The sequence below is a fragment of the Ammospiza nelsoni genome, chromosome 9 (assembly GCF_027579445.1).
Source record: "Ammospiza nelsoni isolate bAmmNel1 chromosome 9, bAmmNel1.pri, whole genome shotgun sequence".
NCBI classification, from domain to species: domain Eukaryota; kingdom Metazoa; phylum Chordata; class Aves; order Passeriformes; family Passerellidae; genus Ammospiza; species Ammospiza nelsoni.
This window is the reverse complement of record NC_080641.1, coordinates 25352714-25419501: the sequence shown is the minus strand read 5'-3', so window position 1 is coordinate 25419501 and position 66788 is coordinate 25352714. Positions and strand designations below refer to the sequence as shown.

The window sequence follows — 66788 nt, the reverse complement described above, 5'->3', positions numbered from 1 at the left end:
ACAGCAGTCACACATTATGCATCCAATGGAGAAACAGGACTTGCCATTAAGTTCCCAGCCAAAGGCACAGCATGGCTCCCTCCCACGAAAAGCAAGACTTCTGCAAAAGTTCAGGCTGACACTGAGAGCAATAAACCTTTTCTCAGCAAACAGAAATGGGTTTCTGTTTTAATGCAGAACACCCCAGACAGAGGCAGTTTCTGCTCTTACCACAATCCCCGTGGAAGGGCTCAGATCGAGCTCAATCACAAATCGGTACTGGCGGGCCAGGAAGGTGACCCGTGTGGAGGGGACGAGGAGGTAGGGCCTGGGCTGGACCGGCTCGTCTGGCTGCCACCCGTTAGGCAGGATGCTGAGAACATCAAGCTCATTTTCTGAATTTACCTGCCAGAACAAGCAAACGGAACATGACAGAACATGAAGCCACACCAAAGGAAGACTCCGTGAAACGAAACGGGCTCAAGTGCCCTGCAGGGTGCAGGTGCTGCCGGGTGGTGCAGCACCAGCCGCGGTGACACTGCGCAGCCCTGAGCACCAACTCACCAGCTCGGGCTCGGGCACGGCCCGGATCACCTGGTGCAGGCGGCTGAGCACCCAGGCGAGCCGCACGTTGCGGGAGATGCGATAGTCCTTCTTCATCAGGAGGAACACGTGCCCGGCCTCCTCCACCTGCGGCGGGAGCACAGCGGCCCAGGTCAGCCCCGGAGCAGCCCCGGACAGCGCCCGCGCCGCCGCTCACCCCGGGCTGCTCCGGCCCCGCGCCGCCAGCCCCACTGCTCCCCATGGCGGCCGTGTCCCCTGCGCGCTCGGCTCGGCTTCCCCAGCCCCGCTCCCGGCCCGCACCCACCTCCCCGTCGGGCCGCTCGGCCGCCGCCATGTCCGCGCGGCCCCGCCCCGGAAGTGCGGCTCTCCCGGGACAACGGGGCGGGACCGCCGCCGCCATCGCTGCCGCCGCCGCTATCGCCGCCATGCAGGTGAGGGCCGGGGAGCGGGGCCGGGGCGGGCGCACCCGGGGCTGCCGCGAGCGCGTCCCCGAGCAGCCGGTGCGGTGCTCTGCTGTGCACAGCCCCTTGCTGCTGCACGGCCGTGGGTTGAGCGTGTGTGCGGCTGAGTGCCCCGGTCTCGTTTGAATGAAACGTTGTTAATGGGAAAAGAACCGAATTATGAAGTGCTGTGAATTTGTGGCATCCGCGTTGTCCAAAGAAAAGAGCATTGAGGGCAGGTTGACAGGACAAGATACACCTCCTTTGGTTTGTTTGAAAGCGCAGCTGTCTGGCCTCAGACAGATGTTCTGGTTGTCCCGCTGGAAAAGAAAGTGAAAACAGTTTGTCCCGCTATTCCTCGTTTATAGGGCTTGTTACATTGTCTCTCCTTGTTTCAGCCACTTGGTCGTACCAGGCTTTTTGCTGCTTTTTCACTGTTTGCTTTTTTAAAGTTTTGGTTTGGTTTGGTGGGTTTTTTGTTTGTTTTTTTTTTTTTTTTTGTTTTTTTTTTGTTTTTTTTTTGTTTTTTTTTTGTTTTTTTTGGAACTACGACTATTCATCATCCTCGTTACCTTTATCGGTACATATTCCTACTCTGTTCCTTTGCAGCTGGGGGAACAGAGTGACATGTAGTATTCGAGATGTAAAGGCGGGATTTATTTATGTGGTGACATAATGATGCTTAGTTTCTGTTGCTTTCCTAGTAAGTCTTGTGGTCGCCTTTACTTCCTTGACTGCCTTTCCAGGATTGGGCAGATGTTTTCATGGGTTACCCTCAGATAATCCTGAGATCTTATACAGTTAAAACGTTATCAGCTCAGATAATGTCATTGTGTACAGAAACTCATGGGGTTTTTTTCCCCTTTGTTTTGCCGGCCAGGATTTTTTTTTTCTCCTTTGTTTTGCTGCCTGCATTGTTTTACCTTTACCTACTCTGTATTTCACCTTTACCTCTCAGTTGCTCCATATCAGGAGGTCCTTCAGAGCCCCTACCAGAAGCTCTACCTTTACTACCTCGGGCCAATGTAGCATTGCTAACAAGCTCCTCAAAGTGTCCTCTTAGGGAGGCACAGCATTCCTTGGAATCGCTGGTCAGTCTCACAGGGTGCTTCTTGCACAGCTTGCATCTGCCTCCAGCTCCTGATGGCTTTGGGAGGAGCCTGGGGAGGGAGGCTTGGAGTGCCCTGCTGCGTGAGAGTGCTCCTTGAGCAATGGGGTTTCATTCATCCTCCTGAGGCCTTCTTGGATCAGCACGGGCAGGGGGCCAGGGCAATGGCCGTGGGTGCCCAGCCTGGTACCTCTGCAGTAAAACACTGGCTGCCAGCCCGGCCTGTAACACAGGCAGTAGTTAACCTCCTTGCACAAACACAAGCACACAAACTGTTGCAGGCACATTTCTTAATTGGACAGCAACTGACTAGTCCCGTCGCAAGATGAAGGAGAGTGCTTTTATCTCTAGGTGGAACAGCCAGCAGCAATCTGTTCATGAGTCCACTCCATGGACTGGGGATCACATTTTAATAAGGTTTATTCAGCTGTTTGTTTTAAGGTGGTTAAAGTGAAATGGAGTCCCATCAGTGATTACCGACTTGTCAGAGTACAAATAAAATAGAATAATGTTGTGTTCTCATGAACATGGAAGGTGCTCTCTCCATGAAGCTTACCCTGGGCCAGTGTATTTGAACAGAGCAACAACAAACCCAATAGCAAGCATGCCAACGATGTGAGTCACTCTATCTGCTTCTCCAATCGGTATTCCCTTTCTATTATTTGATTGCTTTGTCCCACCCTCCTCTTGGATTATTGTACAGTTCTCAACTTACACGAGCAGTTCCTTAGGGCTGGGACTTTAATTATATTTTGCACAACACTGTCGCATGAGTAAGTTAGAGTAGATAGGAGTTTAGAGGGATTTTGCAAGAGTCAAGGACATGCCTTGATGTCTTCAGCAGCACATCCCCAGTCTTGACACTTTGTCTGTCACCATCCTCCCTCACCCGGAAAGGGATGTCAGTGGGGAAGATTTCTTAAGCAATATAATCCCAGCAAAAGGCAGGAGGTGAGAGGTGTGTGTGGGTACAGTGCCAGTCTGTGTCACGGCAGGGCAGTGCCAGGAGGAGCTGCCAGTTTCCTTGGCAGCTGCAGGTGTCACATAGGCAGAAAGAAAGTAAAGAATTACACAAACTGGAGTCTTCAGTAGTCCACGGTCCGGGTAGTCATTTTACAAAGACTGTTTTGGATTAAGACATCACAGCACCCACAGCTGCTTCAGAAAAGGCTGAGGGAAAGCTTACTTTGATCTGGGTTAGCTTAAGTAGCTTACAAAGGTGTCGTGAGCTAGTTTTGATGACTTTGCCTGATGTGGTGAAAAGCAGGTGTAAATGATTGTGTTTTCAGACACTCATCCAGATCTTTAGCAGGACAGCTGGCCAAGCCTTTGTCTCAGGCACAAGTCTCTTGCCTAAGCAGCCTGACCTAAGGGAAAGGGATCAGTGTGAAATAATGGGATTTTTATCTCCAATGCCTCTGCTTTCTCTGAAAAGGAGGCTGCCTGTAGGAAGATTGGATCATGGATGCATGGGTGTGGATTCACAACTTCTTTGTTCTCTTCCCTTGTCTGTCTTGCCTTTTTTTAGAGAGAGGAGAAGCAGCTGGAGCTGACCCTGGAGGCACTCATCAGTCAGGTGGCCGACCTGAAGAACTCCTTGGTCAGTTTTATCTACAAGCTGGAGAACGAGTATGATCGACTCACATGGTAAAGTGTCTCCTCTTGATCACTGCCAGAGCTCTTCAGACTTGGCTCAAAGGATTAATTAAAAAACATTAGCTTCTTGTCCATAGGTTTCAATTTTCTTTTTACATTTGTGCTGGAGCAACCATTACAGATCTTCCACAAGAAAACCAGTTGAAAACCATTGGCTTCATGCTGTAATTAGAGTCACACTAACACCTTTTAATCCAGACATTTGATGGGAACTAGACTTGCATCTGCAGTGAGTAGAAGTTCTCAGATGAAAGACCTTAGAGACCCACATATATTATATAAAACGAGGAATGGTTCTTTCTGCATTTCTTGACCTTTCCTGGCTTTTTGTGGCTCTGATATAAACTGAGCTTTTGTGTTTTGCTGATTCTGCTTTGCTGCAGTTTGAGAGCCTTGCAAGATGGCATTCTCTTCCTGGAGAATATGTAACATAAAGATGTTATAGATGCAGCTTAATAAACTATATGGTAATCTTAGTGTCTGCCACTGCAGCAAAGCTTCCCAGACAAATTAACATTTATAGTTCATGTTGCACAACGCAGGAGAGCTGATGAATCCAGCACAGAGACTAAGCTGGAGAGAACCTCCTTGAAAAGATTATCAGTTGTTTAGCTTCATTGTTTCTTAGTCTGGATAACCAAACTACAGATGTCTTCTGCCCTGGCTGTACTGCTTCAGAATGAAATTGTTTCTTAGACCTTGCTCCAGAGTTCCACTGGGAGAGGTGGTGAAAGGAAAGAAGAGCTTCTCTGTGTGTTACTGAAATCCCACACAACTGCCACTTTCAGTGGTACTGCTTGTAATGTCCCTGAGGTATTTGCTCCATTTGAGCCTTTTCCATTTAGGACTGGGGTTTGTCCACACCTGCGTGTTCAGCCTAGGTTTTACTGCTTACTGTCTGGAGCAGACTGATTTGAGGACTAATAGTGTTTTTTCCTTGCTCCTCAGCCATTTGAGTGAAGAAGACAGAAAAGCCCTATGTGGCATCCCCTTTCCATGTTTTATCTTCTTTATTTGCTTTTCCAGGCCTTCAGTTCTGGACAGCTTTGCATTGCTCTCAGGACAGCTGAACACCTTGAATAAAGTGCTAAAGCACGAGAAGACGCCGCTGCTGCGGAACCAGGTGATCATCCCGCTGGTGCTGTCTCCAGACCGCGATGAGGAGATCATGGTAAGCATGTCCCCTGAGTATCAGAAAGGGCAGGAAGTACTTCTGTCTGAGAGCTTTGCTGTGGAGTTTTCACCTACAAACACTTGCACTGGATACACTTTACAGGAGGTGTTGCTGTTAATAAATACCTTGTTGTTACTAAACAGGCACAGTGCAAATTCCTAGGCAAGTTGTTGAAACTTCCTAAGGCTCCCCAGATCAAGGTTTTCCCTGTAGCCTTGTCCAGCACCATGGCCTGTGCCCTGGTCTGGAGCTGCCTGGTGCTGGGCTGGAGGGAGAGGCTCTGAGTGAGGCTTGTGCCCCATTGCAGAGGCAGACAGAGGGGCGTGTGCCAGTGTTCAGCCATGAAGTGGTGCCCGACCACCTTCGAACTAAGCCCGACCCTGAGGTGGAGGAGCAGGAGAAGCAGCTGATCACAGATGCAGCTCGAATCAGCCCTGATGCAGCTCAGGTAGGTAAAGAAGGGTTTGATACTTCTGCCTCTTACCCCTAGGGCATGAGATGCCTTTTAACTGCTTCCTCCATCCTTCCATTTGACAGTTTTCTTTTTCGTCTGTGTCCTTTCCTGTCTGAGATTTCTCCTGCTAACCATAGCTGAGGTTTGGTTTCATCCACAGTTTCACAAGGGTATCCAGCTCTCTGGCTGTTCACAGGAGGTGCCCTCCAACCAGTCTGAGGTGAAGGCTGTCCCAACTCCACAGTGCCCTCCTGCATTAGCACTCTAAGCTCAGCTATCAAAATACTTATATTTGGTTACATGGATCCGGGGAAGGGAAAGCTTGTTCATTTATCTTGCTGATTTGTACTGAGTTGGAGGTATCCTGGCAGTTTCTGACAGTTTTCATTTTGCAGAAACAGATCCAAAGTCTGAACAAAATGTGCTCAAATTTGCTGGAGAAAATCAGTAAGGAGGAGCGTGAATCTGAAAGTGGAGGTATGTCACTGAGGTGGAAGTGGGGTATGGGGTCTAAGCAGCAAATTTGAGAGATTAGAGGGGGAAAATAGGTATATTGGAGAGACTGAAATATGAGAAACACAGTTGAGCAGCACAAATGAAAACATTCCAGAAGATGCAAGATTGGCTGTCCTGGAGCCCCCTAATTTGAGAAGGAAGCGTGTGGGTGCAATGTGAAGGTCACCCCAGCCCTTTGACACATCCACCTTTGAGGAGGTGATAAGTATCTGCCAAGAAAATTTCCCAATCAACTTTAATTAATAAAAATAGCTGTGAAAATGCAGCAGCAGTGAATGAGAAACCCTTTAGCTATGTTCTGAAGGAGTCCCCATGTTGGCAGGCTTTTGTGTGATCCTGTCTAGATAATAGGTGCTTCAGGCTCATGGCCAACCTTTTCTGGTTGTGGTGTTCACTATTCCTGGGAGTGCCACACACTACCCATAAAGGCAGTGGCATTGTTTTTACTCTCATCTTTGACACAGGACCTGAGCACAGATTCTGTCTACTATCTGGGAATAACAGTGTAACTGGGCACGTGTGTGGCAAAAAGACTTGCAGACACCACCTTGCTTATGAGCTTCCAAAAGGGGATGTTGCTATTGTTTGTGTGAATCACAGTGTTACCTGCCGTAGGATTCAGCATGCAATAGCCTTTAGTGGCAGCTTCTTATGGGCATGGAGGAGTTAGGTCACTCTATCCTCCTTGCATGAGCAGATTATGCCCTGCTCTCAGTGAAAAAGCTCTTGGATCACCAGTGTCCATTGATTTTGCAGCTTCCTTGACCTTGCTGAGACTCCTGTAGGACAGCCTGTAAGAAACTCATCTCTTATTGCACGCACTAAAGTAGCAGAAAAGTAAATTCAGGACCAGCTATGCTACTTCTTAGACCTGATTGCCAAGTCTAAAAATAACTTCCAAACTACCTTCATTTTTTTACAGGTTTACGACAGAACAAGCAGACCTTCAACCCTGCAGACACCAATGCCCTGGTAGCAGCTGTGGCCTTTGGGAAGGGGCTGTCAAACCGCAGACCCCCGGGCTCTGGGGCATCTGTCCAGTCAGGCCAGCCAGGAGCTGGTGCCATCATTGCAGGTGCTTCTGGCATGCAGCAGGTGCCAATGACAGGTGCACCAGCTCAGCAGCAGCCAATGCTGGCAGGAGTGCAGATGGCACCAGCAGGGCAGCCAGGTAAAGTTCCATATCTGAGATCAGTTGAAACCCAGGGACCAGGAAAGACAAATGCAGATGTGGAGATTCCTCCCCAGTCACCTTTTAGATGTGACTAAGTATGAGGTTCCTTTTGGGCCTTAATGATATGAGTCAGGTTATAATAGAGGAGTAATACCTGTTTAAAATTGGCTCAGAGGGTGAGGTGGATCTCAGCCAACCAGCTTCAGCTCCTTAACTCCCACTGCAATACTGTTTTAATAATAGACTTAGTGAACATAGGATCATGGAGATCTCTCTCAATATGGAGAGAGATCACAGTGTAGTTTTCAGGGATACTGGTGGTTTTCCTGTGAAATTTAAGTTGGGGTAGGTAATAAAGTGGAAAAGGTTGATGGTAATGAGTTATTTAAGGTAAGAAAAGAAAGTTTTCTGTAAAAAGGTAGAAGGATTTCCTATACAAAGTGACTTTGCTTAACAGCAGTAGATGACATTTGCATTGAATATAAAGTGAAATACATAGGCATAGAAATTTGACTACACATCCAGCACCTGGACTCTAACCTAGTTACTTGTATTTGTGAAATACATCTATGATAGAAGAGTTCTGTAAAGACAATAATTGTGTATTCAGCTGGGGCAGAAATGCAAGCCAAATGCTAGGAATGTCTAGAAAAGGAAGAGGGAAACAGAATATCTTTAGGCTATTCTGTAAATCCATTGGGTACCCACATCTGCAATATTATGGGCAGTTCTGATATCTCCTGTGCTAGTGGGCATAGCTTTGGGCTAGGGAGAAGAAACTGGAAGCATATAAAATCCCAAATTATATACAGCAGGCAAATGAGGAATGATTTGCCTCATTTGCAGGAGGCCTCATTTGCCTCCCATGATACAGAAGGATTGGTGAAACTGCACCAATCGAAATGTGGGCTTGTAGATTTAGAATGAAAGGGAGATACTTTTCTGAATGCTAAATAATTACACTGTAGAGCACATTGCCTAGTGTGTGATAGGCAGATAATGTTTATATGAGATGGAAAAAGAAGTAGGTAAATAGACTTCTGGATGAAAAATTAGTCAATATCTAATCTTAGGATACCAACTCTGATTCCTTGACCCTGAGGCACAATATGATAGAAGCAGAATAGGTATTCTGCATGGAAATCACTGCAGGCTTGCCCTATTCTGGTATTCCTACTTTAAAATCCTCTGCTGTCAGGAATGGGGTTGGCCTGGGGGACCTGCAGGCTAACCCTGTATTGTCAGAATGTTTATGTTAATTGCAGTTTAGGATATCCTATATCCTAATTGATGTTTTCTTGTCTGTATATAATGATTGTTGTTCACATGTGTACTTGAGCAACAGTATTGATCCTGAGTTAAATATGTATTTATGTAAGAGTTAGAAAGTAATTTCCACTGTAATTTGGTAACAAAGACGACCTCCTGTGATTCCTCCTGAATATCCAGAGATACTGTATCCAGGCTGGGGAGGCAGTCCCTTCTGTAGGCCTAGCAGAGAGTGCACTGATAACGAGAGCACTTGTCCAGCCTGCGTGATAGGGAAAGTACCTCTTGATAAGGGCACTATTCTGCTTTTGATAGTGTCCATAGCTGAGCCTGAAAGAATACAAGAACAAAGTATATCTTTACCACAGTTGCCTATTAGGGATTTTAAGCCAGAGTTTGGTTTGATACCATTGGGTCCAGGAGCCATTAATTTTTGCAGTTCCTGTTTGAATTACAGTTTTGACTTCTACAACACCCATGGCAGTATGTCCCACAGCTTTATCACATTTTGCTTCAAATCTTTTTGATGTTTGAATATTTTGCTTGATAATTTTATTGCATTTTTCTTTTTTTACCCATGTTGTGAGAAATGGTGAATAACCATTCCTCAGTTACCTCCTCCATACTAGTTTTCATGTTTTGGAAATCTGTCATGTCTCCTTCCTTTATCTATTTTTAGGTGGTTTTCCCTTTGCTAAGTCCTATTCTCCTTAATATGACTTTGTGTGAAAATTATAACTTGGATCTTCCTTTTCACTCTTACATGCACTTCTTCTGGTTGTTCTCAAGACTGGGAAGACCACAGCCACTCACAGTGTCTCAGATGTGGGTGAACCATACAGTTGGTTCACTGTTGCTTTTGGAGTGATATCTAACAGTATTTGTCTTTGATTTTTAGTATCTATCAGTTACTGTTATCTCTATCAGTTACCTGTCCATTCATTGCTGGGAGTGACCCACTATGGATATGTTTGAGAAAGTTTAATTATCTTTATTGGTTTAGGCTTTTGCTTATCAAATCTTTTCTCATCCTGCTGCACTATAACTTTAACTTTCAGAAGTTACCCTTTTTTTTCTGGTTCAATTTGAAGACACTGAAGGAGTGTTTTTTTAATATCTCTCTGTGCTGCTCTTTAATCACTATTTTTCAGATCATCTCAGTTTTGTCTAACACTCTACACTTAGTGTAAGCTGCTAGTAAGATGTCTTTGAACACAAAGACATGTGAGATTGCTATCAGCAGAGAGTAATAATGCCCAAGAGGTGGATGTGATTACAAGAAGTTACGAAATCTGAAAGAGGCTTAGAAATTTATATATACACCCTGACTATAAATAATGCTGCAGGGAAGGGGCTACTGAGACTCTGAAATGGAAGTGGACACAGTCTGGGGTCTTCTGTGTGTGCTGCTGCCAGCAACTTCTGTGAGACTAAGTCCAACACTCTTGCAGGACCCTCCTGACAAAGGGAAAGGCTTACTGAGGATGAAAAAATAATAGAATTGAAGGGGATAGCAGGAGGACACAGGAATTGTCAAGGAGATTTGTCAGTAGAGAAAGATGCCAATTTGTGGAAGGGATTGATCATGTAGGTCAGAAGCTGAAAGGTTCTGTAGCAAATGAGCCTGGCATAGAACTGGAAAAGCCCAGACAGGGTAGTTATGAGTCTTGTGTGCTCCTGAGCAAATGTCCTCTCATATTACTGATTTTGCACTGCTTTTTCTCTTTTCTCTCTGCAGGAAAAATGCCGAGCGGCATAAAAACAAATATAAAATCTGCCTCAATGCATCCGTATCAGAGATGAGCTGAGGTGAACCAGACCCGGGGAACAGCAACATTTGTTACTGCTGCAGGCACCCCACCTGGATTCCTTCTAGGACTTCCAAGTCCCTTCACATATCCACACACCATATTTGGGAAGACAGGGTTTATAAGGCCCTTCCCTGTATTTTATTTAGTGCTGGGTGGCTTGTGTGGAGCTGCTGCTGGCCATGTCTCCTGGACACAAGTACTTCTCTGTTCAGCCAGAGCAGAGGACTTTGCTTCTGGTATGGATGCTATCTTCTCCAGGTCTGTTCTGGAGGATCACTACCTTTTCCTGACAGAGAACCTGAAGAGCTGCACAGAGCTCCTTGTTTCTGCTTGTTCACTTGGTATGTTCTTTCTTTACTTGGTCTTGTTTAATAAAGACCTTGTTATGCTCGCTGTGAGACACTGTGTCCATCTCTTGGCTCATAAGGACTCTTCTTTCCCTTTGGGTAAGGCTACAGAGCAGCACCAGTCTAAACCACACTGAAAATGTTGGAGGCCAAGTGCTGGAGCTGCAGGTCTGTGTGTAAAGGGGTGTAGCAGAGTGAGTCAGCAGGGTACAAACATAAGCAGCAAACATCTTGTGCATCAAAAACCAATTATGGCTCTACTCCAGAAAGCAAAATACTGGGAAGGACTATTTCAAGGCCCACAGCAAGAAGACAGCACTTGAGGAACAGAAGCACAGAGCTTTTGTATTCTGATGCTGCAGCAAATCCCAGCTGGATCTGATTTCACTTCTGTGCTTCTCTACTTCTGTTTTCTATAAAGTTTATTAGCTGCTTCAGGGGTCATTTATCACTTCAGAAAGGCATTTCAATGTGAGCAGGACTGTGACACTTCTGGATGGGCCAGGTTGTGAAGTCTGGCCCATTTCTCTTAGGAACTGAGCACTGTGAAGCCATCCCTGTTCTACTTTATGCCCTTGAGCTGTAACATAATCTGCCTAATGAGAGATTCCAGTGAGACAAAAGGGTGGGGACACATGCCCGTGGAGCCTGTCAGTACATACAGCACTATCGTAAAGGACAAATGTCCTGCCTATGGTTGCTCTTGCATGGACTTCCTTCTGACTTGTGTTGAAAGCCAGCAGTGTGTTTTACTCAATAGCATCTGTCAGCAATCTTCGGGTGAGGAAATCTCCACTCAGCAGATACAGCCTGCAGCTGCTCCTTCACTGTTTGCCTGTGAGCTAATCAGATCCAGCTTATTTGTGGAGGCTGTGAGCTGTTCTCCCAAAACAAAACCGTCCACAAAGCTGTGACTAGGGCAGTTATTGACCCATTTTGACATGCTGGCCCTTGAAAAGCACTGAGCTGGGAAGTAGAAAGTTGAGCTGGAAGCACAAACAGCTTATACAATAGCAAAGCTGCTCCACTACAAATGAGTCTGTCTGCAGTGACAGCATCCCAACCAGACTGGTGCAATTGCTTTTTGCTCCTAATGAATGTGGAGGTCCTGGCTCTCTAGGATGCCACTGACTACAGCAGGGAACTGGTGTGGAGGCAAGTTACTGGTTCCAGTGTGAGTGGTTTGTGCAAAACCAAGCCTGGCAGCCGGGGAATCGGAGCGTGCTGAGAACCATGGGGATGGCTGTTCCCTGCTCTGTCTCATGTCCTTGCTTTGGTTGGAAAGGAAGGCAGAACACTGTATGTGTCAGATCCTTGGCACTCATCATTCATGGAGCCTCAGCTCTAGGATTCTGCTTTGCTTCATCCCCTCAGAGTGGCTTCCTTATAAAGCTAAAATGCCTCGGTGCCAGAGCGCAGGGCCAGCAGCTGCCTGGAGCGATTCGGGCAGCCCGGGACACAGGCAGGGCATGGCTGCCTGCTGCCCACGCCAGCCTGAGTAACACGCCTCCCAAACCGCCTCCAGTGGGGCAGGCCAGACCTTTCACACAATTGGACTGCAGGGAGGGAAGCACAGGCAGGTTTTTTTCCATAAATTTTAAAGCAGGGAGGCTGGCCAGGCTCCCAGGCTCCCAGCGTAACTTCCTGCATGACACAGGCTGCCTCGAATTAGTTCTTGTGTAAATTAGAGCACTGTTGTTAGGAAAACAGTTGATTTTAAACTGGTGTGTCCCTGCTACAGTGGCTGGTAGGTTGTTCTAGAAACTGTTTTCCTTGTTTCACCTTCGACTGAAGCTGCATTTCTTTAATTCCCTTCAAGTCAGTGGATCTTCTCAGGAAGGAACTGAGCCTCTGAGTTGTTAGTACCAGAGGAGTCAGATATTATGATCGAGCTTTCCTGATCCTTTGTTAAGACAGACTGAACTGATGAAAGTCCCTTTTGCTTTAAGGCATATTTTCCATTTCTTCACTCACATCCAAATCTTCTTATGCATCTGTGTCCCTTGGGACACTGGACCAGGACATGCTATTCTAATTGTGGGAATGGGAATGACTTTAGAGTAGAGTAGAGTAGAGTGACTTTAACCTCCTTATCCAGTCGCTGCTAGTGTTTGAATGTTTAAACAGGGAACAGGGACAAGCCTTTTACCCATAAAGTTACTGTGGAATTCATGGTCCACTGCTTGTCACTGTGGTCTGCATGTCCAACAGGGATTCACTGCTCCCAGTGCACTGTGTCAGAATAAAAGTGTGACCTGCTGGGTCAGGGCAAAGGCTCAGGCTGTGTCCTGCTGTTGCAGCAGCCAAGTAGGTGATTGGGAAGCACACTTCCTGTGAGCATGGGATGTGCTGCCATTCTGAACTCTTGTGGTTTTTTTCCCCTGCCTTATCCAATCCCTTTTGAACTCATCTCTTCCAAGCAGGATAATTTTGGCAGGAAGGAAGCTCAGCCCTGGCATGGCAGGTGCTGCTAGTCTATCTGGGCTCCAGTTCAGGTGCAGGAGAGTGATGGAGAAGGGCACAGGTTTGTTCTGGCCCCCCAAACCTCCCCTCAGTACCTGTACCAGCTTTACCCTGCTGCAAACATATGCTCAGTACCTGCTCCCCTCTGGGAGCAGCTCCTCTTCTGCCTCACACTTGGCCAGGCCACCCATGAGCTGGTTCCTTGACTGCACACACTGCTGTACCAGCTCTCTGATACTGAAGAATGTGCCAAAAAATTTATCATGTTAGTCTGACAGGCTTATTGTCTGTAATCCTTGTTGATTGGTATTTACATTTCTCTGCTTTAAGTCTTTATCAATATGATCACATATTTTTTGGTCATTATTTTCCATAGGATGTCTATTGAATAGACACACCTGTTTACCAGGCCATCCTGTTTACTCTTTTAATATGCTGGCATAACATCAACTTGCTTGTTCTCTGGAGCTTCTCCAGGTTTCCTTGTGTTACTGGATCTCAGCATTAATAGTCTGGATGTTTAAAAATGGGTGTTATTTTTAGATGCAGGATACCCAGACTGAAGAATTTTCAACATTTGCCTTATGCAACTGTTTTTTAACATCTTCCTGAGTTACTGTTAGAGTGGAAAGTGCTTCACCCTCATGACAGGAATGCCTCATCTGGCCTTCTCCCAAATGCAGGAGAGAGATATTTATTGCCTTTCCTTCCTGCCCAGCTACCCATAGGCCCACTGTTCCCAGTCTGTATCGCACATGCAGCCATGGTGGGTCATGCCCACAGCCTGTCCTGCTGCTGCCCTGGGCTGCATCATCCCTGGGAGCAGTGAAGCTCAGAGTGGGGCCACCACTTCCCTGCATCTCTCTGCATCCCGTGATCAGCATGACAAGCACCTGCTGCTTGTTTGTTCTCTTGTCCCATCCCCAAGCAGCGATGTGCACACAGATGTCTTCTGTTTAAACAAGCAAAACATAACATTTTGTTTGTTTTTTTAACCTACAGATCTTTTAAGTGGATGTCATTAAGCCTTTATAGTGAAGTGAAGTGTGTGAGGTGTGAGGGAAGAAGCAACTGAAAAGATAGGGGGACAGAGGAGTGAGGGGAACCTCTTCAGTTCCATACCACAGGTAAGGCAGGGTTTGGTTTCCATCCTCCTGCTAGGACAGGATCTTTCTGCCAGAAACATCGGGGACCAAAGAAGAAGTCTTGTGGTGGTTGGGTTGAGGAAGCCAGAGCACTTTTATGCTAAGAAACAAGATAATGGGGTGAGTGCTGCCAAAGGGTGTTCAGCCAAGTTTTTCATCTGCATTGTTTCCAAAGCAGCTTCACCTGCAGCTCACTGAGGAGAGACAAACACATGGAAACAGCAGCAGAAGATGCATTTTAACTGACCTCTGAAAAGCTCAGAGACTGCTTGGAAGTCAAAGGCACAACCACAGGGTAAGTGGTCAAGTGGTGGAAACAGCTCCCCAGTCTGGGTCTTTGCTTTTCCCTGGGCTCCCTGCATGAGCTTGGTGGCCCCAGGAGAGGCAGAGCCTGTCTATGTGACAGCTGGTACCTACAAATGAATACACAGCTGCTTTCAAAAAATCCCATGGATCTCCTCCTTCCACCTAAGGGCAATAAATCTTCAACTGTCTTAGACACAAAATGTTACAACTTTGTACCTCACAGAGATGCTGTGGTGGTAAAAGCTCATGCTCAAGAAACAGGACTTTTGGATATGTTTGTAATACATGTCATAAAAATAGTTCAAGCTGATGTGATTCCACAGTTTATTTATTGTTCCTATGATACTGCAGCTCTCTGGCTGGATCCAGGAATACTGCCCTGGTGGAAACCTGCACTTAGAAATTAATGAAAACCTTCTGCAATTTCCCTAGGAGTAACCCTGTACATAAGCGTAATGCAAAGCATGCTGTCTGGCTCCTCTGAAGGAGAAGCCTTTGTCCTTTTTATATTTTTGGTGTGTGTTTTTTAAAGAAAGGAAATTACTGCATGTATATTTCTGACTGAGATGCATATTTTCTAAAGTCAGGGGTTCAAGAGCTGTAGTTCCTGTTGCAGCTATCTTATCACTGCTGCTCAGATTCTGTCATTGATTTACCTGCTGATTCTAAGCCTTCTCCCTTTGCTACCATTGTGTCCAAGCAGTTTCTGCACTGAAATAGCAGTGGGTGCTAAGTCCAGCCTGGTATGGCAGCTGCTTTCCTCTGAGTAAAGACTGTGCCCCAGGGTACTTTTGCATGAAGTTTTTTATTTGCTGGCTATGCATTGGGGTAAAGGCTATGCTTTGGGGCTTTGCTGTCTGTGGGTGTTATTTCAAAGCTGCAGCATTTCCCAGGATGTTCCTCTTTTGAAGGCAGACCTCCCCCCTCTATGCCTGTTGCCAGGTGGCTTTGGTGGGACGTGGCTGTCTCCCCCTGCCACCTCCCAGTCTTGGGCTCTGCCCACCTTGGCCTGCAGCACAGAGGTGTGCTGCTCCCACGGGAATTTGCCTTTGAAACGTGCAGCGGATGTTTATGTGGAATTTATTTTTGGTACTGAAGTCGGGGTCCTGCTGTGTGATATGAGAGACAGCTCCTGTCTCCTGCTTTGCTGCAGCAGCATGGCGGGACTTCAAAGCACTGCCCCAAGAACCCGTGGCAGTAGCTAACACAGGAACGGTTTGCATTCCCCTGAGAAACATGCTCTGCATAAGTGAGACTGTGGAACCAATTTTGGTGTATTTAGGCTCTATGGACATCACAGCAGTAGCAACAGCATCAATCATCATCTTCATCATCATCGTTGTCATGATGGCACAGCCTGTTTTGCTCTGTCAGCAGAACAATGCACCAGGTTGTGACTTGATTGCACACGGAGCTGTGTGGGAGCTCCCACGTGTGCAGCACCCCGCAGCTGGGCAGGGAGCCGGGCAGCCCCGGGAGGAGCTGGGCAGTACTGGGGGAACCGGGCAGCCCCGGGGCCGCGGCGGGAGGAGCCGGGCAGCCCTGGGAAAGCCGGGCAGCCCCGGGAGGAGCCGGGCAGCCCCGGGGCCGCGGCAGGTGGAGCTGGGCAGCCCTGGGCTGCGGAAGCCCCACTGCAGCTGCTGGGGAAGTAATGACTCACAGAATGCTGCTGTGGGTGCAACCACCATTCCTCTTAAATGTTGGGATTCACTCAACAGGGAGTAAAACCAATAGGAAATGACAGGAGTGTTCCAACCCACGTTTTGAGCACGCAGCTCCCTCTCCCTTTGCCTCTGTGTCCTGTGCTCCCTGGTGTGTCTTGCTGGAGCTCAGGTGCAAGATGCTTGTCCCCTCACATGCATTCAGGGAGGCCATCAACAACACTTTTTGGGGAGGTGAGTATACACCTGTTACTGGGAGAAACAGTGCAGCCCCTCCCCATGGGAGCTGCCCCACTCCTACTCTCCCCTTTCCCTGTGCCCCTTGGACCTGCCAGGCAGGTGCAGTGGGCCATGGCAGACCTGCCACATCTTTTCTTATCCCTCAATTTCCTTTTTCTCCCTACCCATTGTGGGTCTCAGGACATGTACTTGTGCTGCTGACTGTGCCAGTGGACAACCTCAGACGCAGAGAAGATGCCAGGCAGGCCAGAGAGGAGAGTATCCCCTACCAGCCTGCAGCCCAGACAGGCAGGCAAAGCCCAGCCCTGGCTGGAGCTAAACATGGCCTCATTTCATGGCAAAACAATTCCTCTTTGTGCAGCCTGTTCTCCCAGAACAATCCTCTGCTCTGACAATATCCTTTCTATGGCTTAGTCCCTGTGGAGTGACCAGCAGTGTGCTCAGCCTGATGCCTGGCAGCTCACACCCCACTGCCACATGGCCGAGGTGCAGCACCTGTGATCCCTGCCCTGGGCAGCCTCTGCTGAGACTCTGTGGCTACTTAAGGTCAAGGCAAAATCTTCTCAGGAAAGTCCCCAGCACAGCCTGAAGCACTTGGGAGGGTTTTTTCTTTTACCTTTGGTCACTCCATGGAGCTGCATGGCACCGCTGTTCCACAAGTTAGGAGGACAGTCCTGGGACACAGCTGTGGAGCGTGACATATGGGTGTCGGGTCACCAAATCTGACTGTGATCCCAGCTCCCTGAGTGAAGAAGTCACACAGCTTCACCAAGCTGCTCCCTCAGGCTCCAGACAGTCTGGGACAGGTTGCCAGATATTATCAACTCCTGTGGGCTTTAAATCATAGAGGTAAACTGAAATTACTTTGTATGGAAAGGGGACTCTGGGGATGAGCAGGGCCATGGCTTTCTCATCACCTGCTTTTTCTCTCTTCAGGAGCATGTGCCCATGTACCCAGCCTTGAAAGGTCCCTGAGAAGGGGCAGTTTTCATGTCCCTACAAGAGACAGAGCTCCCAGAGTTCCTGTGGTCGTCTGCCAAGGTGTGGCCTGTGGCCAGGCACCAATACTTGTACAGTAACCAAGGACTCCTGTTGAGCTGCATGTCCTGAAACCTTCTGACCTCCTGACCATTTCCTGCCTCCTGCCAGTGCACTCTGGGCCTTGAGGTGGTCCTGCCATGCCTGCTGCCATGCAGAGACACTGAAGAATGGGCTTCTCCAGGCTTTTAGGATCCTCAGACACCTTGCTGTGGCTATGGCTCGGCTTCTTTCCCTCACCCTGCCCCATGATTTGGTGGATTTGAAACAAGCACCATTATTCCATAAGACTATCCTCTAGGCCACACTAACAAGTAAAGATGCTTTAACAGGTCCAGAGTGGGCTGAAACTTCTGGCATGTCTGTGGAGGACCCCAGGGTGCCCTGTATTGCTGGGGTGATGCTGCCAGCCCATGGAGGTGGGTGGCAGGGCTCACACTGGAGAGGCTGCTATGCAGCTGACAAAGAATTCTTGTCGCAGTAGGAAACAACAGTCATGTGTGCTGCCCACCCCAGCTGGCAGGCAAAGTCCAGCAATTAAACACACCGGGGTGAAAGTCTGCTGTCAAACCTCCAGGGCACCACCACAGTGCCAGCAAGATCCCAGGTGATGCTCACACTGCCCCTTCCATCTCAGGGAGTGCCTTTTTGCAGGTGGCATTTTAATGTAAATCTAAGTGTCGTGTTACAACAGGGGTTTCAGCGGGGTCATTTTGTGCCTGTTGGCTACAGAAATGTTGTGGGTTGTTTGCTGGTAGCTTGAGGGGCTTATAGGGACCTCAGATTCCAGGAATGCAAGCATTTCTTTTGGCTTAAGGGAAGAGGGCAACAGTGATGGGGTATTTGGCCTTTACTGCCACTACAATGTAATCAGCACAAATAACAAAAATTTTTCACAGGGTGAGTCACTTAATCTTGATATCAGCTGCGGAAGGAGGCAACACATCAGCCTGAACACATGCCCAGGCATGGCCTACCTGCCCACCTCCACTTTCTGAAATTGCAGAGTGACATGATGGCATTTAATGGGCCTTCAGGTGCTGACTAGTGTCATCTCTCACCACTTTTAGTGGCCATAAAAGGCTTTTTTGATTCTCTCAGTATAGACAGAGGTGTTGTAGGAGCATTTCTTGGATGTGTTGAGATTGTGAGCAAATTCAGCTTACCATTTTTTTTCCTTGGAGCCACAGAGAAAGTGTGCAGCAATGATTTGTGGTTGGTACTGCTTTAGAGTCCAACCTCAGGGAAAGGGAGAAGGGTACAACAACATTAGAGAGCCAGTTTACATTCACTTTTTTTATCTGATCACATGCAAAATTTTTGGTTTTTCAGGATTAAATAGAAAAGGATGGGAGGATCTGCAAATCATCTTTCCACTCCTCAAGTGTATTAAAGTGTGTAAATTTATTATGTGTGTAAAATACATTACTGAAAAATGACAGGGCCAATTGTTTATGTGTTTAATTTCACTGAATTCATTTGAAGTTTTTATTTTCTTTTAGATTTTTTTCAAGTTGAATAATGTTAATGTTTTTGCCTAACAAACCTCTCACCATTCAATTGATCAGTATTTAAAAAAAATTCATAGCTATAAATTCATTGAACAAGAGAATACAAATTTACTGTATAAACCAGGCATGATAAAAAGGATATTTTAGTTCCCCAGAAAACAAATATTTTTAGAATTTCTAAATTGTCAGAAAACTGAGAAACTTGACACCTGAAGAGACTGAAACCTCCCATTTCCCACCCAGGTGCATGGTGAGCCTAAGCCAGTCTTCAAGACTGGCACCAGAAAAGGTGCAACACTGCACCAGCATCTCTCATTACATGCAGAAAAAAAATTATCATTACTAATCCCTGAGGTCATAACCTCTCAATGAACTTCATTCCTTTTCCATTGCTTAGTTCTTACAGACCTTCCCATCTGATAGTCTGGTAATTGTGTGCACTGAGGATGGCTTCAGTATTTGTGCCTTCAGCAAGTTACATTAGCCCACGCCTGCTTTTTGCGCCAGGGCAGAGCTGTGAGGGGAGAGAGGCGCCCTTGGCTCTGCAAGGAGCAAGGAGAAAGCAGGAGAGAAGGAGCAGTGGAGGGAACAGTGCAAGGGAGGAATGCAGAGACTCCCACTCACCTCCATCTGATTGGGTCCCCATGCTAAGAAGAACCAGCAAGACCCTCACTAAAGCTAAAGTGAAAATGATATGTTGTTCTCCAGGATAAGAAATAGAGGAAGGAGCTTAAGCTTTTCCAGACAGGAGCCTGGTGCAGCCCAGGCTGCTGGGAGCAAGCTCAGGTTGTTTCTTGCATTGCAGGTGAAGAATTAATGACTTCTAGGGCTGTGCCAGCTGCAGGAGTGGCTAGGGCAGGCAGGACTCCCTCGTGCAGGTATGTGACAGGATCATCTCTGGTCTGCTGGTCCAGACTGTAGTCAGGGTGACACACTTGGCTGGCTGCAAACAGCTTCTCTCCCCAGATTTCAGCTCAGATGGGCAGGATTCAAGATGCAAGCAGAAGATTACTCATCTATGAAAGATTCCCAAGACACCTTGGGAAGATCAGGCTGTACACAACAGGTCACATCACTTATGTCCCCCACCTTCCTTATTTTTGAGGGATTTTCTTTGCTATGTGTTCTTGTGCTACCCTGCTTCCAAAGAGGCTGGAAGGCAGAAACCCAGATCCACAACACATACCACATTAGTCAAGTCCTTGCTGGAGGCTGTCCCCAGGGGCTAGGAGGGGACCCTGCATCCCCCTTTGGAGAGCACAGCACCACATCCATGTCCCTGCAGCCAGGGTGCTCCTGCAGCCCAGGGTCCCTGCTCCAGCTGGAGCTCCTGCCCAGGCTGCTGCAGCACTGCCAACTGTGGGAAGGGTGAGCACCAAGGAACACAGACACCTGCTGAGCATGGGAAGTAAACAAAGGCCAATGTGCAGACAAAGGGAACCCATCAAAGCTAGTGAGTGTGAAAAGAACAACAAACTGATGGAGGAGAAGTAAAATGGTGAAATCTACTAGATGTGTTGGAGAATTAAGGAGTGAAACAGAAGGTGCAGTAGAAATGAAAAAAACTAATGAGCAAATGCCACAGAGAAATAATAGAGGAGGTGGCAGACACAACAGGGAAGTAGAGTCCAGGACCAAGAGAGGAGAAATAAATTGCATTCAGAGCAGAAGAAAAGACAGTGACCTGGAAATTAATTCCAATAGCAGGAAGAGGCTGGGCTGTGCAATTTGGGGCTCATTGTTAGAGCCTGACAAGCCTGCCAGCAAGGGTGGATCCAGAGGAGAGAGGAATGCTTGGAGAAAGCTATGTGATGCAGGATACAAGGTGGAAAATAATCCAGTATGAGAGAGTGAGAAGGAATCCACTGATCTCTAATTTCATGACAAACTTTGCAGCAGGGTTTCCATTGAATTAGAACACAAATCAACTAAAAATAATGTTGTAAAATAAAAGAACAAAAAAGAAAAACAGTGAAGAGTAACAAACAAGGCTGATGCCTGTACTTAACAAGGAAGAAAAAACGATCTAGACTGCTTTGGCTCTCCCAGTCTGGTGTTAACAGTATCCAGTTAAAGAGTAACACAGCACACAGGCACGAAATGGAGGATAAAATAAAATTTATTATGTCGACTAACTTGATAGCTTAAAAAAACCTCTTTCTATAAAGCTAAAGGCACTGTGTGCCCTCCAGGGAAGCAGCTCTGAACCTTGGGACCAGTTAGGAACCATGGTAGGTGTTGGGGCAGAAACAAGCACAGGAATTCCATGTGGGAAGGAGTGGAAGCAAAGACTGAGGAAAGGGAGCATATCAGGACACACAGGCTACTACTGAGGTACTTTGTGGATATTTTTATAAATTATTTTCCTTAAGGACTGACATAAATATTAGGTGTAATCTGATGAAATCAGAATGTTGTAGTGCATTAACAATGTAGGGGAAAGTAAATGAATGCTGTACCACCAAAAAAGGGCAAGAAAATCACCAGAAGAGACATTGACCTGCCTCTGCAAATGCAGCCCTGCCTGTGTCCATGTGGGAAACTCTCACTAGGTAAGCACAAGTCTGTAACTGCTCTTGGTCACCCATCCTCAGGAGAGGAAATGTGAACAGCAAATAGAGCTACCATGGCATTAGAGGCAGGAACAGGCAGACTAGTAAGAAAATGCTGGGAAAACTTGTTTAGTCTTCCCTGTAATGGCTGAGAGGGAGATGATTGCAGTCTACAAACACACTGCAGCATGAACACCAAGGCAGGACCGCGGTGAGATAAATTACAACGCTGGCACAGGAAGAAGTGTTTATTAACCAGCCGTGCATCAAATTAAGCTGGAAATGAGAAGATGATTCCTAACAATTAGAATAGTGAGTTCTGAAAACGCCTTCAGAGCAGATGAGCGCGACTCCAGTCCCGGGCACGTTTTAGGATGCAGATAGGCCTGGCTGTGGAGGCGCCACAGGACGGAAACGCTCTGGAAACTGCCCGCGGTCCGGGCCGGCGTCTCTGGGCTCTGCCCGGTGTCTCCGAAAGCTCGCGGTGCCTCTTGCGGTGTCACGAGGGGGATAAAAGCCTGTGAGCCGCAGGTTTAAGGATCTGTACGGGTCCCCCTCATACCGTCACCACCACCCTCGAACCAGGCCTCCGTACCGCTCGCTGACCCTGCCGCAGCCCGCATCCTTTCCCAGCCATTTTCCACTCTCCCCTCACACCGCTCGGCTCCACAGGCAGAGCCCGCCCGGGCCCTCAAGCCCCACTGCGGTGGGCGTGGCCACGGAACGGGCGGGACGCTACGGGCGCACTGATTGGCCGCAGCTGCCCCGGGGGTGGGACTCTGCCCTTTCTGCCAATCGGCAACGACGAAGGGGCGGGGCTTCCCGCTTTAATGGCGGGGGCGGCCGTGGCGGCGGCAGAGTGGGGTGCGGCTGGTGGTGAGTGCGGGCGGCCGTGGGGTGGAGGGTGTGGGGCTCGTTCTGGCCTGGCAGGGGCCGGGCTGGGGGTGTCTGATCTGTTCTAGCGGTCATTTGGGGTGTTTGCGAGGGGGAGTTTGGGTGGAGGTGTCCGAGGTTAGCGGTGGGTCGAGGCTGGTCGTTGGGATGTGCTGAGGGGGCTTCGGAAGGTGGTTGCCGAGCCGGAGGATGCTGAGGAGGCCTTAGCAGGGTTTAGCTGCTTTGGGGAGTTAAGCTTTGCTGCCGGGAATGGTGGGTCCTGCCCCGGGGATGCCGTGTGCTGCTTGGCACCTGTTAACTCGTGTGCTGGAGGAGGCTCGTGTGTGTATATGTCCATTTTCCCCTCACCTGGGATGCTCACGGTCATGGGAGGAGGTGTGTGGTGTCTCCTCAGCGCAAGGGTGGGGAGGCCGTGGCCTGATGGGTGGGATGGGTGTTGTGGTGCTGTGACGTGCCCATGGCGGGTGATCACGCTGGGTGCGGCTGTAGAGGCTGTCACCTCTTCGGAAAGGGGGGCACCCGCAGTACCGTGTGGTAAATCCACCGGTGTGCAAACCTGCCCGTGTCAGACGGAGGGACGCAAGTGGAGTCCGAGTTGAGGTGTTGAAGTGGTTTTTGGGTTTGTGGTTTTTTCTCAAAAGCAACAGGGTCCTGTGAGGAGCTGTAGTGCTCCTTGGCTCACAGCCTGGTGCCGCTGTCTCAGCGCACCCATGGTGCCAGGGAAGGGTGCCATTCCCTGAGCAGTCGGCCGCTCTCCTTCGGGGCAGAGCCGGCCCCTCTATGCGAGGCTGGGATGCCTTCCCGGCCGGCCGGGGGCAAGGACTGTTCCTCCACGCTGTGTTCCGTGGCACAAACACCGGCCTCTGCCAGAGGCCGCGCTGGGTCCCGGCCGTGACGGGGCTGCCTCCCCACTGCTGGCCGGTGGCCCGAGCCCGGGGTACGCCTGCTTCCCGGCTCAGGGACTGCCGGCTGCGCAGCCTCAGGAGCGAGATCGGCATCGCCCTGTTGGCGCTTTGGCGGGATCGTCCCAGCTCCACAGGCAGCGGAGTAGCCCCGCGGGCTCGCTGGAAGGTGGCTGAAGCCGCACACGTCGCGGCGGCGGCGCGGGGCCTCTGTGGGCCCGCTGCGGCCCTTCCCAGCCGCGCAGGCCCCGCTTCCGGGCCCGTCCGCGCCACACCCGAGCCGGGCCGGGAACCGCCCGGGCGGGGGGACCCGGCGCTCCCTCCGGCGGCAGCGGGGCCGGGGCCTTTGCCAGAGGGACTGGCAGGGGTGGCAGCAAGGCTGAGCGGGGCTCTGCCCGGCTCCTGCCGTGGGCACCGGGCTGAGCCGCGGGTTCGTTGGGGGCTGTGGTCTCCTGGGGCTTCTCTGCAGCGGGGCGCGAGCAGCTCCCGGCGGCCGGGCAGCTTTCTTTTCCCCAGCCGTCGGCATCAATGTAACCATTCAGACGGCTCTTCCCTCCTCCCCCGGGCAGGGTGGCAGTACCAGGCCTCCCCCGCTGCTGCGACACAATGTCAGCTTTGAGTGCCGGCTCGTGTAGGTGCTTGGCCTCCCGCTGGCCCTCGCTCTGGAACGCGGCGGCAGCAGGAGGCGGTCACTGTCACCCCCCTGGTAGCAGCAGGAGGAGGTCACTGTCACCCCCCTGGTAGCAGCAGGAGGAGGTCACTGTCACCCCCCTGGCAGCAGCAGGAGGAGGTCACTGTCACCCCCCTGGTAGCAGCAGGAGGAGGTCACTGTCACCCCCCTGGTAGCAGCAGTTGCCTGGCCTCGGGCTAACCTGGCACTGGTGTTGGTCGTTCACAGCGGTCTGTGCTTCCTTGACCACTGCGGGCTCGATAAGCACTGGCAGTTCAGGGCATGGTGTGTAGATCTCTTTACGTGGGCCAGTTCCTCTGTTGTAACGAAGGGGAAGCTGGGAAAGCTACTTATTTTTACGTTGTAACAGACTAAATGAGGCAGCATAAATAGGCATTGCAACAAGAGGCTAAGCTTTGGGGGTGGCAGTCTGTGCCTCGGTGCCTGGGCTGCTGCCTGCAGAGGGGCTGTCAGGTGCTTTCCCTGTGACTGATCATGTCGGTTCTGAAGTCCTAAAGGCAGGGAGGGAAAAGTGGGGCGAATACTCCTTCCTATGCTCAGTGGGGGCAGCATGGAATAACACTGGGTGCTTTACCTGCTGGTGCATTTCCTTGGAGCATCTCTTCCCCTCCTGGATTGCCTGTGCAGCAGTGCATCCATCCTGCTGTGCTGTCCCAAACTGACCACCTTCTCTTCTACCAGAATGCAGCCAGGGCAGATTCCTAGCTGAATGGAGCTGACCTTCCCACCAGACCTGCTGGGCAGCTTCTTGAGGGTAGTTTACAGTCCAACAGCTGGCTGAGGTTGCTGTGCCTTACCTCTTTCCTAGGAAGCCCCTCTAGCTCATGGGTGTGAGCTGCTGCTAATAGCCTGTTCCTATGAGAAACAGCAAGATGCCAGTTGTTGCAGCATCTACTTGCTACATCTTGCTGTGGGGATTAAGCTGTGCCACCCACACAGCCTGGGCCTCTGTGGTCCTGCCTTATGTTGTGTTCTTATTTTTGTTTCCTGAAAGCCACTTGGGAGGAGGGGATAATGAGGTCTTTCAGGGAAGAAGTGTTAATATGAAAGTACTGTTAAAACTGAGACTAAGGAGTAAAAGCTCACTCTGACCTAGAGGTGTCTCATAACATATGTAAGGGAGCTTATTGAAGTTGGATAGTGTCTCCTTTCTCTCCTGGTGGAGAAAAGCTTTGCATCCTGAGGAACCTTTGAAACTGGTCTCAGGGGCAGGTGCTTTACTGGGTGCTGTCCTTGAATGTTACAGGTGAATGCTTTCTTATTTTCTGCTGGGGGTTACAGCACAGTGAACACTCAGCCTGAGATGCTTATGAGGGACACTGGGAGTGGTGCCTGTGATGGCCCAAGAGATGCTCTGTGCTTTTGTGTTGGAGTTCTGGTAGTTGTGCCCTGCTGGCTGTCAGATGGTGGGAGTACTTGGGCTGGAAAGTCTGGTTCTTGCCAGTCAAACAGGTGAGGCAGCTTGGGCTCTTATAGGGAGGAGACGGTCCCCAGGAGCCAGGACTCTTCCCTGCAGGAGTTGTGGGGCTGCTGTTGCTCAGAGATGACAAGTTGCAGCTGCCACAGCCTATTCCCCACCGTCAGGCTGTTGTCTGCATTCTGAGCCTTCAGTAGCTTGAGGGTGGTGGAGGTGGTAACTGGCTCTGATGTTTCTTGATGTCGTGTCATAGGATCGATTCTTCGCTCTGGGATGGGTTGGGGTGGTGAGCTGTCACTGGCAGCAAGTTCTCCAGCTTTGTGGCAAGGAGCTCTCTTAGCCTGTGGATCAGACCAGCTAGCTTGCTCTCATAGTTTAAGATTTGCTCTGTGCACATACATTCTAGAACTCATGCTGCTTCTATTTAACCGTAGAGGCTTTCCCTGTCTGTACAGCCATAGAAGCAAGTGCACTGACTTTGAGTGGTCAATCTACACCTGTGGTGAGATAGCCAGGCTTCATACTTCACTTTCTTTGTGCTTGGAAGGCTGTGAACCTCCTCAAAGGTGGTAACCATTAAGCCTCAAGCATGTTGGGTTCTAGGTGCATGTACTGTGCTACTGGACTATGACATCTTCATTCTGTCAGAGAACGTCCTGCTCTCTTGTTAGAAGATTGTGTGACTGCACTGCCTTCTTGGTGTGGACGTCCTGCACCAAAGCTGGTGCCATGGTAAGTTCCAGGCAGTGGCCCCTTGTCTTGTTGAGAAATGTCTCTGGGTTCATGCCTGGTCTTCTTGAATAGTCAAAGCTGTTGGAGGGAGTTTGTGAGTCTTTCCTTTCTGCATCTTACTTTGTAGATTTTAATGCCCATCTCGTCTTGCTATACCTGTCTAATTAATGCACAGGCCTGAGTGGGGCAGAGCACACTGATCATTACTGTGTCATGATTACAGCCAGGGCTGTGAGAAGAGAGGTGAAGCCTTGTATTGAGGCGTTTGCATAGTGATTAAAACCAGAGATGAGTGCTGTGGTACAGCCTGTCTCACCTCCAGATAGAGGTACTCTGTTTCTTTGCTAGGTGGCTTTAGAAGGCTGACCTGATTTTGGATGCAGGTGTTAGGAGTTGGCCTAGCTCTGCCCTTCCTGAGCGTGCTCTGTGCACTCTGGGGCGCTGCTGGGTGCTTTCACTTCAGAGAGGGAGCTCAGCCATCTCTACCTTCACCTGGTGCTGTATGAGGGAGTGACACAGATCAATATGGTTATTCAGAAAGGAATTATCTTTTTTCCACTTCTGTTGGTATCTCATACTGTTTCTTTTTTCCTTCACTTCTTTATTCCCTTGTTCCTTGCTATGTCAGATTTTCTTTCTAATGTTGCCTTTTCTGTTTGTTTTTTTCACATCTCATCTGCACTCATCTTTACTGATATCAGTTCTCTGAAATGCAGCCGCCAGCTTTGAATGTGATAAGGAGTAAACTACTCTTTACAGCTTGAGGAGGTGCTGCCCCTGCAAAAAGTATGCTGTGCATGTTAAACCTCTTACTGCTCTTGGGATGCTCTTGTGGGACCTTGAATTCTGATTATCTGCCTTGATTTTTGTACAAGGTTACCAAACCCTATTGCAATGGATGTCCCCCTTTCCCTGAAAGCTTGTGAGGTGCCACACTGACTGTCAGTCAGAGCTCTCCTGCTAATCTGGGAGTCTCCTCTTGCTGTCCCTGCTTCCAGTGAGTATGGGAAGGGGAGAGCTTAATCTGTTTGTAGGATGCTATCCAAAGGCCTCAGGGCTTTACAGGCACTGCGTGAGAGAGTGGTAGGGTATTAACACACACTTGGTGAGGATGAGGAAACTGCCCAGCTCCAGGCAGGGCACTTCCTGCCACTTGGGTCCAATGTGCCAGGAGCAGCACCCAGCCAGTGTGATTCCCTCACTGGTTGCAATGGCAGCTCTTGCAAGAGTTGTTACATATCACAGCTTTGAGAGTTGGCATCCCTTATGCCTCACAGTGCCTCCTGTACTGACTTCACAATGTGCTGGTGTAGAGCACACGGTACCAGGTTGGCAGCCATGTCCTTTGCACTCAGCATGAAGCATGCAAGCCAGAGGAAGTGACTAATGGATAGGGCTCAAATAGGAAAACTTATCTGGTGCTGCTAGCATAAGGTTTCCTTGCAGTCCTTGTAGTTAAGTTGTGACTGGAGTTCTGGGAATGGTTGTTCTCAAATTCCAATCAGAGTTTGCCCCAAGTCCTCAGAGCTGAGGTGCCAGGCTAGCAGAGTGGCTTTACTGCCCATATCTGTTGGTGTGACTTTCCACACTTAAAACATAGAAGCTCTGGTTGTCCTGCCAGACTTGTCTTCTGTGGCTGGTGAGCTGGTGACAGGCATGTCTTTATGCTGATTTCTTTTGAGAAAAAGCATTACTTTGGAAGCATGTGGACAATGCTATCTTAACTTGAGTCTTCAGTGAATGGCTGAAATTATTAGCAGGAATGCAAGTGTACTTGAATACAGCTCTCCTGTTGAGTGGCCTCTGCTGCATGTGTTGGAGCTGGTGTTAGGAGATGCTGTGTGAAATAAGTGTGTACTGCCTGGTTACAAGCCCCTCTCCCTTTCACTGAGCACAGAGCAGCAGACAGTGGAGATCCAAATTCACTTTTCTGTGCCTCACTGTACACTTGAGCCTTAGAGTGATCCCCCTACAGAGCTGATAGAAAACAGGGGTTTGCAGCTTATTGCTGGCTGGGCTCCTTCTCTCTCTCTTGTCTTGCTCTGACTGCCTTGCTGCCTGTGTGTTGTTTGGGGCAGATAAATGTGCATGTTGCTCATCTTGCTGGATTCGCTTGTGCATGAGCTCAGGAAAGCTGCTGGAGCTGTGGCTGTGAGCTCTTGGTGGTGATGTTTTGTGGTGCCAGCCTTGTGTGTGCAGTACACACCCCTGTCTGTGGCTGGCTTCATCAGTTCCACTCTTGTGCAGGGGAATACAGTCCATGGGCACGTGGGGCTGTGTGCAGCCTTTGCTGGACCCCATGGTGACTTTCTGGAATGCCAGGCAATTGGGTGGGTGCTGTGGTGGGGAGCTGGGGCAGGAAGATGCCCCTTCCTGAGAGGTGGTGGAGCTCAAAGCTGCATCAGGCAGCAAGCCTTGTTGCCAGCCTGTAGGTCAGGGATGTGAGTTAGTTTCACATCTGGCCAACTGATTATCTCCTGACCTTTGAGGGCTGCTACTCCCTGGGGAGCCCTACAGGGCCAGGCCTGCTTCAGCCAGTTCAGCAAGGGCCCTCTGCCAGCTCTCCCTGGGGTGGCAGCTCTGTGGCCACCTACCAGATGGTTTTGGTGCTGCCTTTAATTAAACTAGTGGGGAGATGGGGGTGTTTGCTTTTGCACTTATTACAGGACTGATTTCTGACCTGAATGCTGAGGAGTAGGAGTGTTCCATGTCTGGGGCAGAGTCTGTTGCTTGCAGATAGTTGTGTGGGGAGATGTGTGCCCTGCAAGGCTGTTAACAAAACCAACTCTGGTCTCTATCAGTGTCATGGTTCTGACAGTGCTGTGGCCTCACTGGGGCTGGTCATAAAAGGCCTTGCTGTTGCTGCTGAAGTTGCACTAATTAGCTATATAGCTTGCTGGAAATACGCAGTCTACACATTGCTTGGTGTAAGCAAGTATTTAATCCTTGATGTTGGTTACTGGAGCAGATTGCAGCCTGATACCCTAGTTTGCAAATAGTGGGAACTTTTTGTGTGACATGGGGAAGCGACTCCCTGTTGCTGAGAGATAGGAGATGTGTTGCAAGGTTTCTCTCTATCATCTAGGGTGTGTTTGGGCCCCTAGGGCTCCTGCTCATTTGGGATGCTTGGACCTATTTGCTTGATTTCTCTTCAGATGTTCAAGGCTCAGTTTTGGGTTCTGCATCTCTTCCCAACTCCTTGCTTAAGAAGGTCAGGATTTAGGAGGAGTTAAAGTGTCCCCCATGTGCAGAGAGGACAGATCCAACCACTGAGCTGTGAACACCTACAGTGTGTGATGTGGAGTGCAGCAAGAGCTGATGCCTGTCTGGATGATGAACCCCTCTCAAAGTGTCAAAGAGCTCAGGTTCCTGGACAGTTGGTGCTCTGTGCTGGAAAACCCCTGCCTGCAGCAGAAAGGCTGGCATGGAGCAGGCATGGTTTAGGCAGGCAAGTGCACTTCACACCCCCCTGCCTAGTGCAGGTAACTCTTGGGTGTGCCCTGCAACTCCCACTTTGCTGCTCAGCTGTCAACTCCCCAAGGTCAGTGGCTGCCCCTTGAGGGACAGAGGAGGGCCAGACATAGCTGCATCTGCTCACTGAGCAAGGCATACTTTGGCCACTTTGATGTAGGATGATGTAGCATGCCACTGGGGACAGATGCCAGGTCTCCCAAAGACCTGAAGACCTCAGGGGTTTCTCTGGAGCTGTGGTTGCTCTGTTAGCTTAATTTAGCAGGATGTTGTTCTGCCTAGAGAAACCAAGGAAAACTTCTAGGTCCTTTCCATAAGGGCCTATAATTCTACTAGTAGCATAATTTATTATGTTTGTGTTGGTAGAAATCCTGGTGCTTGCCCAGAGCCTGTGTTCAGGACAAGTCCAATGCCTCCCAGCTTCCTGTGGCATGTGTGGCTGTAGGAGTGTCAGAGGTGCTTCACAAAACAGCAATAAGACAGACTTGTTACTGTTCATGTTGGTGGGCACTTCTGTGCCAGTCCTAGTTTGAAATGGGCTTCTCCCACTGCTGGGGGGCATAGCTGTCATGGCCCCTGCATTGTTTTGAGCTGGGTCCTAGTTGGCCAGTGGTACTGGAGACTTTGGCCCAGGGTCAGGGAAGTGATCCATAGTGTCTGAGCTGAAGTGTGTTCCTGCAGTGTGAGATGCAGCTCTGAGCTCAAAGACAGCTGGCACTCTCTTCTCATCCTGGCCTGCTCAAAATAGGCAAGAACTTGCAGGATTTTTGTCTCTGCCCTGGACCTGTAGTAAGGCTGACTCATTCACCTTGATAAGATAAACACAGACCTTGAATAGTCAGGTGCCTCTGCTGGGAACTGACTCTTGAGGGCTCCTCAATCTAGCAAATAAAGGTGTAGCTGGATGTAGTGGTTGAAAGCTGAAACTAGACAGACAAGTTTGGAGCTTGCTCTTAGCCATTAGAGCAACATAAAGCTCAGCAGCTTTCCAGACTTGTGCTTACTGTGTTTCCCACAGCTGAGCCTTGAGTGTCTCTTAAGGATGCAATAGTTCCTGCTACACTTCCAGCTGGCCTTTGCTGCACGTGGTGAGTGGATTATCTTGGCAGCGCCCAGAACTTTAAATATTACTTGAATCACGGTGATACTACAAGTGAGTATTACTTGCTATAAAACCCTTTGAAACCTTGCTTGGGAGGGTGAACAGGTACTGTGCTGCTGAGGTGCCCCTGATATGTGGGGGGATCAGTCCTAAATGGGCTTTGCCCTATTGCTCTATCTGCCTCCAAGATGGCACAAGGAGCCACCTTCTGTGCTTTCTGAAACACAGCAAAACTTCTTGGGCTCTGTCCTTGGGCTGCATGGCTGTGCAGGCTGCTCTGGAGCCTTGCTTGGGGGAATGGGTGTTTTGGAGGATGGAGGTGAAGGAGGAGACCTCTTCCTGCCTGCTGCCCTTGCAAAGGTTAGGTGGCACTCCCCGGTCTGGAGGAATGCGGAGGGGATGACTGGGCAGGCACAGAGCCAGCACCACCGCTGCACCAAACTGATTTGCAGGGAATGGTGAGCCAGAATGGTGTGTGCCAGGCCTCCCTGAAGATTACTGCTGGCAAAGCCTGCCATGGAGGTGCCTGGTAGCTCTGCACAGGAAGTGTCTGCTGCCACCCTGCCTGCAGCAAAGATGGCAGCGAGTTCTTCCTCTTGCTGTGAGGCTGAAGGAGCAGTGCTGGTGTTGGCTGGTGAGGGCTTGAGGTGGCAATGGCTGCTGAGTACTCAGGGACCTTGCTGGGAAGAGGGGTACCTCTGGCTTCAGCTTGCTGGCTGCTGGTCTGGAAGAGGCCATGTGCTTCCTGGTGGTGGCAGCAATATACCTCCTGGGATGACTGGGCTGGGCACCCATTTCCCCAGGCCATATGTGGGCTGTGACTCCAGTGCACCTTCTTGGAGGGAAGGGGTAGGTGGAGTGTCTGGTAGCAGCTGTGGGGAATGCCTCCCTTGCAGATGGATGAGTCAGGTGAGGCTGGGCCTATGCTCTGCCTCCCTTCCTGCTGCTCTGGTGTCCTGTGGGCTGGGGAGAGGTTGGGGAGCACAGGGAAGGGGTGAGGGTGTTTAACACTTGCCTGCAACAGTGAGAGCCCTTCCTGCTTTTCTGGAGAGCATCTGCCTAGATCACTTTCTGGTGTGTGTTCATACTGAGGATGAGCAAGTGTGGGGAGTGCCAGTCCTTCTCCCTGCAGCCTTCCATCATATGGCTTTCTCTTGTCTGGAAGGGAGTGGCAATGCCATTGCCAAGCAGGATGCACCTGGCCCCTGAGGTACTAGGTTATGTGGTAGTAGTTTCTTTTCCAGAGGGTTTTGTGCAGGGATGTGGAACCAGGAACTTAGACATCAGAAACTGATGTTTGTTTCTGAACCTATGGATTTCCTTCCTCATGTAATGGGGCTGCCAGTGATGGTGTGCTGCTTCTGTGGTGGCAATCAGTTGGCAGGAGCCCAAAGCTGACCACAAAGGCACTGTGCTGTGGAGAGTGTGGGCCAGCCCTGCATCTCTGCTCCAGGGTCAGACAGACAAGTGTGCTGAGTGGTATGGCTGCCAATGCTGCTGGCAATGTCATGGTGCTTGTGGGTGATAATGCTTGAGCCTGTACAGCAGGAGCAAGATTAAGGGGCTGGAGATACAGTGCTGAGGTTGGAAGCTTTCCTAGCTGGCTTGAAATGTTGGGTTCTTGCCTTGAGTGAAGGGAAGGACTGTTGGCATTTGATGATGGTGTTCCCAGCAGAGCTGGGGAAAAACAGAGCCAGGCTCTGTGAGAAGTGAGGTGGCCTGTAGCTCAGCTGGAAAGTGGATTCTGGTGTGTGATCAGCTGAAAGCAACACTGGGCAGATGCATGACTGTTTCTCTGAAATTGGGCTTGGGGTTTACTGATCTGCAGGGCTGTGCTCTGTAGGCTGCTGTCCTGGGAGAACAGCTTCTTGATCTTCCCTGCCTCTTTCCACAGAGACACTGCCACCACCATGGAGGGGATTGTGACTATGTACCAGGACTTCATGAAGAAAGCAGGTCAGTGTTTGGCTCTGCCCAGCTATCAGACAGGCAGCATGCACTACATGCTTTAGTGCCAGAGGCACTGGGGAGTGGTCTGTCATCCCTGAAGCATCCCTTGGTGTAACTGCATCCTGCCTTTGCCCTTAGACAGATGCAACTCTGGGGGTTTTGTGCTGCCTGTTATGAGGCTGTCTTGCATCAGTGCCTGTGTCAATTGTTTTGGGGCACTTGTGTTCTCCTGGGCAGATGATCTCCAGGCTGCCCTGCAGCATGGCTTCAGGCTATATTGTGCTGAGTCTGACTACACCAGCCTCTGCTTCCAGACTGCTTCCCTACTTGCACTCATGTCCTGGAGTAGGATTGCCATGCCCTTGCCTCCCCTGTGGCAGTAGCAGTGCTGGCAGCAGGCTGGGCTGAGGATGCTGACTGCTGTGCTCTGTGGCTCTCTCTGCAGACCCCCGCATCGCTGACTACCCGCTGATGCAGTCCCCGTTCCTTGTGATGGGCATCCTTCTGGGATATGTCTACTTTGTCCTATCCCTGGGTCCTCGGCTAATGGCCAACAGGAAGCCTCTAAACCTGAAGAAGTTCATGGTGCTATACAACTTCTTTCTGGTGGGACTCTCCCTTTACATAGTCTATGAGGTGAGTTATTGGTAGCTTGGTCAGACATGTGTAAAGCAGTGTGTGCAGGCTGTGTGGGTGATGGGGAGCCCTTTTCAGTCCTGGCTGTTCCCTGCCCTTCTGTGCAGAACTTGATGTGCAGTGGGTGATGTGTTAGGCCTCACCCTGATGATGCTCTTGTTGCAGTTCCTGATGGCAGGGTGGCTCACTGGGTACACCTGGCGATGTGACCCTGTGGACTTCTCACAGGACCCCAAGGCCCTCAGGGTGAGTTCTCATCCCTCTCCAGATAAGTGGGGGGAGCTTTAGTGCTTCTATTTGGATGGCAGGGTCACAGCTCCTGCCTTTCCTGAGGCAGAGGATGTGTAGTCTCTGGGCCTTGTTTTCATGCCGGGATAACTGTATGAAGCCCTTCACTCTCTGGGCTTGTTCAGGCTGAGGCAGGTCTCTGATGTTAACCTGTTCTGTTACAGATGGTCAGTGTTGCTTGGCTCTTTGTTTTCTCCAAGTTCATTGAACTGACAGACACGGTGAGTTACTGAGAAGGCCTTTTCACCACTTGCTGGGCAGGGAGCTGAGCCCAGTGTATTTGGGGTAGGTGCTTTTGCAGCCCTTCCAGTCTGACCTGGTAGTGCTTCTGTCTGGCATCACTGCCAAGGAGGCCACCCTGGAATGTTGGTGCTGAGGCCACTCTTTACATGCTTCAGCTCTGGAAGCTGTGGGGTGACCTAATGGGCAATGACAATGAGTGGGGGGGGAGGGAAGTATCGTTGAGAGCACACACTGGATTAGTGGCCCAGCCTACTCTAGCTGCTCCCAGGCTGCAGGTTCTTAATGCTGTTGGGCTTTCATTGCAGGTCATCTTTGTCCTGCGGAAGAAGAATGAGCAGGTCACATTCCTGCACCTTTTCCACCACTCTGTTCTGCCATGGAGCTGGTGGTGGGGAGCCAAGTTTGGTCCAGGTAAGATGGCAGCTGTCTGGGTGCAGGGATTGGGTAGAGTTACCCCAGCATGCTGAGAAGGGGTTTTGGCCCTGTTGGGCTCTTAGCAGCTCTGTGTAGGGCTGATTGCTGTGGAGTATTGACTTACACTAAGAAAATCTATCTTAACAGGAGGAATGGGCTCGTTCCATGCCATGATCAATTCCATGGTGCATGTTGTCATGTATTTCTACTATGGGCTCTCAGCAGCAGGACCTGCCTTTCAGAAGTACCTGTGGTGGAAGAAGCACATCACAGCCATCCAGCTGGTGAGTCTGTGTGCTAGAGCAGAGCATGTGCCTGATGTGAAGGGCAGACCAGCCCTTGTACCTTTGAAAGGTGCAGCCCCAGCAGCAGCAGTCTCCTCTGTAGCATATTGCTCTGAGTTTTTAGCAGCTCTGCCCCACTGTGGGCCTCTGATAGCCCTACCAGCCTGGTTGGGGTGTGGATGCTGTTCAGCTCCTGGGCTGTAGCTGTGCTGGGAGGGTGAGGCACATGCTGCTCTGAGACTTGTGCCTGCCTCTTCCAGCTGCTGCTGAATGCCTCACTATAGGGAACTCTGCTTTAGACTGGGAAAGGAGTATAGGTGTTGCCTTTAAAAATAAGGTCTCTAGTGGGTTCCCTGACCCTGCTCCCATTAATAACTTGTTCTTACTCTGCCTTGCTCCCAGGCACAGTTTGTGATTGTCTCCGTCCACATCTCCCAGTATTACTTCATGCCCAACTGCCAATACCAGTTCCCCATCTTCATCCACCTTATCTGGATTTATGGGACCATCTTCTTCATCCTCTTCTCCAACTTTTGGTACCAGTCCTACACCAAGGGCAAGCGGTTGCCCAGGGTGGCTCAACAAGCAGCCCAGCACAACGGTAGCAGCATCCATGAAAATGGCACTGTCACCAATGGCAAGGTCAAAGCCAACTAGAGGGTAAAGTGCTCCCAGAGCCAATGAGAGCCCCGGGGCAGAGGCAGCTGGGACCTGTCCCTCTGCTCCTGGGTGCCACTAGCCAAGTGCCTACAGACTGTTGTACCCCTGTGCCCAGTCCTGCTGCCCCCTGTCTGCATGCTCAGCCCCTCTGCTCTGAGCAGCCATGGGCCACTTCTGCTCCTGGGAGGGCTTGTGCTGTTTCTCAGTGTTGCTGAGCAGAGAGGCAGCTGCCTGCATCACAGCTGTGGGGCTGCAGTCCCATTCCAGTGTTTCCAAAGGAACTTTCCCCAAGTGCCTACATCTGGCTCTTCTGCCTAGGGGCCATTTCCTTCTGAGTAGGACCAAAAGAAGAGACTGCTTCCTGTCCTGGTGCCCTCTCCTCTTCCCTGTCTCACAAGAGCTTGTATGGATGAGCAGATTCATCCCTGGCTGCTCGTTACTGCCAGCTCATGTGAGTGCTCCTGCTCTACGATGCCTTGTGCCACTTTGTTCCATGCCACAGTGCTGCATGTCCCTTCTGGTCCCTGTGTGCCCAGCTTGGGAGCCCTGCCCTGGCATATCTGTGCCCAGGTGTCAGTGGAGAACGTAGGGGCAGTACTTGTGGGACCTAAGGGCCCAGACCTGCCCAGTACGGTACCCATGCCCTGTGCCTAGTACATAGCAGGGGCTGTGACAGCCTGAAAGGCTTCCCCATTGTGATAAACCCAGGTTGCCTTGCTGTCCTTGTGCCTGGGCTGGGTGCTCAGTGTGGGCTTAAGCCACACTTACCTGATCCTCTAAGGCAGCTGGTGGCTTGCTCCATAGTGGGGGAGACCAAGCTCAGCCAAGTCTTGGACTACTTCCACTCCTGTTCATTCAAGACTTGAGCAATAAGTGCCCCTAAAATCAGCTCCTGGGCTCTCCTGCTCAGATCCAGCCCTGCTCTGGCCTAGCCTGAGCACAGTATAGGGCAGTTTTAAGTGAGCACCTCTTGCCTTTGTGGATCTGACTGGGCCTGTGTGAAGATGTGCTCTGTCCTTCAGCAAGGCAGTGCAGCAGTTCTCCTGGCCTGGTGCCCAACACCTGCTCTGATTGTAACCAAAACATGCTGATGGCCTCGAGGACGAGGTGAAGGAGCCAGGCCCTGTCAGATTGGGCTGCTCTTCTATCACAAATAAACAAACAGAAGGAGAAATGGCTCTGTTCTCTTGTTTTCTTGTCTCAATATAAGCCAAAGCTCTTCCAGGTGCTTGGTCCTGCCCAGCGTGGTTGAAGGCAGGGCTGGGAGAAGCAGCTGGTGTAGCAGGTTTGTGCTGGGGGAAGAGGGTGATGGTTGTGTGCTGATGAAGCAGATGGCAGATTGTTTCCAACTGTTTTGGTAGAGCACTGCTCAGGGCTGGATGTGTGTCAAGGCTTCTGTTGTGAGAGTGACTCCACCCTGTCAAAAAATGGCTGGGGTGGAGTGTGGGCTGGGCCCTGGGCCACCTGCCCAGGAGGAACTGCTGCTTTTCAGAAATTATGGGGATTTGAGGTATGGCAGAGCAGGGAATAGAGACTTAGGAAACTTGAGTGCTTGAGAAACAGCAGTTTGTTGCTTTCTGAATCTGCTGAAGCAAAAACTGCTATCTGTGAATGCCCCTGCAGCATGGATCTGTGCACAATGTAGCTCAGGTTGGTCAGAGGAATGTTAATGTTGCTGTCTTGTTTTTGCTGCAGAAGTATGTCTTTGCCTGGCTGGGCTTTGTTATTTTTCCAACTGTCTCATTCTGGGGTCCCTTTGGTGCTGTTGGGGTGTAGGGCTGCCTTCCCATCCCCCCATGACTGGGGCCCTCTTGAGCAGAGGGCAGCCTGGGTGCTGACTCAAGCCTGGGAAGAAGAGTGGGGAGCCAGCTGGGCAGCATGTGGCTGGGAGGAATGTGTTAGATCAGCAGCCTCCAGATGCTGAGTTTCACTGTAGGGTTGGGTTGTGGGGTGGGAGGGCTTTGGTGGATGTCCAGCTAAAGCCCTGGAGCAGAGCCTGGTGTGAGAGAGCTCTGCTGATCTGACCTAGGCTGCTGTACACCTCAAGGCCATGCTCTGAAATGTAGGAAAACATCTTCAAGTGCCCTGAACTGGTGTGACTAATATGCCTAAGCTGCACACAGCCATCACCTGCTTCTACAGCACTCAATGTCCTTGTGTGTAAGAAGTCATGCAGTGTTCTCCCAGTTGTTGATGCTTCTCTGGGAGTAAAGACTTGGATGAGAATTTGTTCTTGTCCATGCTGAAGTGGTGTGTAACGTTAGGTCAGTGCTCAGAAGTCACCACTTCAGGAGTTGTAGGTGATGGTCCAGCTGACATGGACCTTTTCCTGTCAAGCCTCCTTCTCCCCTCCTGCTGGCTCTGGCTAAAGACAGGATTGTCTTTGCTTTTGCCCAAAATAGTAACAATGCTTTAAACTACTTATGCTTGGTATTTTAGAATGGGCTGTTCCCTGCATGTGCTCTGCTCTCCCTTCCTCCAATTGTTCCTGTTAGCTGTGCTCTTCTATGGGCTGGCCATGGCACTTGGTAATTAATATGCTGTCATGCTGTGAACTGAATTCACACCTTATAGGGCTGTGTTTACTGGGCCTGCTGGATCAGTGCCCACTTCCTTCCTCAGCTCCTCCTCACTCCAGGACTGTAAGAGACCAGCATGGGGTCAAAGACCCTGCAGTATCATTACTCTCTAGTAATGCTCAGATGTCCTCTAAGGGCTGTGTAATGCACAGTATCTGGGTCTGGGGCATGTGCTAAGGAGAAAGAAAGAGTCTGTGAGAAAGCTGAGCTGCTTTTACATGGGACTGAAAAAATGACAGCGACTTTTTGGCATATAAAGCTTTCCTTCCAGGTCAGGGACCAGGCAAGGCCTAATCAGCTGTGGCCCTACAGGGCAAGTCTGTGCTAACTCCCAGCACCAAGTGCAGGGGTGTGGGACAGGGCTCCTACAACAGCAGCACAGCTCTGTGGAAGAGCCCAGCCTTGCATCTTGGGTTCCTGCCTGCTTCCCCCTTAGAGACAGCTGTGGCCCGAGGATTCGTGTCCCCAAGTGGCCTGATGGGGATGCACCAGCAGCACTGCTGGGAAGGTGCTGGCTCAGTTGTTGTTTTTTGAGACTGTGCCCCCCATATCAGCTTTGTGTGTGGTGGGGGGGGATGTGCTCTGGTGGGTGTGGTTACACACTGACTGGCCTTGGCAGATCACAAGTTGGAACCTTTGAAGGTTCCCACTGCTGTAAGGCTCAGGAGGCAGAGCTGGTGCTAGGCACAGTGTGGTACTGTGCTGAGGGAAAGGTGAAAGCAGTTAATAATCCACCCTCAGTTAATCACTGAGGGCTGATGGGAGGCACAGGCTTGGTGGAGCTGCTTTGCACAGGCCAAGGTGCTTATCAGCTGTGCAGTGTCCCCAGCAGCCCCTGGCAATGCTGGTGGCAGCTGAAGGACAGGCTTGATGGGTCTGGTGCAGCCCTACAACCTCAGACACTGTGGCTCCACCATGCAAAGCAGCATGGCTGAGCTGGTTGTTGGTCAGGTAAGGGCTCAAATATGATTCCTGCAACTTACTCCAGCACAGTTCAGGCTGGACAAAAGTCATTTTTCCAAGTGTAGGGGAGTCAAGCTCCAATAAATGTGAGCTGAGCCCTGGTGCCTGCTCCCCTGCATGAAGCCTCAGTGAGGCACCAGGGCTTCCTGTCAGCAGGAGGGGAAGAGAGATCAGAGTTGTTGGAAGGATACGTGACTGAAGGCAAAGCACAGGGTTGGTGGTGCTTTGCGTGGCTCTTGCATGACAGCCAGGCTGGCTGTGGCAGTGTCAGCTAACCTTTTGTTTTGCATCAGGCTTTATGCCAGTGCCAGCCCCTTTCCAGATTTGGGGTGATTACAGCTGTTGCTCTATGTTTCCCCCCCCTCCTTTTTTTCCTAAAGCTATTCTACTCCAGCACCATAAGCAGGCAGTGATGGCTGCCTGTAGCAAACAAGACAAACTGAGATGTGCCTGCAGAACCACAATAAGGGCCCTGTGGTTGTGAGATAGGCCAGGACAACACTAACTGAGGCTACAGCCATGCTGTGCTTTCAGCTGAGCCCGTGGTGGAACTGCTGTGCTTGTAGTCAGCACCTAGATGGGGCAGGTGACATATCTGTCTCCACTAGGACAGAAACAGAAGTACAGCCCTTGCACAGCATCCTTCTGCTAGGCTGTGCTAAGCTTAGGGGCCTGTAAACTGGCCCTTAAGACCTAGGTCTCCACTCCTTGCCCAGATCCCCAGCCTCAGGGAGAAGGATTTAAGTTTAGGAGCCATGGCTTTTTCTTCCATCAGACTCCATTAAGGAAAAGTCAAGTTAAGTAGTTTATTAACATTTAAAATACTGTACAGCATTTAAACAAAAAATATCCCCCTCCCCACAACAATCCCATGGTGTCAGCGGATGCTCTGGTGAATAATACTGCTTTTGGCACAGTTTGCTTTCTCTTTCTCCTTCTTCTTGATGGGGTCCATCTCGAAACAGCGCCAGAGCCGCAGCGTTTCATCAGCAGCTGCTGATGCTACTGTTGTACCATCCGGGCTCATGGTCAGGTTGAGGATTCTAGCAGTATGGCCTGAGGAGGAGAAGGAGTGTGCAATCAGGGCTGAGCTGATCAGCACATGCACATTTACTCCTGTATGCTCCCATGAGCCCTGCCAGCTTGCATAGCTGTCCCCCCACTGGCTGTGGCAGCGTGATTTCAGACCCCAAGCATACACTTGGAGCAATGGTATCTCTTCCACAGCCCGTGGGCATGCTTTACTCCTAGCAGCATGGCCCCAGATACTGTCCTGTATCAGTGATGCTGCAGGCTCAAACCAAGGAGTGCAGCTGTCTTCAACCTCTAACAGCACCCCCCCCCACCCAGGCCCTGTCCACCTACCTTGCAGCTCTGCAACTTTGGCCATTGTTGGATATTTCCATATAACTAGCTGATTTTGTGCAAATCCATGGCCTGAAATCAGCTCCTTGTAGTTAGTTGACCATAAGATAGAACACACCTGCAAAGAGGCAGTGACACAGGTGAGACAGGGTGTTTGTGCTGATGCTCACTACTCAGAGGTGAGCATGATCCCCTCCTTCCCCATGCCTCTGGGCCTGAGGAGCCAGCAGCTGTGTAGGTGTGCTGCCAGAAGATGTTTGTGTCCAAGCTGATGTTCATATCTCACCTGGGAATGGGTATCAACAGTACTGAGGCAGGCACCAGAACAGACGTTCCAGATGCGGATATGTCTGTCACTAGTGCCACCTCCAGTGGCTAGAACATTCGTCTGCCATGGGCACCACGCCACAGCCTGAGAGAGGAGAGTTCATTTTAAAACATACAAGAGGCAACCTGCACCTAGCCAGTGCTGCATGCCTGCTTTGCACCACACATATCTGCCCATGGCAGCTCTGTGCTCACCTTGACAGCACCCTGGTGCTGAGTGAAGGTCTGTATGGGAGCAAAGTCTCCACCCCCACCTTGGGTGCATGGCCAGACGTTCACCAGATTGTCGTTGCCACCACTGGCCAGGTAGCGCCCATCTAAAGACCATTTGAGTCCACACACCTCCTGTGTGTGGCCAGCAAGGGTGGCCACGTGATGTTCAGCCACTCTGACATCATGGTGATGGATGTGCCCATTCCGTGCACCACTGCAGAGAAAAGAGAAGGCTTGCAGGGTCAGGCTGCACATTTTCACCCAAATCCATTTTTGTTGTTGCAAGACTGCTATACCTGCCACTGGGTTTCAACCAGTGTTACCAGCAACACTGGTCTATTGGTGTGAGTGAAACACCCACACAAGCTCTTTACAACTTCAGCACAAATTGCAATACAGGAAAGAGGCTCCAACAGATAAGGCTGAGTAAGAATCCCAAGCCAGGACAAACTTCTCTCTGCCATCCCTAACCCATGCCACACATAGATTGAGGGATAGGAGCTTGCAACAACTGGGAGCTGCCCTTGACCCACTGCTTTACCTGGAGAGGATGTAGCTGTTCCAGCTGAGGGTTCCCACACGGGCACAATGGCTGGTCATGTTTCGGAGACGTTTCTGCTGCTGAACGTCCCATAGCTAGAGAGGTAAAGCAAAAAGTTCTTCAGAAGAAACCAAATCCTGTTTCTATGCCCTAGGAACCTCGCTGCACAGGCTCTGGCATTCAGCTTTCTCAGTAAGGGAACAGAGAAATTGTCTATCTCATGACTATAGCACAGAAGGTAATGCTACTTATCAGAAAGCCCCCAAACCAAACCCTGCCTTGCACACTGAGCAGTTCCACCCCACACCAGGGAAGACAAGTCAGGTGCATGGCATCCTTCCTCTGCCACCCAAGGTTATATTCCAAGGCCCCACAGTTCTGTCAATCCCTAGAAAATACCTCTAGTTTTACTCTTGCATTCACCTGAACTTCAGCACTACTTGTGCCGACAGCAAGGTAGTTTCCTTCTTTAATCCATGACACAGAAGAAATGTACACATCTGGATGCTCCATCTGCAGCAGCTGGATAATCTCCCCAGTATCATGATTCCACAGATAAACAGAGTTGTCCAGAGCCACTGCCAGGAAGTTCTGGGAGCTCCAGTCTATGAGATTCAGATCTACAATTTGAAAGAGCAATGCAGGTCACACCATGCTTAGCTAGAGAGCCCTGCCCTTCACCCGTGCTGATGCAGCAGGTGTGGGTGCATGTGCACACACGTACAGGTGAGGGGCAGCCTTCTGAGTGTCACTATGCCCAGCTGCTGGGGCCATGTACCCTGCTCCAAGGCATCTACACAGTGCCCTAGACCACTGTCCCTGTAAGGCCACACAGGGACACTGCAGAAGTGGTCTGTGCTAGCCTGGGTACACAAAATAATACAGACAGCCCAGTTACACTGTCCTAGGAACAGCAATCCAGTGCAGAATGTTCTGGATGTCCAGCACTCAACCCTCTAGCCTACTTACAGTAGTCGTTGCGGATCTCTGGTGCATCCAAAATCCGGTCTGGGTTTGAGGGAATGTATCTGCTAGTCTTCCTGCTGGATCCAGGTGTCATTTTCTGACTATAAAGCACTTTCAGGTTATTCTGATAGCCTGTGTGCAGAGGAACAGGTTTGTTAACCTGAGTTAGTTTCCTCCCAGCTGAGTGCTGCTCACCCAACTAGGAATCCCTTGGAGTGAAAATAAAGTCCTAAGAGAAACACAAGTGTGCAGTGCACTAAAATCACTGGCAGGATGAACTGCTGCACAGGGGCAACAATTTCCTCATTCATGGAAACAAATTTAACAAACACTTGGGTTTTTGAATCCCATTCTACTTAGTTGCAGTTTAAGCTAGAAAGTGCACAGCAGAGAGTTTGATGCTCTTACAGACTTCATGAAGGTTTGGAACCTGCAGTACAGGTGACCAACTGGCAGTCATAACAACTTTCCTAAATAAATTCACTGTAACTGTTATGCCCTCCCTCCACCTCAGGAACCTTAAGAAAGGAGACTCCAGCCTGTACAGCTCTCAGAAACCAGCTGATTTCTCCTATGACCACACACAGAGCCTCTGTGTTGCTGTTCCCCTGACCTGATCTCTCCTGCTGATTCAGCTCACACAGACCCTGTATCATACCTTCTGGAGCATTCTGTGGTTTTCCACTGAGGCGGAGGATCTTTGCCTCTTCTACATCAAACCCATTCAGATTCACTGCCCAGGCTTTCTGTTGCTCCTACAGAGACAAATCACTCTCAGTGCAATGCATCTAAAACAACTCCCACAATGCAATTTAAACAGACACCTAAGTCCCCTTCTCTTAGAATCTGAAGATGTTTGACTGTGCTGCAAGGGTCAGTCACACAGAGGCAGGTCAAAGCAGTTTTTCCTCAGACTTTCATACATCGTCCTGCTCACATTTTCACACAATGGCAAATTCAGTGTCATTGCCAGTGGGAAAAGCCACAGCCACAAAGCAACCAAATGCTTCATAAACAGATTTCAGAACACAGTGTAAAACATTCCAGAAGTGTTCCCTGTGGAGACATTGTCCTAGAATAGCTACCACCAGCATTTTCACTTTGCATAGGCTCACAGCTTTGTGTTTTTGTTGCCTGCTACATTTTAAAATCTCATTAGTCAAAAGCTAAATTTTGCTACCAGAAGCAGCATAGGCCTAGAGTCCATGGTAGTCTCTACAGCTTCAATCTCATCCTACGCTCCTGAAGCCCAGAGCTGCAAGTAGTGATGGCTGGGACTTGTCAGTCTCGTGTGTCCACTCGATAGAACCTGCTCTGTAAAGGGGCAGGAAGGAGTAGTAGCTGTTGAAGTAATTGTAACTTAGCAACATGCTCACCTTCTTGGTAGGGGAATCCTCAGCAGGGTCATTTTCTTTGGTTAGGAGGAAATTTGCCATCTCCATCTGCATAGTGCTGCGGTTGGGAATGTAGCGATCCCCCCCAGGCTTTGTGGGGGTGCTTTGAATTTTGGATCCAGATTTACCTGCATTTGCATATGAAAATATTGTCTTACAGCTATTTAACAGCCTGTATTAGAGCATTCACGGGAGCAAACCCAACACTCTTCCACATCACACCCACCAGAAAAGTAGGACTCAGATCTCATGCCACCCAGTCACAACTAACTTATATTTTCCTCCTTGCCACCAAGTTGGTTAGGGACTGTGTGGTGCAATTCCTTGGGTCTAGTGCAACAATTCCAGAGTCCAGAGATAAGGGGAAGATACAAAAACGCTCACAGGATGTAAAGCTGTCAGCTGACAGTCCCGCCCACACTTGTCCCAGCATGCAGCTGTGCCAGCAAGGCTCAGCTGGGCGAACAACAACTCGCCAGCCCCAGGGCTCAGAGCTCTGCCCCTCATGCTGGCAAGGAGGTGGGTGGCTGTCAGGAGCACAGCCCACCTCCTCCTGCCTGAGCAGCAGCCGGTAGGGCAGCGTGGCAGGGAGCCCAGAGCCCCATGGCTACAGACGTGCAGCCTGGGCGAGGCTCCCGCACTCAACCTCTGCCGCTGGTGGCCGGCGCTCACCGGGTGTCTTGGACGGCGTCTTGCTGGAGCTGTGGGAGCGATTGGCCGGTTTCATGGGCGACACGCCGACTGGGCTGGGCCCGGGGCCGCTCTCCTTGGCCTTGCGCTGCCATCGCGCAGGCGGCGCGTTCGGGATTGGCGTGTCCAGCTTCAGCAGCCCGTGCAGGTCCGCCTCGAACAGGAACTGCGCCATGGTCCTGCAGGCGGGCGGGCGGCGTTAACCGTGCCCACCGTCCGGGCTGAGCCTACTCCGACAGCCCCGCCGGCCTCCCCACCACCGGACCGTACAAGCGCTCCGGCCGCTCCTCCCCGCCAACGGACACCCCCACTCTCCCCAACCGCTCCTCGGAACGCTTTCCATCAGCCGATACGCCCTCCCTCCTCTCCTCGGGGGTCCTTTCTATCAGCCGACACCCCTTACAAGCCGCCCTTTGGGGCTCTCTCCGATAAGCGACATGCTCCCTTCCCCTCGCCCGCCTCACCACAGCCTCTCCGGCCCTGTGACACGCTCACCTCGACCGCGCCGCCTCCGCTCGCCCACCCCGCCCGCTCCGCAGCATTTTAAACGGCGCGCCTACGGGGCCCCGGTTGGCCGCTTCAAACCCAACGGCCGCGCGCTGCCAGGCGACGGCCGCGCGACGCAACGCGATTGGCTGAGCCACGGGACGGGGCGGGACGCTGGGCGCGTGCAGAGAGGGGGCGGGACCGGGGGCGGGATGAGGGCGGAGCGTTCTTGCTGGGGCGGGGCGATCCGGGCCGGGGGCGGGGCGGCGCAGGAGGGACCAGGCGGGGGCTCGGAGGGAACAGCAGTTTATGGCGGGGTGGGGGCGGTCGTGGCTGCCCGCGGCTCCCAGCCGCTCATGAGCAGGTAGGACTGGTTGGCGATGTCGGTGCTGGACAGGCGGCCCCCACCGTGCTCCGGCGGCGGGCCCGCCTCACGCAGCGGGCCGGGCAGCACCTCCAGCAGGCAGGGCAGGACGGCCTCCTCCACCGGCTGCTTGTCGAAGGCGCTGGCCTGGGGGGACACGGAGTGGACGGGGTAGGGGCTGCCCTTCGAGCTGCCCCCGGGAGCAGCTGAGTCGCCCTGCCCACCCACTCACCTGGCCGTGCTTGCTGCTTTCCTGGAGGAAGCTGCCCAGAGCACGGTGCAGGTCGGGAACGGGCGGCCAGAGTTTCTGCTTCACATTGCTGGGTACGGAGGAAAGGGCATCGAATTTACCCTCAGACTTGAGGTGCCCTAATGCCCCATGCAAGGTGCCCAGGCTTGGTGCTGGACCCCCCCGCCTGCCCCCGGCAAAGCCCTTTACCTGTACAGGGAGGGGAAGGTGCAGCGCAGCCCCAGGAGCGCTGCTGAGAAGAGCAGCGGCACCACCGTAACACTGGGGATGAGCCAGCCTGCATCGGAGGAGGAACGCCAGAACTGTAGCCCTTCCCAGACCCACCAGCTCTGAGCCCCTCGCAGCCCCCTGCCCCGTGCCCCCCTCCCCATTTCCAGCACTCTCCGCCTCTTGCCGTCAGCCGTGTGGCTCCTGCGGCCGCCAGCCCTGTCCCTTACCCGCATCGGCCACGGCATCAACCACAACGGGTTTGGACCACGCGCTCCAGCTGCCCCGGTACCACGGCCCGCTGGGCCGGGCCCGCACCTGCGCGTGGTAGCGGGAGCCTGGCCGCAGGTCCAGGACCTCTTTCCTCGCTGCTTGTGGAACCTGCAGGACCTGCGGGGCAGAGCCGAGCTGGAGGCAGGGCTGCTGTGGGCTGGCACCAAGGGGCGGGTCCCGCTTTGCCCGACCCCGCGCCTGCCATGTGTCAGCAGCGCTGCTCGGGGTATCCTGGGCAGGCTTTACCTTCCAGTCATGGTTGTTCTCCGTGGCATAGCGGACCTGGTAGTCCAGCTGCTCTGCCGGCAGCTCCAGGGGCGGCAGCCACTGCAGGCTCAGCCGGCCCTGCGACACTGTTGCCTGCACAAGCTGTGGGGCATCTGTGAGCACTGTTGGTGTTGGGGATAGGCATTTGTCGCTCCTATGAAACGGGACATGGGACACTGTGTCCCCTGTGAGCCAGGCAGGGGCTGCGGTGGCACTGGGACTCACCAGCCTGGTGCAGCCAAAAGGGCTCCTTGAAGTAGCTGAGTGTGGGCAGCATGTGGGTCCTGGTGACATTCACCAGGACAGAGATGGCACTGCCAGCCTTGGGCTGGAAGGTGCAGGCATAGGTGCCCTGTGCCCCCCTGCTCACCTCCTCGCACTGTTGCCATGCATCTTCCCTGTGGGAGGAGTGGGGAGCCAGTCAGTCTCACCAAAGCATACCCACAGCCAGCATTCCTCCTGCTCTTCCCCAGGAAAGCTACTGCTGCTTGTAGTTGGAGGTGCAATGTGGTGAGGGGATATGAGATTGGTGGTGGAAGGACAGGACAGATCAGGGTATGGGCAAGGGGCCCAGTGTGGGATATTGGGACACAGCAGGACCAGTGGTCCCTGGGATGTGCCTGCATGGGTGCCACCTGCCTGCCATGCCCCTTACCTTGTGCCAGCCCCGCTCGGAGGTGGCCGGTAGAGGAGCTGGTGGGTGCTGTGGGGCTCTGCAGGGTCCCAGCTCCACTCGCAGCGCACGTGCCGCAGGTCGGGGGTACTGCAGCACAGCCCGATGTCTCCTGGGCAGGGAGAGCCAGGACAGGGAGGGGGCTGCTTCCCCTTGGCCCCCAGAACTTTGGAGTCACACCTTGCCTACAACAGGACCCCCACCCCCTGCAGCCCCAAGCGTGGGTGCCTCCCTGCTGTACTGCCAGCACCCTGCAGAGGGGATGGCTGCTCACCGGAGGAGTGGGGGGTCTCTGCAGCCACAGCCTGCGACCAGGGCCCCCAGACGCCGTCCATGGAGGTACCGTCGGGCTTGCTGCGCACCTGGATGTGGTACCTCACCCCTGGCTCCAGGTCCCGGAGCACCACTCGAGTGTTGGCCTGGACCAGCCTCTGCAGGAGAGGGGCCAAGCTGAGGAGCAACTGCAGGCTCCAAACCCCCCTGCCCATCCCTGACACCTCTATGTACCTGTCCCGGTGCTGGGGAGGCTGCCCTGGGTGTGTGGGTGCTGACAGTTGACTGCATGGAGGGGTCCCCAGGGTGCTGCCCACCGGGGTTCAATGGGGTGCTGCAGGGCACCCCTGGGGAGCTGGCAGGGCAGCACTGCACCTCGTAGAGGAAGAAGTTTGGGAAGTCAGCGAGGGGTGGCTGCCACGACACGCAGAGCTGCCCCGCAGCCCCGGCCCAGCGGGCAGTGATGTTCCCTGGGGGAGCAATGAGACCTGCAGAGAACATGCCAGGGTGTTCGTCCTCCTGCAGCAGCCCCAGTCCGGGCAATGCCTGCTCCTGCTGGGGGACACATGGAAGTCCCTTCCCAGGCTCCACCACTCACGGTGTTGCCAGCCCCCATGGCAGGCAGAAGGTCAGGGGACCCAGAGCTGGGGACTGTCCAGTTATCACAGGGCATTGCCCAGTGAAAGGGACTCACCCACGGCGTCCACGCTGAGCTCCCGCCAGTACTTGGTGTGGTTTGTGGTGGCATCCAGGACACGGAGGTGGAGCTGGGTGAAGAGCCGCACGTCCTGGCTGGGGAACACGCAGACATGTCGCTTCCCGCCAGCCCCACGGGGCCACGTGGAGACCACGCAGGCTGTGGGCACATCCCTGAGGAACAGAGAGTGGGATCTTGCAGCACCTCACACCTCTGCCTCGGGCCAAGCTTGAGGAGAGGCAATGTGGGGCACAGCACCAAGACTCAGTGTCACCAGCTCCTTTCCCGTGCCATAATCCACTGCAGGGCACCGTCTCCATGGGACTGAGGCATAGCCAGGCCCCAGCCCTGCTGCAGGGTGTGCAGTGGCTGCTGTATGGCTTCCGTGGGCTCTCCATCTCTCCTTGCAGCTTGGAGCCACTGGGATGGCCCAGATTGCTGTGACACACTGCCGCTGCTGCTCTCTGTGCAGCAAGGAGGAGGCTGGGCTGTACCCCCACCATCTCCTACCTGCTGTACCAGTAGTAGAAGTGGCACATCCCAGCTGTTGTCTCCTCCTCGTCCCAGAAGCAGGTGAGGTCCTCGAAGCAGCGGGAGAAACAGAGGATGTCCTCGGACACGCCTGCTAGCAGTGCAGCGTCTGGGAAGAGTGTGGCCATGAAGGAGCCCCTGGGCACAAACCCATCCCCATCTCACCTGCTTCCACCTCAGGCACGCGGGGCAGCCTGGGCATGGCCGTGGCACGGGTGCTCTCCACCAGCTTGGCACACTGGGGAGGGACATGGCACCCTGCTGGCTGGCACCGGGGTCCTGGCTGGTGCAGGGCTCCCCCCGGCCCCACCACGCCCCCTCCTCAGTACACGAGGTCCTTGAGGACAAACAAACATCCCGAAATAGCTCTGCGGTCGGGGGGGAGCTCAGGGCCCAGCGATCAGGGGGAAGCACCCCTGCCCTGCTCATGCCGGAAGGTGCACGGAAGTGAGATAAGAAGGAGCAGCACCCCAGGGAAAGAGAAAGGGCCTGGGGGCTGGTGTGGGGCATGTGGTCCTGAGTAGGGGGGATGCCCAAACCCCTGCCCTGGGGGCATGGCTGTCCCCCTCAGTAAGCTGCGCTCCCTGTCATTACACAGACAAACTGGAGCATCACACCCTGCAGGATCTCTGTCTGAAGCACTGGTAGCTCTGCTCACATATGGGTGTCTGTCCTTGTTGTTGTGAAAGGGGGGACAACCCCAAGGTGCAGATGTGTGATGCACAGGGGTGGTCTTGCTGTCCCCAGCATTGCTTCAGCAGTCCCTTCTCCCCCCACTCCCTCTGCCCTGTGACCTGCTGCAGCCTTCTTCCTACCAGCATTTGCTGCCTTCCCCAGAGGTTGCCCCCAGCTTTGGGACCCCACAAGCCCACTGCCAATGTCTGCTGCATTTGCTGAGTAAATCCATTCTCTGCTACACACTCTTGTACTGCCAGTTCAGCCCACCCTGGGCCAAGAATAAGTCACAGTTCCCAGTATTCTTGCCACCTTCTTGGTGTCTTTCTGCTCACCCTGTCCCTTCTCTTGCCCTGACCCCCCCCCCAGCCCTGTTCCTCATTTCCCAGCCCTGTGTTGCCCTTCTTCCCCATTCCCATTGTCCCATCTCTGCCACAGCTCCCTCACCTGTTCTTCTCTTTTTGCCCCCATTACCCCACCCCAGGCCTCATGCAGGCTCCATGGCCTCACCCAGCTCCAAGCACCAGGAGATGAAATGCCCAGGTCCCAGCAGCTCGGTGGCACAGGGACCCATGGCATCAGTGGGAGCCCACCCTGGTCCTGTGGGCTATCAGAGCATCTTTGTTGAGCACAGCCCATTTCTTAGGAGGGGCAGCTGCCCAGCTCTGCAGCCCCCACCAGCCATGCTTGGGCAGTGCTGCCAAGCCAGCGGAGGGCTCAAGGCACAGAGCCCTTTTGCAGAGGCTGTGGGCAGAGTCCAACCCTGACCCTCGTCCCACTGCCCCTATGGGGGTGACTCAGAATGTGCTCCCAAGTCTATCCTGGCCAGAAACCTGGGGCGGGGCTGGAGAGACAAGCAGGAGATCAACAGGGTTTTATTCAATAATGTTTTTTATGGTGTTACAGAAGGTTCTAAAGGGGCTAAAGAGGCACTTATGGAATGCACGATTTCATTCTGAAATGAGACAAAGCTGGGGAGTGGCTCTGGCAGGTGCAGTGTGCCAGACTGGGGCCAGCTACCAGCTAAGATGAGCATGTCCAGCAGGACAGTAAGATCATGACAGCAAGGCTCCAGGAGCCCTGGGGTTAGCCTGGCAGTGCCACTGCATTGCCCATGGTGCAGAGCTGTGCCATCAGATGTTAACTTGAATCTTGTTTAAACCCTCATCACGTCATAACTCTGAGAACTTCTGATGAGTGAGGAGCCCCTCTGCTACCTCAGCAGGACTGGGAGCACCAGGCTGCCATCCTCAGGGGCAGCCCATGGGCAGCCAAGCTCTGCTTGCAGAGAGCATGGATATTCCTTTACTCCAAGCATCTCAGAGTGTCCCACAGGTGAGAAGCACGCTCCATTGCTCACCCTGAACACTCCCTGCACACCCTCCTGAAATGCTCCCTTCCCAATCCCATAGATTTTGGCTGCTGTGAGGTGCTCACTGCCCACACCTGGCATTCTAGCTGCTCTCTGGTCCATCCTTTGGGAGAGAAAATAGCCCCAAGGACCTACCTTGGGATGTCACTGGCTCAGGGGCTGACGGTGGGCTGCAGAGGCTGAGCAGGATGGCAGGGAGCAGTGAGAGCTGCCAGCCCTGGCACAGGCAGGCTGCCATCCTGCAACCAGTGTGCAGGAGCCACGCGTGCCGCACTTGGCCCTTCCCGGTATCCTGGGAGCTGCTGCGGCTCCTCCAGGCGATACCTTTATCTGGGAAGTGGAGGCTGTGCAGCTCAGGAAGCCTGGCTGGGGGCTCCCCCCACCCCATCACCAGCACTTCCCTGTGCCTGAAACCACAAGGCCACAGCCCCCCTGCCGCAGTGCCAAGAGAGACTGCTCCTATCAGATAGGCGGCATGTTCCTGCCCTTGTGGCTGCTGGCATGCTGGGAGGATGGGGTAGGAAGAAAAACAACCCCGAGAAACTAGGGAGGCCCCTGTGTGGGGCAGGGCAGGCTGTTGGGGCTGCTGCCACACGGGAGCACAGGATGTGGCACAGCTGATCTGCCTCCATGGTGTCCTGTGCTGCCCAGCACTGGGGTACTCCAGGTCTGCTCTTCCAGCAGCACTGTGTCTGTGGCAGTGCTGGGAGCAGAGCTGCAGGCACAGGGGGCAAAGCCCTCAGAGGTGGTGCAGGAGCAGGGCCACCACAGTGAGGTCCCACAGTCATGCTCAACCAGTCAATCACCTCTGGTGTTGGAGGGTCTCCCACTCTGCCAGGGCACAGCTCTATTGCACAGCCCAGGGAGCACCAGCCAGGACACAAGGAGCCACTTGCACATGTGTCCCCTGGGCACCAAGGCCAGGTTTGCTTCTTCAAGCCCAGCAGCTGAGGACAGCACTAGAGGCACCAAGGGAAGAGCAGTGCCAGCCCCAACTTGCCACAGACAAATTTTGTCAAAAAAAGAAGACCTAGGTGTGAGCAGGACGGGTGACACTGCCCCAGACACTGTCCCCAGCTGGGAGCAGAGGGGGGGCAGAAGAAGTGGCACATGTCAGGCTGTTTGTGAGGGTCAGTCCCCATCACTGATTCACTGGGGACCTCAGAGATGGGGCAGAGCTGCAGGTCACACCAAAGAGCACAGGACCCAGCTGGAGGAACAGGGCCATCCCTTTAAAGACCAGCCAGCTGGGGGGAAGCTGCAGGAACAATTTTTAAGCATGCAAGTGGCAGCTGTGCATAGGAAGGACATAGTCTGTTCTCCATATCCGTTTGGGGACAAGACCAAGTCTTAATTGTGTGTGTGGGAAAAGATCCCAGTTGGATCCTAAGAAAACCCATCTCCGTGCCATGATGAGACCCAGGACTTGTCTGGGAATGCTGGGACATTCCTGGGTATTATCACAGGACCCCAATGGGAACAGGATTATGAGGAGTGCCCACCACAGCAGCGGATCCTGTTCCCCAGTGCTGTCAGTGGGGCAGAGGTGGGTACCCACCAACACTCCTCTGGACCTGGCTGTTGCATGATCTTTATTGTCCATAAGGCAGAGCTGACATCTCCAAAGGGTCACTGCAGAGCTGGAGGCTGTGCACAGCCAACATTGTCCTTTTGCACCTACCAGGGTGGCCCCATCCCATGCCAGCAGCATTGCTCACAACCCCTGGCACCACTTCAGGCCCAGAGCATGCTGAGGGCTGCAGCTGTATTGCTGCTTCCTCCTCTCACCCAAAGTTTAAGCATTTGTGTCCGTGGGCTTAGGCAGTGCCTTGGCTCCTGAGGGAGGCCCTCTCCTGCCTGCTCTGCTGCCAGCGCCCTGCTGCTGCTTGTCCTTGGGGGCCACCCCAGCGTGTCCCAACAGTATGGGGCTGTTAGTGGCTGGCACCATGCCAGGGAGGGGACGGCACAGTCCTGCTGCAGGGAAGGCACTCTTGAGAAGGGGCACTGCCATTTGGCTGCTTGGCCCTGGAGAGGATGAGCAGCCCCTTGTCCCCAGAGCACTGTTCCAGCAGGCTGGGGCCAGCACAGCCTCACGCCTCCTCGGCGGTGGCATCAATCCCCGCGTAGGTGAAGTTCTCGAACAGGGCCATGTTCACGTAGGCCTGTGGGGGAACCCCAGTTAGGAGCCAGTTGTGAGCATGTCCACATCTATGTCCTGTCCCCACTAGCATGCTCACGGGCACTGTGCCCTGTTGTGTCCCTGCACCCAAAAGGTGATGGTGGGGTTAACCGCCACGCATGGTTTTGCTGCCACCACTCACCTTCCTGGCCTCCAGCATGCGGATGAGCTGCATGGAGATCTGGGCGAAGGGAGGGCGCTCGTAGGGGCGGTCCCGCCAGCACTGCCGCATCAGCTCGTACCTGGGGGCGGAGAGTCATGGGCGGCTCAGTGAGCACGGGAGGAGAGGGGACGGAAAAGCTCCTTGTGGGAGATGGAGGAAGCAGGCAGGAAACTAAAGCCAAGGAAAGGTGTTTGGGTGTGGGACCCCAGCGCATTCCTCAGCCACAATGCAGAGGCAACCAGGCAGAAGCTACTGGAAGTTGGTGCGAGCCCTGTGGGGCAGTGGGGTTACCTGGTGCCACCACCAGTTCAGGCTCTGTCCACTTACACCTCGTCGTCGCAATTACGCGGCTTCTCCATGCGGTATCCCTGGGGCAGCTTCTCATAGAGCTCGGCACACGTCATCCCGCAGTACGGTGTCCCCCCTGCAGCCAGAGACACCCGGGGCTGAGGAGGTGACAGTCCCGAAGGTGTTCCCCCCAGGGCCCCAGGATAACCAGACCTACAGGGACCTGAGTGAAGGCAGGGGACAGGGAAGAGCCTTACCCAAGCTGACAATCTCCCAGAGCAGGACACCGAATGACCACCTGAAAGGCGAGGAGCCGAGGCTGTGACAGAGCGCCCAGCTGTGCCTCACTGATGGGCACAGGGCAAAGCCCAGGGTGCAACAGGCAGCCAGGGCTTGGGCTGAGCCAGCAGCTCCTCAGGAAGATGCACCAGCATCACCTCCTGCCCTTGCAGCACCCAGAGCAATAGCCTTGCCTCTCTGACTGCATCAGAGAGGAGTGGAGGTGCCACAGCCATGCCCCAGCCCAGCGCCCCCGCCTGCAGCACTTACACATCACTCTTGGTGGTGTACACGCTGTAGTTGAGGGACTCGATGGCCATCCAGCGAACTGGCAAACGGCCCTGGGGAAAGAGAGAGCCACCATCAGGGCTGGAGGAGTGCCTCCTGGGGGGAAGACAGCTGTGATCCAGGCAGTCCTGCCATGGTGGGTTGGTCACACTGATGACAGGCATCCTGCCCACCACACCGGTGCAGGCTCCATGGGGATGTTTCACTCCTGCCTCACCATTGTCTTCTTCACATAGACCTCCTCCCCTCTGGAGAGGCCAAAGTCAGCAATTTTGGAGGCCAGGTTTTCTCCCACCAGAATGTTTCTTGCTGCCAGGTCCCTGTGAATGAACTGAAAGGGAAGAGCAGTTAGCAGGAGCTACATGCTCCCTCCTGCTGGCCCCAGGGACCTCATTCCTTGATGGGGAACCCCCAGGCCTCAGAGGGTGATCTGAGGGGCTTGCTGCAATGTACCTGCTTCTCACTCAGGTACTGCATCCCCTTGGCCACATCTGAAGCAAACTGGAGGAGCTGCTGGGATGTGAGGGTGGAGGCAGTGCCGTGCTCTTTGGCAAAGGCTGGGTCGGTCTCCAAGACTCGGCTTTTGCGGAGGAAGTCGAGGAGGTTTCCATATGGAGCGTACTCAATGGCGATGTACAGGTAGCCTGGGGGGCAGGAGGAGGTTGGGCTACTGGGGCTCTCCCCAGCAAAAAGGAATAGACAGCTGGGCAGGGGTGGTGGGGCAGGGTAGAATGGGACAGCCCTCACCCTTGTTCTCACAGGCACCCAGCAAGTTGATGATGTTGGGGTGATGGCCCAGTTTGCACAGCACCTCCAGCTCCCCAGCAAAGTCCCGATGGTCATTCTCTGAAGCAAACTCTGGAAGCAAAGAAGGGATGAACACTTCAGGCTACAACAGGGGCCTTTCCTCTGCTTCTCTGCAAAAGACTCCTGATGCTCCCCAGCACAAACATGGCTCAGGACGCAGCTGCAGCAGTCAGCCCACCCTGCCTGCCTCCCCCAGCACTCACCTTTCAGCATCTTGATGGCTGCATTCATTTTCAGGCCGTCCTTTTTGATCATGGCCCTGATTACCTGCCCAAAATTGCCCTCCCCGATCATGTCCTCAAACTTGATGTCTTCCCACTCCAGGATGGGGTAGCTGAGGGGCTCAGGCTGCGGCTTGGGCCGGCGTGTGAGGGTCAGGGTCCCCGAGTTGAACTGCAGGATGGTCTCTTCCCCCTGGCAGATGGAAGCGGGTGAGGTTAGAGGCACCGGGCACCTGCCCGCCCATGCGGCAGTCCCAGCAGGACAGGAGTCATGGGCAAGGGTGGGCTCCGCACCCTCTCCGTGTGGAAGTGAGGTCTGGCTGCATCCGGGCTGGAGGCTATGGAACGTGACCTGGAGCGGGCTGGGACCTGGGGAGCAGGGGACACGGTCCTGGCGGGGCAGGCGGCACTCACCGAGCCAGACTGGTACGTAAAGGTGCGGCGCCGGTGGAAAAAATTCTTCTTGATGAGGAAAAGTGCCAGGAGAGCAAAGAGGATGGTGAAGCAAGTGACGGACACAGAGCCAACAATGGCCAAGAGCAGCTGCTGGTCTGTTCCTGCCTGCTCAGTGCCCTGGCTGCCCAGGCTGGGCGGCACACTCAGCACTCCTGCCAAAAGGAGGGATGGAGGGTTGTGGTGCATGGTCAAGCCCTGCCTGGCCTGCACTAGTGGCCAACCACCATGGCAGCAGCCCTCTCCCAGCACCAAGATCCCCAATGAAGATACCATAACCACATCCTGAGCTCCTGGTGCCACAGTGGCACAGAGGGGAAAGTGTCACAGCCCAGCTCCTGACACTGAACCACTGGTTTCTGGACCTCCAACCAGCTTTGGGTCAAGCCATGATCTCCTCCCATGCTTGCTCTGCTCTGCTCCCCCAGCCCCTTGATTCACATCCCCTGCTGCCAAAGGCAGAGTCACTCTTTAGGTGCCATGATGTCATCATGCCACCCCTCCCCCTGTAGGACTAGGAGGAGCAGGTTTTCTTAAGACACCAAGAGTTTTGGTCTTGGGCTGCTGCTTCAGAGCCACACTCAGAGGTTGCCACAAGCACCCCAATCATTCTTTGCTGATCAGAATCTGAGCCCAAGCTGCAGCAGAGCTGTGAGCCCCCTGCCTGCTGGGACACCCCTCTCACCGTCCCCGAGGGTCTTGGCTTTCATGGGCAGGCTCCATTCCCCTGGCACGTGGGAGTTGGCACGGACACGAAACTGGTAGCTGGTGCTGGCATTGAGGCCCCCAACGATCTTGGTGGTCTCGGCGCCACTGTCGGTGTCAATCCACTGGGGTTCACTGGTGCCCCCCACCTGCTGCAGCTCCACGATGTACTTGGTGATGCCCCCGTTGGGGTACTCGGGCACCTGCCAGGAGAGCCTGACCGCGGTGTCGGACACGGGCTCTGCCGAGAGCAGCTGCGGGGAGGAGGGCCCTGGGACCAAGAGAGAAGAGTGTCAGGCCCAGAACAGGGCTCCTTGTGCTGCTGGGCCTCAGTGCTGCTGTTGGGATTGAACCCTGCGGATGGCAATGGCAACCAGAGCCAGGTCAGCTTTGAGGGATCTTCAGGGACCCCAGCCCCTGCTTGGAGGAGGTGCTCTCCATGTACCACAGTGAAGCAGGACTGTACTCCCAAACGTTCCAGCCACACCATCTGAGGTCTAAATGCCTGTGATTGACTAGCTCTTGTGACTTTTTATTCCTTCAGGCCTCTGTCACATACTGCCTGCCCACCACCTCCTCTGAGACCTCTCCTGCCTGCCCACATCCCTAATCCTAAATTTCCAGATCATACAAAGCTGTTACAAGCAGAGAGCAGAGGAAACCTGTTATCCCTCAAGCCTGATGTCTATCAGTCCTCTCAATGGGTACTGTACAGTGCCAAGGCCTCGTGTATGCCTTTCCCCAAGGCTGCCAGAAAGCTTGGTCAGGCTGGTGCTCCATCTCTGCATGGTCTTCTACCTACTCCAGGGGCTGTGTCTGTGTATGCCCACAGGTGGGACTGCAGGGCTCCCCAGGCCCTATTGACCACACAGCAAAATTACCTGGCAGCAGAGTTAAAGCAAACCGAAAGGGAAGTATTTTTTCATGCAAAGTATAATGATATAGAGGAACTAGTCGCTACAGGGTATTGTAAAGGCTGCAAGTATAGATAGGTCCATCAGGGTTTGAGCAAGGGTGTAGAGAACAGATTTGTCTGTGACCATCACTCTGGATGACCTGAATGTCACATTCAGCTTAGAATGTTTCTCAGCTCCTTGGTGCTGGAGACTGCAGGATCTAGTGGGGAAAGGAGGGCCCATTTTCCCCAAACAGCTGTTCATGTTCTATCAGAGATGGGAGAAGGAGCAGCCAGACCTGGGGATGGTTGCTGTTACAATTATAACTGATTTATCATTGTAATTCCCTGTTACAGTTCCCAGCATTCCACTGGACCCACCTTTACTGTTGATCATGACCTTGTAGGGGTCAGAGGGTGGCCCCAGGCTGGTGCAATGGTACACCAGCACCTCCAGCCTGTACTCCTTGTTAAACTCCAAGCCCCCAATGCGGGCAGAGAGCACAGAGATGGATGTGATGTTTTTCTCAGAGACCAACCGCCTTGCAGAATCAAAGAGGTGGACAATGAACCCATGTGCTGGCTCATGGTTGCTTGGCAACTTCCAGGTGACATGAAGCATATTTTTCTCTTCTACGGACCAGCCTTCGATGACAGGTTTGACTGTGGGCTCTGCAAACAAAAAGGCAGCAAAATCTCACGGCACATCAGCTGCGAGACCTTTCAGGCTCTGTGCTGTGCAGGGTCAGGGTCAGGGTCAGGGTCAGGGCCAAGGAGATGGAGGCTCACCAAGGCAGTCAGTCACCATGATGGCTTCAGGACCCTTGCTGCCCTCCCCACCAGCCCCTGGCCGGCTCAGCTGCGCCTTGACGATGTAGGCGGTCACTGGCCGGAGGTTCATGAGGGTGATGTTCTCGCTGTTGTCGACTGTTGGCCAAGAAAACATGTCAGAACCATGCCCATCATCCACAGCCTACCCTGCCACCAGCATCCTCCTCAGCATCACCACAGGGGGCGTGGTATGGAGACATCTGCCCACCCCAGACCTCACCCACCTACACACAGGTCCTATTTGTGTGCCTCAGCCCTGCAGGTACATACCCACAATGGATGACCATGCTGAATTGTCATCCTTGGGCTTGTAGAAGAGCTTGATGGAGGTGATGGGTCCATCACCAGAGAAGCTGTCCACAGGTGACACCACGAGCTGGCGACTCTGCTTGGCCAACAGCCGGGGGGCGCTCAAGGGCACTGGTGGCACTTGGGGGGAAGAAGGGAATGACACTGGTGGGACTGGGAGCAACGAGGAGCAGAGAGAGCATGAATACATCTGCCACCTCTTGGCTCCTTCCAGCTTTGTCAGGAGAGTCTTTTATAATCACCCAAACCTGTCTGCTGGCATTGCAGCCAACGATGGGAGGCACCCAGTCAGGTGCAGTGGTGGTATTGCCACACCATGCTGACAGCCTCCCCCAGCAACCCTGGCTTGTCCTGCTCCTGCCACCACACTTTCCTCACCTCGGATATTGACCTTGACTTTCCGGCTGTCCTGGCCCCCGGTGGTGGAGACCCGGCACTCCCAGAGCCCCGTGTCCGCCTTTGTCAGGTGCCGCACCTCAAACTCGCAGGTGATCTGCTTCGGCTCAATGATGGTTTTGATGACCTGTGGCACAGAGGGTGCTGTCAGCCTCTCCACTCTGCTCCTGGCTCAGCCCCCATGAGTGTGAGGCTGCCCAGCAGCTGCAGGTACTCTTGAGGGAGCTGTGAACATGGAGATGGTGGTGGGGCAAGGGCACGGGGCAGTACCTTGAGGACAGTGCCGTCAGCCTTGCGCAGCTCCACGCTGTCCCTGGTGGGCAGTGGGTTGCCAATGGCCACACAGCTGATGATGGGCTCTGAGCCCAGGTTGAACTCCAGCTCTGAGGCCAGCTGGATGATCTGGGGGAACCGGTCTGGTACACAGAAATCAACATTAGGGCTGGCCCTGCTCCTCCCCTACAAGAAAGCCTGGCACCTTTTCCTGGACCTAGATAGTGCCAAGGGAAAGGTGATGGATGCTGTGGTCCAGCCCTGATCCCCAACCCCACTGGGCTCAGCAACACTCTCAGCACAGATAACGCTGGGATCCAAACCAGATGTTGCCCTTGCTATGTCCTGGTTTCTACAGACTTGGAGTCTAATTCCACAGCCAAGGGGTCCTGCTGAACCAGCTGGTGAGACCAATAGCCAATGGCCCTCCCAGCCACTGATGAGGAAGGAGCCAGCACCCACTAGAGGGTGGGGGATGGAAACCTGCCACAGCCCTATGCCAACCTCACCTGACTTCTCACAGTGCTGCCCATGCCAGCCTGCGGGGCAGACACAGCCACTGAAGCGGTTACAGCTGCCTCCATTTTGGCAGGTGCACTCCAGGGCACAGTCAGGGCCGTAGAATCCTGAGGGACAGGCTGTGGGAAGAGAAGAGCTCACTGCTACCCCTGGCCATGGCACAGGACCACAGAGACAGCAAGCAGCTGATGCAGGCAGTGGTACTGCTCAGCCTGTGCTGACCCTCAGATGAGGAGAGGGTTGCAGAGGTGCTGCTGGAGAGCAGCCAGGCCCTGCAGGAAGCCCAGCTGGGTGACAGCTGATGGACACCCCTGTCCTTGTACCTTGGTCACAGTGGGAGCCGCTCCAGCCCGAGGCACAGGAGCAGCCATAGGGGTCGAGAAGGCAGAAGCTCAGCCCCTGGCAGCCCTGGGCTCTCTGGCACGTCTCCTGGCAGTTGCGGCCAAACTGGCCTTCCTGGCAGGCTGGAAAAAGAAGCATGGTCTGGCCTCACCCACTATTCATCCATGCCCTTACTGCTTGTGCATGGCACAGAGCTGGCTCAGGTGCCCCAAGCCCCATGTCACCACCTGGAGGAAACATGGGACCCATGTGGCTGGTCCAGCCCTGGCCCAGAAACAGAGGACACTGAGGGTGGGGAGGCACTGGGGATGAACACGGCATTTCCAGATACCGTACTCAGGTCTAGGGGTGCAAGAGAGCCCCCACATATGCCCTGAGCACCGCACCCAGTGCTGGGCAGGTGGAACCCACCTCTCTCACAGCGGGTGCCCATGAACCCTGGAGGGCAGATGCATTCACCAACGTGGTCGTGGCAGATGCCGCCGTTCAGACAGTCGGGACAGTCCTTGTCACAGGATGGTCCCCATTTCTTCGCAGGGCAGGCTGCAGAGAGAGCAGAGAAGGCCAGAGTGCCACCTGGCACAGGGCAGGGTATGGCTGTCCCCAGTCCCAGGCAGCCAGGGCCCTGCTCACCTCTCACGATGAGGCGGTAGAAGGCACTCCACAGAGGGCTGTCCCCCATGAACGCAGCACTGTAGACACCGTTTTCGCTGACACTGACATTGGGGAGTGTCAGGACAACGTGGTCACCCTGCACCTCACCCCGGTCTGTGGTTTGGTAGTAGCTGCCTGCAAGGGGACAGACTTGTCTGTGACCTCCTGTGCCCCCAGGGCGAGTGCCAGGCACCAGCTGGGAGCAGCTCCAGCCCCGGGTCTGCTCTTGGAACTACTTGCCGTTTCTTTTCCACATAACATCTGTCTCCTTCTTCTTGAGGATCCTGGCAGAGAAGGTGGCCGCCTCAGCAACATTCACAGACTGTGTGGCCTTCACTGGGAAGAGGTGGGCTGCAGAGGAGGAGGAGGCACAGATTGCACAGCAGTCACCCCCTGAGGGCACTCACACCCGGTCACACCAGGACACACCCTGACATGTTCCTGCTGGAATGTCATGACACATCTCCCTGTCTGCTCCATGTTGGACCCAAGACCCCCCAAGCCTCTGCAGGAACAGGGCTCCCTTCCTGGCCCCTTGAGCCCCTTCAGGCAGACACCGAGGAATGGGATTTGGCACCCTGCCCTCTGACCAGCCCACCATCTGCACAGGATGCTGGTGGCAGCAGTCTGGGGAGGTGACATCTGAACAAGTGTGCATGGTGCATCCCGCCTGCTGGTGAGGTGTGGAGTGCTGCAGGCAGGGAAAGCAGGGCTGGTAAGGGGAATTAAGTATGCAGGAGGCTGCACTGCAGCCCCCAGGACCAGCAGCCCTGTCACGGCTGTTTTCCTGATTCCCCAGGTGCTGGAGTGTGCAGCAGCAATGAACTCCTGGAGTATTAATGTGAGTCACCCAGACCCCAGCCTGAGCACAAACAGGGCTATAAATACCTTAAGGCCTGGGAAACCAAGCCCTGGGCGTGCCAGGACAGACACAAAGGAGGACACAGGCGGCTGCTGGCTTTTGGAGCCTGGCAGCACTCCAGCTTGCACACACTAAAAGAGCCACGCCAGGCTGGAGCTAAACACATCCAGCCCTGTGTCCTGCCCTCTGAGGCCAAGGACCTGGAGGAAGCAGCACATGCTGCAGACGCCCAGGGCAGGGCACCGCAGGTCATACTTGGCAGTCATTTCCCAGAATCACCTCCCCATCTATCCCTCTAGCTGGGATCTTTGTTCCATGGACTTTGAAGCCCTCAGTGGTGGTTTCACAGATATGGCCCTCACTCTGTTTCAATCCACCTCAATCCCTGGAATGAAAGGCAACAGTTCCCTGGGGACCCCTAAATGCAACACTTTGCATTTGTGCACACCGATTTGCCTGTCACCCCATCACCGAAGCCCTCCCAGACTGCATCTCTCCCCTCTCTGTCACTCCATAGTGCATTCATCATCTCCCCAGGCAGCTCAGGGACAGCAGGCAGCATGGCTGCTTGCTCAGCTCTGCACCCACAGCTGGTGACACAGGTCCATGCAAAGACCTTGTGCCATGCCAGTGGGAACTCCCTCGTGTGACAAGAACTGCTCCTATTCCTACTCTCCCCTTTTTTAGTCAGTTATTTATCCATGTAAAGATCACTCCTGCCACCCCCTGGGTGCAAAGTTTCTCTCAAAGAACTTTGGAGAGGGATTTTTCCCAGTTTTCTCCAGGAATTTGAGCAGACAGTATCAATTTTTCACAGCATCCTCACTGCTGCCACCCCAGCAACCCTACCACTGCAAACTCTTTCTCAGGGACCATGCCACCAAATATTCTCCTCTTTATTACAGTTTGTGCTACTTTTCCAGGTTCTGACTTGAGTTTTCAGGTCTGTAACTCCCTATCCAGAAGTTTTAGGAAGGTCTGGTTTCCCAAGGACAGCCTTGCTCACTGCACACCCAGCCTGGTGATGTTGTGGTGCTCCATTCTGCAATTTATCACCTGTCTCCTGCCAACAACAGTGGCATTTTAGACAGATGCTCCAGCAAATTTTCCCAACCTTTTTGTTGTACACACAGATACAAAAATTTTTAAAATGTTGGTTTTCTGCAGTTGCTTTTCTGGGTGTCTTTCTGCTCTGGAAAGTGTAAAAGATAGTTTATTGACAGATTTAAACACTTCTGAAATTGCTTCTCAGGACCTCTTTGGTTAGCTTTACTTTGTTTTTTCAGTAATCCTTCCAAAATTTATCAAACTTCCTAAGTTCTTCTCCATGCATGACCTTTTGGGAGCTGCCAGCTTTCCTCTAACAGCATTCCCCACCCACTGTTTAATCACCCTGGCTTGCTTTGGTGTTCTCTCAGGCTAAACAGGAGACATGGCACACACCAAGCCACTTCAATGGGTTCTATATCCAGCTCTCCTGCAAACATGTCAATTTTTTGCTTACTAATTCCTTTATTTTTTTACCTTCTCCTCTAAACAGAGCAATAAAAGCTTCTTAGAAACTTGTGAAAGAGACACCTTTTTGGCACTTGTAACTCCCACAGGGGCTCCTCCAAAGCACTATTTTATTTTTTGGCTAAGAGGACCCAGGAGTGGGGGCTGACTGAGAACACCCCACCATGGGAAGCACTGTCCCAGGCATGGAGCCCCAGAGCCATCACCTCCATCCATGATTCATAAACAAAGACATCTGGGGGTGCAGAAATCCCTCTGTGCTCCTCACCCCATGCTGCTGGTTATGTCTCCCACAATGTCTCCATTGGCCTCTGCTCCATTCCTCAGTGCCACCCTGCTTGCTCAGACAATCCAGCTCTGTTTCCAACAGCACCACTGCCATTTTTCAGCTTGAGCCTCTTTACAAGGACAAAAGCTGAGTCCTGCTCCCTGGGTAATAATGCTTAGGCCACACCAGCAGCCTCTGTGCCCCAGCTTGGAGACACTCAGTATCCTTGCTGAAGCTGTGTCTTAACACGGGCAGGGAAACTTGTATCCCCTCCTCTTATTCTGAGCAAAGGGACAACTGTCTTAGCTAGATGTTCTAAAAAAGAGCTAGAAAGCATCCTGAGGCAAATATCACAGAAAATTTCAGTTTTGCAAAGTCTCAAGCACAGGGAGGGAAGGTCAGAGGGGCAGTGTGGGAGCATGCTGCCCCAGGTGGCGTCCCTGCTGCTGGTCAGCCCAGGGAGGCCCTTTGGATTCTTATGGCCCAAAACAGGAGCAGCAGATGAGCCCAGCACTGCCCTTGGCTACCGTGCAGTCTGGCAGTGCCTCTCAGCAAGCCCCACTGCTGGAACGGCGGTGTGCTGCCCCGGGATGGTGTTTGTCCAGCACCTGGGAGGCTGCCAAAGATCTGCCCCAGCACTACCTCCTCCCCTTGAGCCTGTAGTGAGGGAATGGGCTGGCACAGCTCCAAAGGGCTACCCCCTGCTCTGGTTAATGATTTCCAGACCCCACAACCTCCTCCAAGGGCACTCAGTTTCCTCTTGGACCTTGCCCTTCTCCCAAGCCTCATTATAAACACAGACAGCTCCTCCATGGGGCTCGACCATGCTCCTCCAGCTGAACATCCCTTCCACCTCCCTTCCATCTCCCTGCCACCAGGGCTGGTCGACCCCAAACCCAGCTTATGGGTCACCACTGTCGCCCCAAGTCCCTGCCTGGTGCTGGGATTGTGCAGCACAGGGCAGGAAGGTCCCCTGTGCACCCGACTGGCAGGCAGGGGCCTCCTGCTGCCCCCAGAAGGCACTCACCATTGTGGCTGTTGTGCACATAGACCACCTGGGCCTGCTCGGTCGGGGTGCGTCCCAGGCAGTAGAGGATCCCCACCAGGTCAGCCTTGGAGAAGCCCCTGGCCTGGACTTGGTTGCTGCGGTTGCGGTAGTTTTGGAAGCTCATTTTGGGGTGAGTCATCACGATCTTGTTCTCCCGCTCGATCTGCAGGTAGCTCACGTCGTGCTCCCCCACCACGCAGGAGAGGAAGAAGTCGGAGGGGGACAGGCTCTGCACGTTGGCGACCAGGGCGATGTCCAGGATGGCCCCTGGGGTCAGGGAGCACAAGGGCACATCACAGCTGGGCACCAGCACGGCCACACCAGCCCTGCCTCAGGGCCAGATCCTGTCACCCAGATGTCTCCCCCTTTCCAGAACATTTTTGCCATCCCCAGCCCTGAAGGCACAGCCAAGGCAAAGCAAGGTGCATTGCAGACACATTGGGATGACACAATGTGCATTTCTGTTCTCCTTTTGGAGACCCCAGCTGGATCAGCTCCCCAGCATGAGCCAAGCATGCATCAGAATGGGATTCTTGGGGTGCCTCTCCTCCCATGTCAGAGAGAGACAGCCAGGGGCCTCTGAGAGCTCCAAATGGCTGATCACAAAAGGACATTTCCTCCCTCCCAACCCTGCTCCGATGGCGCCACTGAGCTTCCACAGCTGCCTCTTCCCACCAAGCCACCCTGAGGCAGGGGCTGCTCACTTAAGTCAGATGAAAAGGAGCAATTTACCTGCCAGATGTGGGAAGAGAAGTAGAAGATAAAGCTGGAGTCCCATGTCCTTGGAGCTTGTTCCAAATCTGGCAGAGGTCAGAAAATCCCCAGCATTTCCTGGCTATGGGGCTCAGAGCTGGAGGCTATGGCTGCCTAGGAGCTCCACGTGAGCAGCAGCTCAGGTCCACTGCTCCCTGCCCATGTCCCCCATCCTCCGTGCTCTTGGTTGACTTCCAGGGCAGCTGGGACCACCTCCTGTGGTGCATAGCCTGGACACGGACTGAGAGATGCCCCCGTTTCTCTGGCTCTGTGGCCAGCCAGATGCTCAGGAGCAGGGCTTGCTGGCCAAGGGACCGCTGGGATCCCCTGCCTGGTGGCAGCTCTTCTAGGGAAAGGCAGCCGCCCACCCCTCCAGGGCTAGGGCAGTGTGCTCAGGGTTCCCTGAGTCATGCTGAGCCCCTAGCCCAGGCAGGAGGTGCCCCGACCCCGCTTTTCGTCCAATGTTCAGAGCGCCTCATGCCCCAGCCCGCCCGGGCAGTGGCATCCCCATCCCCGCGGTGCAGCCCCGTGGCCGATGGCTGTGGGAAGGGCTCTCTGGAGCAGGGAAAGGAAAGGGGCCAAGGGGCCGTGGCTGGCGGCGGCGGCGGAGCCAAATCCTGTTTCCCATGCGGCGTTTCCTGCTCTCCACCCATTGTTTGGAGACGGCCCTGACTCCAAGAGCCGTCGGGAGCAGCCATGCACAGGCTGTCCCCCGGGGAGCGGCGTGCGGCGAGGCTGAGGCCGCGCACACCTCGGGGCGCCTCAGCCTCCCGCCGCCACGAGCCGGGGTGCGAGGCACGGCCCAGCCCGGCTCCGGGGTGCGAGGCACGGCCCAGCCCGGCTCCGGGGTGCGAGGCACTGCCCCGCTGGACTCCGGGGTGCGAGGCACGGCCCAGCCCGGCTCCGGGGTGCGAGGCACCGCCCCGCTGGACTCCGGGGTGCGAGGCACGGCCCAGCCCGGCTCCGGGGTGCGAGGCACGGCCCAGCCCGGCTCCGGGGTGCGAGGCACCGCCCCGCTGGACTCCGGGGTGCGAGGCATGGTCACCCGGGCTCTGTGCGGTGCCAGGGCTTGACTCATCCTGCGGGGCCCATCGGGGGACACTGTCCGGCTTCAAAGGGGTTGAGTGGAAGCACGGGCAGGGTGCCAACGAGCTGCCCAGCTCACACGGTAGGGTGGCCACTTGCCGAGTAAAAAACCCTGTCGTTTGTGGTAAACATGTCTGGGGGGAAGGGGAAGCAGGAGAAAGCCTGGCTTTCCCTGAGCGCTTTCGCATGCACAGTGCTGGCATCGGCGCAGCACAGCATGGCCTTGCTACAGCCCAGCCCCAGTGTCTCACTCCAAGCATGGAGGCTGTGCCAGCTGCCAGCCGGCTCCAGGCTCTTTGCCTGGCAAACAAAAAGTGTTCCCCATGAAATCACCATAAGCTTCACTCACCAAACCTCACACTGCTTCACAAATCAAACTGTTCCCATGTGAAAAGCCAGGGCTGCCAGGGAGTGAGTCTCATGTTATGATGTGTCCTGGGCCCACGCTGTATCCGGCCAAAAATCTAAAGCACACATGGAGAGGAAAGGGAAATCCATTCATCGCTTCCGACTATTTACAGAGTGCTCTGGGGCCGCGCGGTGCCCATGGCATGCTGAGGGAGGGATGGCAGTGAGCAGGGGCTCTCACAGTGCAGCTGCCTGGCCACCCCATGGCAGGGAGGGGGGACAGAATCTGAAAAAGGTGGATATCAGGTGCAGCTGCCCTCATTTACTTGGAAAATGAAGCTGGCTGTAGGGGCCAGTCAGGCGCAGAGCTGTGTGCTTACATGTGCAACTCATTCTGTGCTTCCCTGGCAGCTGTGGGGGAATGCATCACACAGAGCCCGAGTTGGAGCGCACTCTGTGAAATGCCCTCTTTGAGGAGCATCCGTTTGATGATGGGATTATTAATGCAGAATTTTTGCGGAATGGGAGCCATATGGGGTCATCCTCTGCACCAGGCCATACCTAGGAGATCTTAGGGATCCGTTGAGGAATCTGACCCAATGTGATTTGTTTGCTTGTGTTTTTTTCTAGAAGCACCTGGATAAGAGCTGTGCTGTCTATGTGCAGATTCCTTTGGCTGGAGGTAGGGTAGGAAACCTTTCTTTTGTGGGAGTTTTGTGGCCAGCCAGGACCTCACAGCTCCACTTTAAGTTTATCTGTCTCCAGGGGAGGCACCAGAGAGATAGGCACAGCTGAACACAGCCGAAGCAGCTCTCCACACTTGCTCTTCTGCATCATGGAAAGCTTCAGTTGCCCAATCCATAGGACACTCCAAGCACCTGAATATCTGCTGATTTCATGATCCTCAGCTTTTTTGCTGAATTACAACAGGCTAAAAAAAAAAACACCAAAAAAACCCCAAAGACTGACAAAAATACCTCTTTTTGTTATTATTTGCACATTCTAAAGCATGGCACCACATGCCAGAAACCATAACGCACAGATACATTTCCTGATAGGAAATGCAACCGCCCTGCAGATCCACCAGCAGACCGGCCTGCCTCAGCAA

The 66788-nt window shown here is 53.2% G+C and overlaps 6 protein-coding genes across 10 annotated transcripts in view; 2 read left to right on the top strand and 4 right to left on the bottom strand.

Annotated features, from left to right (window-relative positions):
- The window catches only part of SZT2 (SZT2 subunit of KICSTOR complex), a 53003-nt gene extending 52126 nt beyond the window's left edge, over positions 1 to 877 (bottom strand). Inside the window, exons 1-3 of the mRNA XM_059478614.1 lie at positions 848 to 877; positions 544 to 669; positions 211 to 384 (exon numbers count right to left, since the gene is read on the bottom strand). Coding sequence (XP_059334597.1) covers positions 211 to 384; positions 544 to 669; positions 848 to 877 — 330 coding nt within the window. The remainder of the gene's footprint in view (positions 1 to 210; positions 385 to 543; positions 670 to 847) is intronic.
- A 61-nt stretch (positions 878 to 938) lies between these two features.
- On the top strand, positions 939 to 10543 carry MED8 (mediator complex subunit 8). 2 transcript variants are annotated; one of them, XM_059478493.1, is made up of 7 exons: positions 939 to 974; positions 3620 to 3738; positions 4774 to 4918; positions 5229 to 5369; positions 5771 to 5852; positions 6814 to 7062; positions 10073 to 10543. In XM_059478493.1, the coding sequence occupies exons 1-7, from the start codon at positions 969 to 971 to the stop codon at positions 10135 to 10137; spliced, it is 807 nt and encodes a 268-aa protein (XP_059334476.1). In that variant the 5' UTR covers positions 939 to 968; the 3' UTR covers positions 10138 to 10543. The 2 variants fall into 2 exon arrangements, with proteins under 2 accessions (XP_059334476.1, XP_059334477.1); XM_059478494.1 differs by having other exon boundaries at positions 951 to 974; positions 3620 to 3691.
- Positions 10544 to 22264: 11721 nt separating this feature from the next.
- ELOVL1 (ELOVL fatty acid elongase 1) lies at positions 22265 to 36266 on the top strand. 2 transcript variants are annotated; one of them, XM_059478595.1, is made up of 8 exons: positions 22265 to 22284; positions 32512 to 32573; positions 33013 to 33203; positions 33369 to 33449; positions 33656 to 33712; positions 34040 to 34145; positions 34296 to 34432; positions 34835 to 36266. In XM_059478595.1, the coding sequence occupies exons 2-8, from the start codon at positions 32528 to 32530 to the stop codon at positions 35087 to 35089; spliced, it is 873 nt and encodes a 290-aa protein (XP_059334578.1). In that variant the 5' UTR covers positions 22265 to 22284; positions 32512 to 32527; the 3' UTR covers positions 35090 to 36266. The 2 variants fall into 2 exon arrangements, with proteins under 2 accessions (XP_059334578.1, XP_059334577.1); XM_059478594.1 differs by lacking the exon at positions 22265 to 22284 and adding an exon at positions 30533 to 30668.
- Positions 36267 to 39426: 3160 nt separating this feature from the next.
- Positions 39427 to 44843, bottom strand: CDC20 (cell division cycle 20). Of its 2 annotated transcripts, none has more exons than XM_059477986.1 (11): positions 44626 to 44843; positions 44113 to 44309; positions 43423 to 43568; positions 42705 to 42801; positions 42050 to 42178; positions 41504 to 41700; positions 41081 to 41175; positions 40522 to 40753; positions 40286 to 40411; positions 40000 to 40117; positions 39427 to 39690 (listed from the first exon to the last, which is right to left on the bottom strand). In XM_059477986.1, the coding sequence occupies exons 1-11, from the start codon at positions 44670 to 44672 to the stop codon at positions 39512 to 39514; spliced, it is 1563 nt and encodes a 520-aa protein (XP_059333969.1). In that variant the 5' UTR covers positions 44673 to 44843; the 3' UTR covers positions 39427 to 39511. The 2 variants fall into 2 exon arrangements, with proteins under 2 accessions (XP_059333969.1, XP_059333970.1); XM_059477987.1 differs by lacking the exon at positions 44626 to 44843 and adding an exon at positions 44534 to 44579.
- Positions 44844 to 44906: 63 nt separating this feature from the next.
- MPL (MPL proto-oncogene, thrombopoietin receptor) lies at positions 44907 to 50586 on the bottom strand. Its single transcript, XM_059477988.1, has 12 exons — positions 50334 to 50586; positions 48131 to 48260; positions 47618 to 47793; positions 47158 to 47411; positions 46925 to 47081; positions 46633 to 46762; positions 46203 to 46375; positions 45957 to 46099; positions 45668 to 45827; positions 45420 to 45507; positions 45213 to 45300; positions 44907 to 45127 (listed from the first exon to the last, which is right to left on the bottom strand). Exons 1-12 carry the CDS (start codon positions 50584 to 50586, stop codon positions 44924 to 44926), a joined length of 1956 nt encoding a protein of 651 aa, XP_059333971.1. The 3' UTR covers positions 44907 to 44923.
- On the bottom strand, positions 49685 to 64727 carry TIE1 (tyrosine kinase with immunoglobulin like and EGF like domains 1). Of its 2 annotated transcripts, none has more exons than XM_059477984.1 (23): positions 64226 to 64727; positions 63473 to 63760; positions 60037 to 60151; positions 59780 to 59931; positions 59558 to 59689; positions 59128 to 59268; positions 58795 to 58923; positions 58283 to 58428; positions 57995 to 58139; positions 57578 to 57736; positions 57266 to 57403; positions 56858 to 57148; positions 55562 to 55852; positions 54718 to 55031; positions 54406 to 54616; positions 54143 to 54253; positions 53849 to 54039; positions 53613 to 53726; positions 53378 to 53448; positions 53086 to 53126; positions 52868 to 52964; positions 52520 to 52619; positions 49685 to 52360 (listed from the first exon to the last, which is right to left on the bottom strand). In XM_059477984.1, exons 1-23 carry the CDS (start codon positions 64269 to 64271, stop codon positions 52289 to 52291), a joined length of 3495 nt encoding a protein of 1164 aa, XP_059333967.1. In that variant the 5' UTR covers positions 64272 to 64727; the 3' UTR covers positions 49685 to 52288. The 2 variants fall into 2 exon arrangements, with proteins under 2 accessions (XP_059333967.1, XP_059333968.1); XM_059477985.1 differs by having other exon boundaries at positions 54838 to 55031.
- Between the last annotated feature and the right edge of the window lie 2061 nt (positions 64728 to 66788).

Coding starts and splice junctions, on each gene's coding strand:
- MED8 (XM_059478493.1), top strand. Junction 3,739..4,773: donor GAGTATGATCGACTCACATG/GTAAAGTGTCTC, acceptor TTGCTTTTCCAG/GCCTTCAGTTCTGGACAGCT. Junction 4,919..5,228: donor ACCGCGATGAGGAGATCATG/GTAAGCATGTCC, acceptor GCCCCATTGCAG/AGGCAGACAGAGGGGCGTGT.
- ELOVL1 (XM_059478595.1), top strand. CDS start 32,528: ATGGAGGGGATTGTGACTATGTACCAGGACTTCATGAAGAAAGCAG. Junction 33,713..34,039: donor TCATTGAACTGACAGACACG/GTGAGTTACTGA, acceptor CTTTCATTGCAG/GTCATCTTTGTCCTGCGGAA. Junction 34,433..34,834: donor ACATCACAGCCATCCAGCTG/GTGAGTCTGTGT, acceptor CCTTGCTCCCAG/GCACAGTTTGTGATTGTCTC.
- CDC20 (XM_059477986.1), bottom strand. CDS start 44,672: ATGCTGCGGAGCGGGCGGGGTGGGCGAGCGGAGGCGGCGCGGTCGAG. Junction 40,412..40,521: donor AGCACCAGGGTGCTGTCAAG/GTGAGCACAGAG, acceptor CTCCTCTCTCAG/GCTGTGGCGTGGTGCCCATG. Junction 39,691..39,999: donor CAAAGTTGCAGAGCTGCAAG/GTAGGTGGACAG, acceptor TCTCCTCCTCAG/GCCATACTGCTAGAATCCTC.
- MPL (XM_059477988.1), bottom strand. CDS start 50,586: ATGGGGTGGGGGGAGCCCCCAGCCAGGCTTCCTGAGCTGCACAGCCTC. Junction 48,261..50,333: donor TGAGCCAGTGACATCCCAAG/GTAGGTCCTTGG, acceptor CACTCTTCCCAG/ACGCTGCACTGCTAGCAGGC. Junction 45,301..45,419: donor ACCTTCCCCTCCCTGTACAG/GTAAAGGGCTTT, acceptor CTCCGTACCCAG/CAATGTGAAGCAGAAACTCT.
- TIE1 (XM_059477984.1), bottom strand. CDS start 64,271: ATGGGACTCCAGCTTTATCTTCTACTTCTCTTCCCACATCTGGCAG. Junction 58,924..59,127: donor CGGCTCCCACTGTGACCAAG/GTACAAGGACAG, acceptor CTCTTCCCACAG/CCTGTCCCTCAGGATTCTAC. Junction 57,737..57,994: donor AGTCAAGGTCAATATCCGAG/GTGAGGAAAGTG, acceptor CTTCCCCCCAAG/TGCCACCAGTGCCCTTGAGC.